Source organism: Suricata suricatta, chromosome 5 (genome assembly GCF_006229205.1).
Source record: "Suricata suricatta isolate VVHF042 chromosome 5, meerkat_22Aug2017_6uvM2_HiC, whole genome shotgun sequence".
NCBI lineage: Eukaryota > Metazoa > Chordata > Mammalia > Carnivora > Herpestidae > Suricata > Suricata suricatta.
In genome coordinates, this window is record NC_043704.1 from 84,794,417 (window position 1) to 84,866,505 (window position 72,089).

The window sequence follows — 72,089 nt, forward strand, 5'->3', positions numbered from 1 at the left end:
TCAGGAAAGAATATCCAATGGAATAAAGAGTCTCTTCAGAAAATTGTGTTGGGAAAACTGGACAGCAACATGCAGAAAAATGAACCTGAACCACTTTCTTACACCATACACAAAAATAAACTCAAAATGGATGAAAGACCTAAACATAAGACAGGAAGCCATCAAAATTCTAGAGGAGAAAGGAGGCAAAATCCTCTTTGACCTAAGCCACAGCAACTTCTTACTAAACATGTCTCTGGAGACAAGGGAAACGAGCAAAAACGAACTATTTCAAAATGTTCAAAAATGTTCAAAATGCTCAAAATATTCATAAATTAACTAATAAAATGGACCTCATCAAGATAAAAACTCCCTGCTTGGCAAAGGAACAATCAGGAAAACTTAAAGGCAACTGAAGGAATGGGAGAAGATGTTTGCAAATGAAATGTCAGATAAAGGGTTAGTGTCCAAAATCTATAAAGAACTTATCAAACTCAACACCCAAAAACAAATAATGCAGTGAAGAAATGGGAAAAAGAAATGAATAGACACTTCTCCAAAGAATCCAGCCAGATGGTCAACTGACACATGAAAACATGCTCAACATCACTCATCATTAGGAAAATACAAATCAAAACCACAGATACCACCTCACACCAGTCAGAATGGCTAAAATGAACAACTCAGGCAATGACAGATATTGGTGAGGATGCAGAGAAAGAGAAGCCCTTTTGCATTGCTGGTGGGAATGCAAACTGGTGCAGTCACTCTGGAAAACAGTATGAAGGTTCCTCAAAAAATTAAAAATAGAACTACCCTATAACCCAGCAATGGCACTGCTAAGTATTTATCCAAAGGATATAGGTGTGCTGTTTTGAAGGGGCACATGCACTCCAATGTTTATAGCAGTGTTATTGACAATAGCCAAAGTATGAAAAGAGCCCCAAATGTCCATCAACAGATAAATGGATAAAGAAGAGATGGTATATATACAAAAAGGAGTATTACTCAGCATGCAAAAGGAATGAAATCTTGCCATTTAAAACAACATGGATGGAACTAGAGTATATTATGCTAAGTGAAATTAGTCAGAGGAAGACAGATATCATATGACTTCACTCATATGTGGAATTTAGATACAAAACAGATGAGCATAGTGGAAAGGAAGCAAAATTGATAAAATAAAAAAAACCAGAGACTCTTAAATACAGAGAACAAACTGAGGGCACTGGAGGGGGTTGTAGGTGGGTGGGGTGGACTAAATAGGGAAGGGGCAGTAGCGAGGACACTTATTGGCAATGAGCACTAGGTATTATATATAGGAGATGAATTACTGGATTCTACTCCTGAAATCATTATTGCACTATATGCTAACTAACTTGGAAATATTTTAAAAATAAATAACAAAAAAATAAAATGGAAACATGAAAGGAATAAAAGCTGAAAACCAATGAGCTATGCATCTGTCTCAAAAAAGTTAAAAACACGAGGTAAGTGGGGGGATGGGTTGAATGGGTGATAGGTACTGGGAAGGGCACTTGTTGAGATGAGCACTGGGTGTTGTCTGTAAGTGATGAATCACTGAATTCTACAAATGAAACTAATATTGCATTGTGTGTTGACTAACTAGAATTTAAATAAAAACTTAAGAAAAAGAAACTTGGGGCACCTGGGTGGGTCAGTCAGTTGAACGTCTGACTTCAGCTCAGGTCATGATCTCATGGTTCATGGGTTTGAGCCCCACATTGGGTTCTGTGCTGACAGCTTGCTCAGAGCCTGAAGCCTGCTTTGGATTCTGTGTCTCCTTCTCTCACTGCCTCTCACCAACTCATACACTGTCTCACTCTGTCTTTCAAAAATAAATAAATGTAAAAAAACTTTTTTTTAAAAACTAAAAAAAAAATTTTTAACAGCAAAATAAAATCCAAAGAAAGTAGAAGGAAGAAATAAAGTTAACAGCAGAAAGTGATATAGAAAATAAACAGTAGGGAAGATCAAAATTCAAATATTGTTTCTTTTAGGGCATTATTAAAATTTAAAAAGCCATAAAAAATTAAAAAGGCCAATTTGATATTATTAAGACAAAAAGGCATGAAAAATCAATATCAGCAACAAAAAGGCCACATCACTACATATCTTGTAGAAAATGAAAAGTTTATAAGAGGATATTATGAACAACTTTTTGTCAGTTTGAAAATGCTGACATAATTGATATTTCTAATAATATAATAAAAATAAATATAACACTTTAATAGTCCTATTTTTAATATAATTTTTAGCCTTTAATATTAAATTCAACAAAACATTTAAGAAAGAAATAAATTAAAATTCTTCTAGAGAATTAAAAAAAGGGCAAAATATAACCTATCTCCTTTTTTTTTTTTTTATACAGAGAGAGACAGAGCATGAGAGGGGGAGGGGCAGAGAGAGAAGGAGACACAGAACCGGAAGCAGGCTCCAGGCTCTGAGCTAGCTGTTAGCACAGAGCCTGACGCCGGGCTCGAACCCACGAACGTGAGATCTGACCTGAGCGGAAGCCGGAGGCTCAACTGACTGAGCCACCCAGGCGCCCCGCCTATCTCCTTTTACAAAACCAGAATAACTTTGATAAAACCTGATAAGGATATTTAAAAAATAAATTAAAATTAAAGGTGATTATAGTCATGACCATAGAATTAAGAATTTTAGACAAAGTTAGCAAACTAACACCAGTGCTACTATTGACTAGTTTATCTAGGAATTTGAGGTATAAAATTAGAACAGTGATCAGTGTAATTCAATATATTTGCATGAAAAAGTAAAATATGGCTAAAGAGATATAGAGAAGGCATTTGATAAAATTCAGCTACAATTCATAACTAAAAACTCTTAGCAAACTAAGACTAGAAAGGAACTTCCATAATTCAATAAGGGGCATGAAAAAATATATACAGAAACAACTAGAACAACAATGACAAAATTCTATGGCAAAATATCAGATTAATAGAAAAACACTGAAATATCTTACTTTGAAATCTGGAATAGAATAAAAATGCCAACGGTCACTTATTTATTCAACATTGTATTGAAATACAATGCAGCAAGGTGAGAAGAATAAATATAAACCATAAAAATTTTAACAATGAAGAAATAGGGGTGCCAGGGTGGCTCAGTCAGTTAAGCAACTGACTTCAGCTCAGGACATGATGTTATGGTTCGGATCATGAGTTCAAGCCCAAATCAGGCTCTCTGCTGTCACTGTGAGCCGGCTTCAGATCTTCTGTCCCCGTCTGTCTGAATAGACAGATTAGGGAATCCCTCCCTTGCTCGTACATGCACATGCTGTCTCTCTCTCAAAAATAAACATTTGACAAACTGAAAAAATAAAACTGTCAATGACACAAAAAATGACTCAGAATATTTTAAAAATGTACAGATACATTTTTAAATATATGTGTACATTAGGAAATATTTCTAGATACAAGGTCAATATAACCTTTCTTGAACAATGCATTTCGGGGCACCTCAGTTGGTTAAGCCTCCAACTTTGGCTCAGGTCATGATCTTGCAGTATGCGGGTTTGAGCCCTATATCAGGCTCTGTGTTGACAGCTTTGGATTCTGTATTTCCCTCTCACTCTGCCTCTCCCCTCCTCATGCTCTGTTTCTCTCTCTTTCTCAAAAATAAATAATAAACATTTAAAAACTTTTAATAAAATATTTAAAAATGCATTTATTTATATCAGCAACAAATATTTAAAAACAGTATACTTATATATAAATTATAAATTATATAAGTACATTTCTATAATCAAAAATACCAAATTTATAGTATAAATTTAAAGACAATGAGCAGAATCTCCATTTAAAAAAAACAGAAAAAGAGACAAAAATTATAAAGTATTATTGAGAGAAATTAAAGAAGACCTAAATGAATGGAGGAATAGATCATATTTATAGGCTGGATAACTCCCTATTATAAATATGTCAAATTTTCTGCCAAATCTATGAATTCAATGCCATTCAAATCAAAATGTTTATAGTGATGTTTGTAGTGGCTTGAAACCAGCCATTAAAGGGTCACTGAAAATGAATAACACTACAAATCAGAATTTGTTTGGCTCTAGTGAGCCATTTGGTCAGCACACTACTGAGCGTATTCTAAAACTGATATGGAGAAACAAAAATTAAACAAACCCAATAGTTAAGAGAAACTTGAAGAATAAAAACCAAATGGAAAGACATGCTTCCAGGCAACATAACTTACTATAAAGCAACAAGAATTAAGACAGTATAGTATTGGCAAGGGATAAACAAAGCAATGGAACAGAATAGAGGTCTCAGGCATTGACCCATGCATATCAGGTCACAATTTTAAAAAGTTGGGCACTATATGGCTATGCAGAAAGAATTAATGGTAATAGAAGACAGTGGGAACTTGGGCACCAACAATTTATTTAAAAATTAAGTTCAGGTGGATTATAGATGTAAGTGTGTCAGGCTAAACAACAAAGTTGCTGGAATGTAATACAGGAGTGTATGTTCCTGATCTTTTTTCTTTAAATATTTATTTATTTTTGAGAGCCAGGGAGGAGTAGAAAGGGAAGGAGATGGAAAATCTGAAGTAGGTTCTGTGATGACAGCAGAGAACCCAATGTAGGGCTTGAAGTCACAAATCATGAGATTATGACCTGAGCCAAAGTCAGACACTTAACCAACTGAGCCACCCAGGCATCCCTGTGTTGTTCATGATCTTAAGATAGGAAGCACTTCTCAGAAGACAAAAAAACACCTTAAGCAATTGGAGATTGATTATATTAAAATTAATAACTTCTCTTCATTAATAGATACAAGAGTGTATCCAGAATGCATAAAGAAATCAACATTAAAAAAAACCAAAAAATGGACAAGAGATTTGAATAGACACTTTATAAAAGAAGATATCCAAATGTCCAATAAACACAATAAGGCGTTTATTTTCATTAAGAATCAGGGACATGCAAATTAAAGCTATAATGACGTATCACTACACATATACATCATAATGGCTAAAATTTAAAAAGGCAATCATACCCATGTGGTAACAGAAATGGGTATAACCACTTTGAAAACAGTTTTTATCATCCAGTAAAGTTGAATTTATACATATCCTATGTTTCAACAATTCTATTATTTTACTCTATGTCCAAAGAAATATGTGCATATGTATCCCAAGAGACATGTACAAGAATGTTCAAAGCAGTTTATTGTTAGTAGCTGAAAACTAGAAGCAGCACAAATATCTATCAACCACAGAATGAATAGATAAAATGTGGAATATTCAACAATACTATAAAGCACTGAAAAATGAAGAAACTAGAGCTATATGTAACATCATGAATGAATCTCATAAGCAGAATAAAGTAATATAGCCAGACACAAAGGATACAGATAGTGTACAGTTCCATTCATAAAACTTGATGGTGTTGAGGAGTACATCTTAATTTGGAAAAACTAAGGAAGGGCCCAGAACTGAGTACAATGACAGTCAAGATAGTGGTTCTTTGGGGAGCATCAGAGGTAAGTTATTGGAAGGGAAATAGCTTTTGTGGTGATGACAATGTTCTTTCTTTTGACTCACGTGGTAGGCACATGGGAGTTTGTTTTCTGATAAATCATTAAATTCTGTGTCTTGTTTTATGCATGCTTCTATACATACATTTTATTCTCCAGTTTAAAAAAAGTTAAGGAGTATTTATCCCTATAGCACATGAATCATCTCATTCATCATATAAATCCCATCTTTGGAAAGGTAGCCAATATTTATTTAGTCGATTCACACCTTTTTATTTAGTTATCTTCCATAACTGGAATTACTTATCATATACAGAACATACCTAATAAATGCTGAAGTAAACATATAATGTTTAAAATTAAAAACTATTCATTTATGAACCACTTTAAATTATCCCATATACCACCAATGGTAATTTGGAAACCCATACACCAGGGTTAGATTACCTCTGTTTTAATTTGTCAGTTCTCTCAACTTCATTCTTGTCAAGGACCAGAATCACAAAATGCTTCTACTAAAATTGAGTCTGTCTCTTCTGGACCAGGGCTCTGGCCTCCTTGGCCAAAGGGCCATGGGAAAAGACGATCCCCACTACTGTTAAAGCCTGGCTCTAACTCTGGTTCAAAGATCTCAAGTCAGGTCTGTAACTTGTCCTGTTCATGGAGAGGGGAGATCATAAAAATAAACTCACCAAATAAGAGGGAACAGTTTAAGATATTGTCTTTGAAAGATGGTTAGTATTACTTTTAGTTTGTTTTCCATAACAAAAGAACCACATCTTTAGTTTCTGTGTAGTTCCAGATAGCACGGCATATTTGGAAATTCCAAGTAACCTGGAGAATACCTTGAAAAATTCTTGAGGTCAAGCTATTCTAATAGCACAAATTCTTATAATCACCCTCTTTCCCACTGGCCTTTGCTTACTTAGTTTCTTAGAATAACCATATGAACAAATTTGGTCAAATTTCAAGGTTGAGCCTTGATTTAGTTGTTCTACATGGGTTCTTGAATTGGATTAACACTTGACAGTACATTTATTCTATATGCTACTGTTTATCTTCTGCCTTAATAGCATGTTCTCCTAATCACCAAAAATACAGTTTTGGGGAGAGAAGTAACCATTCTTTAATTGATATTCATTCTCTCTCTCCTTATACACACACAGACACATACACACACAAATAAATTACCATTTATACCTACACAATTAACAATTAACAGTACACTATATTTTTAGCATACAAGTCAGATGCCTAGAAAACATATCTATAAGTATCTCAAAATGAAAAGTGAACAGCCTGGGGCACCTGGATGGCTCAGTTGGCTGAGTGTCTGACTTCGGCTCAGGTAATGATCTCACAGTCTGTGAGTTCAAACTCCACATCAAGCTAGCTGTTGTCAGCCTGTCAGTGCAGAGCCCACTTCAGATCCTCTGTCCCTCTCTCTCTGCCCCTCCCCCAATGTGTGCTCTCCCAAAAATAAATAAATAGTTTTAAAAAGGAGACGTGAGCACCCCATTGTGTCACTTGTATTTTTATGCCAACCAATAATTTATTAATTGAAATTGACTAATGTATATATATTTCGTACCAGTACTGTAAAGTATCTTTGAAGATTAGAAAAATATAAAATATACTCCACAGTTTTGTTATGTTTACAACCTTCACAAGAGGGAAACACCAATACCAAGATGATGTTCTATAATTATGCAACATATTTTATAGTGTAGACTACATGTGTTATAGTACTATGACTAATTAAAATATTGACAATGTTTTCCCCATTTTTCAGGAAAAGGCATTATAATTTTCCTATTCTATAGGCACCAGTTAGAGAATTTAAGTAATTTGTCAAATATTAGTATATGGTAAAGCCAAGACTGAAACCAGAATTCCTAAGTATAAACCTCATGCTTTTTTCCAATGTACTCTCTTGCAAGTCTTTGCACAGTGTTGAACACATAGCAGATACACAGTAATTGGTTGAACATTTAAAAACACATAAAACACTTCCAAATAAGAACAAATGAAGTCTATAAAAGGCAGGGGTAGCTGGGTGGCTCAGTCAGTTGAGCACCCAACTCTTGCTTGATTTCGGCTCAGGTCATGATCTCACGGTTCATCGGATCGAGCCCCCACATTGGGGCCCTAGATATGAAGAGTATTGCTGCCTTACTTTAGGTTCCCCCCTAAGAATAGCCTGAGACAAGGACTTGGGTGAAGGTTTATTTGGGAAGTAAGTGAAGGAGGCTAGACTGCAGGAACAAGGAGAGTTGATAGATGGGAAGAAAGACCAATATAAAGGTTCAGTATCAAATTTATAGCTGTGGGAAATAGGGGCTTGATTTACCAGATCATCTAAGAATTGTCCAGAATGCCTCAGAGATGGGAGATTGATACATTCATAGGCTCTCTTCATGCACTGGCATGAAGCTCCCTTCATAAAAAGCTTGTACTTCCTGGTCCATGGTTCAGCTAGAAGATGCCCAGTGGAGAGGAGCCTACAGCAGAAAGGAGAAGGCAAGCACTTGAACTTAGTATTCCAACTGCTGCTGAAATCAGAGGTGGGCCAATGAGGTAGGATATGATGTACTAGAAGTATGTGCTATACTTATAGTTAGCCATATTGACTTTCTGGAGAGTTTAAGAATATTTCCCAAGAGAATACAAAAGTGATAGTTCTCCTCTTAATATCTAATCAAATAGCACTGACATGTTTTGCTCTATTTGTCAGAAGAATTGACTGGTTAGGATAAAATTTACTAAAAGGCACTCTACCTTAAATTTGTGGCTTAATTTGAAATAAAATGCAAACCAATCCACTTAACATGTGGGACTCTCTCAAATTTGAATAAACTTGAATTAATCTTAATGACATTGACATTTGCTACAAGTGTGCATTTCTTCCTTTCACATTTATAGAACACCTGAAACAGGGGTATTTACAGTGCTGAATCTGACATCAATCCTACCCTCAATTAGTTTTCAGTTATTTGGATTCATCACATCATGAGACATTATTGGGCATTACTGATTCCATAGAAACTAGCAAAGGCAGAACACTGGGGATGGGCCAGATGCTTAGAGGACAGATTCGGCTAGAGAGAGGTTGGAGGAATCCATGCTATCAGAGAGAAGAGGACCTCTGCAGAGAACAGTAACAAGCAATAGATGATGAATGAGCCAGATAAGTACAATGCAAAAAACAACAGAGATGAGATAAGGAGTTAGAAGCCTTGCAACAAATTATGCAGAATAACATGCTAAGAAAGGCAGGCAGGCAGCTGTTAGGTATCAGCAGGTAGCAGGTCTGGAGGCTGGGCAGGTTACCAAGACTGACTCAGGCACAGGAATCAAGAATGCTTTTAAATTCATAGGAGCATTTCAAGTTGTTGGGAGCTGTACCACAGGGACAAATATCTCAGTGTATTTCTCTCTCAACCTACATGTCCATGAAGGGTTGGCTTGGAACTTTGCTCTATGGGGTCTTCACTCCAGGATCAGGCTAATAGAGTGGTCACCATCTGAGGAACCACCAGATGGGGGCAGAGAGAGAAGAGAAGTGGGTTGAATTATACACCAGGCCTTAAGCTTTCACTCTGGAAGTGACTTATACTACTTCTGCCCACATTCAATAGGCCATAGTGATTTATAGCGCCAAACCTAACTTCAAAGGAACTGGAGAAATAGTATTCTTTTTAAGATATTTATGAAAAGATGGAGGACTAGCATGCAAGTAGTACTCATGGAAGAAGGAATGGGTGGAATGGGTGTTTGAATATATACACGTATATAACAAATGGAAATTACAATCAACAAGACATAACATTGAGATGGGTTCTGAATGTATTCCAAATTAAAATGTGTTTTAAAATATTAACACAGTGAAATACATTTCTCAGCAGTGTCTTTCATCAGATGCCCCTTGCCTCCCTCCCATATAGTTTACAAGTTCACCCTATATTCAGAAACTATCAGGCCTAACCTAAAATGTCATCCCAGAATTGTCAGCTGTAAGTCAGTGTATCTGCAAGGAACAGATATGTTCCTTGAAGAGAAAAGAAAAAGGGAGATTCTGCTTGCAGTACTTAGCTGGTGAGAATGGTGAGGGTTAAGTGACCACATTGAAAGGGGTGGTCCTAAAAGACTTTTCTTTTCTTATTCTTCCACTGTTCAGCACTTTGAAATATGTAGTCCTTAATTCTTAGGGCAGAGAAGTCAAGGAAATTAGGCCTGAGGCTCATAATGCATAAGCTTGGCTACAATCACAAGAGGCAAAAATGTCAAATTCAGAATGTTTCATCTCATTATTATTATCCTATTCTACATCCTTCTATGTCTTAAGCTATTTTTTAAAACTCCAATCCTACAAGTAAAATAAAGCAGAATTGGATCTGCAAAAGGACAAATCCACCACTTCTCTGAAGTTTTTTTTTTTCCTAGACCTGTATCTTCTTAACCTTACTGCCCCTTGTTGACTTTCAACAGCATTGGACACCCTTTCCCCTAACAGACCTAAACGTTAAGTATGTTTACAAAATTGCTCCAGGAGTAGAACCAGAAGGGCCTTTTCTGTCTGTTAAAATACTGACACATTGATCCCTTCCCAGTCCTACAGAAATGGTACAAGAAATGGGTTTATATCTATCAGTGCCTGAGTCTTACCATGATCCTCAGTTTTTGGACCTACAAATTATCAGACCCCACGAATTCATCTCTGTGTTTACATCCTCCTTAATCTTCCCCTCAAGCTTTTAGTATAGGTAAATACATCCTGCTCTTTAAAACTTTCTGGTTGTGTTTTGTTGTTGTTGTTTGTTTGTTTATTTTTGGTTCCAATGGCAATGTGTAATCAGGTTATTTTCCTACTTCTCTGTCTTCACTGATGGCTCTTTTCTTATCCTGATTACTTAACCGGGTAAGCATTCTTTAAGGGTCTGTTCTAAAGTGATCTTTTCTTTCCCTACATTTTACCTCTGGACTATATCATCTCTCCCAATGATTCAAATATGGCCTCTCTGTAAAAGGCACTGAAATTGGTATCATGAATCTTGACCTCTCTCCACAGCATGAGACATTTCCACCCACCCTTAAGTATGTCACACATATACTCACAAAAAGAAAAAGCAGCAAATTCTCAGGACAGAACTCTCTACTGAACAAATTCTCACTCCACTCCACATGGTAAAGACCTCTGTGATCCTACTCCAATCTAATTTCTGCCCAATTCCTACTCTATCCCACATCAAGCATCCTATACACCAGTGAAACAGAGCTCCTTGCTGCTCTCCTTACAACACTAATTCACTCCCCTCAGCATGCTTGCCTCATTCCACACCCTGCCCAGGCTTTAATGGGAATGGTTTACAAGATGATTTCACAAACTTCAAAGCTACACAAAATGCAAACTAGATGTGAGTAGATCTTGAAAGGAAGTCACCTGCAGCAGTCAGAAATGTATCTCACTCTGTGTACGTTTGTTCAGAACATTGGCAGAACGTCAAGCCTGTTCAAAACAAAACTTGTTTTCTCCTCGGTGCTCATATCTTTGCACTCTACTTGCTTTTCCAGAGAGGTAATTTTCTCTTCTTCATTTTCAAATTCCCTCATATACTCACCTTCTGCTCAGCCTTTCTATACTATTTCCCAGGAAATAATCAAGCTTTCTCTTTCTGTCTCTTTCCAAGGGGCTAGTAAGAGGCTGTTGCTTCTGTTCCTCTTTTTCTCTCTCCTCCCTCCTCTCCAAACCCATTCATCATCTGATTCTATACACAAAATACTGTCGTATGTCAGTAGCCATCTGTGGCAACCATTTTCAATTTTATTCTCCTATATTGTCTTTCTCTAGCCTACCTCTAAACAAACATTGACATAACATTCAGATTAGATAGCAGAGGAATCTCTAATATAATATATGTATAAGTGTGTATGCTCACACACACACACACACACACACAATGTTTGGGATTTTTAAGTTACTAGCTAACTCTAGACTCACATTTTTTATTTTTGGTCTGCTCTCCCCAGATTAGCTAGTTCATGACCCATGAAACCACTCTGAGCAGAGCCACCAGGGGAAGTCATCTTGATCTCATCGTTGTTTCTGAGCAAAAAAAAGCAGAGTGTATGTGAGAGGGCCAAAGGTCCAGGATGTGGAAAAGGATTCACTGTAATAATGTCTTCAAAGGAGAGAATGGGGTGATAATGTTACCTCCATTTTTTTATTCTTTTGTTGATTTCCTTTTGGACTTGTCAAATGAGGTGCTGAAATGAGCCCTCTCCTTCTTAAAGCTCAACAATCGAAGTGAAGATTCTACAAACACCCCCAGAATAAAGGAGATAAAGCCCAATGGGGACAATGTAAGGAAGAAAGTAGTGCAGAGTTTATGGATTCCATTACTGGATACAGCCTAACTTGGACAATGAATTTGTAGCTTTATCACTACAATAGTAGCCTCCCCTTTCTACCTCTGGGTGATTAAGGGCCCCAAGCCAAGATGTCTGCAAAATGAGTAAACAAGGCTGACTGAACTCACACTGACTTACCTTACACCTGTGTTTATGAGTTGGAATATATCATAGGTATACAATAAACCATGAATCATGGACTTTGATTATAAAAAAATATCTTATCATCTACATCTTCACAAAGTGGGAGAGGGATTTGATAATGTTTTAGGGTGTGGTAGAAAATGGATTGGGAAGGCAGGCAGTTCTAGATTTCAACCTTACTCTTGTCACCTAAGAGTTTAATAACCTCTCATTCACCCTCCTCTACTAATACCTAACAACTGCCCCCAAATTGACAGAACTGTAAGTTGGTGATGATCCTCTAGCCCTTGCTACTCAAAGTCTGGTATGTGGACTCACAGCATCAGCATCATCTGGAAAGTTTGTTAGAAATGCAGATTTACAACTCCAGACCCACTAAAATAAAACCTGCATTTTAAGAACATCCCCAAGTATATGCATTTACTCTCGCCAAAACTCTGGAACCCCTGTAAGAATTAAAAAGCAAGCCAAATGCTTCTTATTTAACTGTAAAATGGAAAAGTTCATAATATTAAAGCTAAGTAGAAAAAGTGCACTTTCTTGTTTTAATGTCTTGTTTGCATCAAAGGTGAACATTGTTGACATTACTGCTGGATTGTAGAAATGTTGGTACATTTAGAAGAGAAGGTGCTGTGGGGTAGTGGTTAGGATCACAGCCTTGGCTTAGTTGTACAAACATGAATTTAAATCTTAGTTTCATTCATGATTAGCTGTATGGATTGAGGCAGTTCCTCATCTAAATGTAGGATTGATAACAATACCTACAGTTTTTTGTGGGGATTAAATTAAATTATGATTACAGAGTGCCTTGCATACAGTAGGCCCTCAGAGAGGACAAAGATAATATGTATGAAATGACTTGAAGGAAAGGGCTCCTGAATATTCAAAATATGGATCAACTCTAACTACCGCATTGGTCCACTACTAATGTACAGAGGAACTCCACTTAGGGAGACTATGATCAGGATCTCCAGCTTTCACAGGAGAATGGAATCTCCCCTGATGCATTGACAGAGGTAACCTAGGCTTAAAGCTCTGTTCCCACAGGTTGTTCAGAGAGGAACTGACAATTAGCCTCTGAAACTTCATCCAAACCATGCTAAATGCCTGGGAAAGTTAGAGAGGAAAGTTGGAGATATATTATTTTCATTTTTTCTTCAAAGTTTTCTAAGTTCTATACTTGAGTTCATATTGATTGGTTGATGCAAGAGAGAACCATATAACTAGCATCTCTTATGTTGACCAGTGATAAAGTTTAACCAATAAATTCTTTAAGAGATTAGAAGAAAAATGTGTCTCTTCATAAAACGTACACATTTCTTTTTGTCAGAGAATAATAATTACATAATTAATTGTATGTAATCACCATTTTAAGTGATTGCTAAGGTGTTCTGTGGTAAATAAGCTAATCCATAGTAGTAATATTAGCTCAAGTAGTTTGTATATTTGCTATAATATACAGTCTGTTATACTGACAGACATAAAGTAGATTTGAATAAATAAACAGAGGTACTATATTATTAGATGATAAGACTCACTTAAAAATTCCATTATCTCCAAACTATTCTGAAAATGTAATGAAATTTATTTAAATTTCTGGGGGATTTTTAAAAAGTTAATAAAAGAATAAAGAATGTCCAAACAAAAATATTTTTTTAATGAAGTACAGTGCTTTCCTTTCTGAAACAATGTATTATATAGTAACAATAACTGAAAGGGTGTAATGTTAGTGTCAAAGTTGACTCCATAGAATTCAAGAAACATATATGAGTATATATAAGAAATTAAAAAACCAATAAGGTACAATTTCTAATTGGTAGATAAAAGTATCACTCAGTAAATGGTGTTGAATAGCTAACTCTAGGTGAAGAAAAAAATAAAGTTAGATCCCTACCTCACATCTTTCACAAAAGTACCTGCTAGGTGGATTAAAAATTTAAATATTAAATGTGAAAATATAATAGTAATTTATTATGTAGATAAATTTTTATATATAGTCTTGAGGTGTGGACAGATGTCCTAACCATAATACCAGTGAAGAGAAAATAAAGAAAATATTGACATGTTTGGCTACATTAGCATTGAATGCTTATGACTGAGAAAAAGCAAAATGAAACAATTAAAAGGCAAATGTTAAATGTTAAGAAAAAATACTAAAAAATCCACATAGACAAAGGGTTATTAGCCACATATAAAGGGATTTAGAAGAAAGATGAACTACCTGATAGAAAAATGATAAGTGAATAATAATACACAATTCACAAAAGACTATGAAATGGCCAATAAACAGATTTTTAAAACTTCTGTCTCATTAATAATCAAAGAAATACAGATCAAACAAGACTATTTAAAAAAAGCTTTTCAAATTATCATTGAAAATTTGGGAAGAAATAGAAACAAAAAAATATAGAAGAATGTAAAAAAGTTATCAATGAATTACTACTAACACTAAAACTAAAAATACATGCTTACAAGTATAGATTCAAAAATGGTAAATAAAAGTAACATATTTACTCTTCTCTAGATGATTTAAATAATCTATATTTTCCTTGGGCATTATCTTTTCATTAAGTTTTTAAACAAAAAACTATATACTTAAGGTATACAACATAATGATTTGATATACATTTACACAGTAAAATGATTACTATAATCAAGGTAATTAATATATTGTCACTTCACCTACTTACCATTTTTGTGTGTGAAGAGTGCACCTGAAATCGACACTCTTGGCAGTATTATTCAAAACAATCTTATTAAGTATAGCCACTATGCCTCCTAGATTTCTAGATTTACTCATCCTATGTAAGGAAAAAAAAAAAAAAGAAGAAGAAGTAGTACTGTACATAACAGTTGTACCCTTATCTAATATCTCCCCATTTTCTCCACCTCCCCAAAAGTCCCTGGGAACTACTATTCTACTCTCTCTCTCAGCTTTCTGTAAGTTGGACCTCTTCATTAGATTCCACATTTAAGTAAGGACATACAGTGCTTGTCTTTCTCTGTCTGGCTTATTTCACCTAGCATAATGCTCTCCAGGTTCATCCATGTTGATGAAAATGGCAGGATTTCATTCTCTCTTATGGCTGAACAATATTACATTATTGTATATATATGTGTGTGTATATATATATATACATATGTGTATATATATATACAGATGTGTGTGTGTGTATATATATATATATATATATATATATATATATATATATGCCTCATCTTCTTTATCTACTTATCCATTAACACTTAGTATGCTTCCATGTCTTGGCTATTGTAAATAATGCTGCAAAGAACACGAGTGCAGTTATCTCTTCAAGATACTGATTTTGTTTTCTTTGGCTATTTCCCCAAAAATGGGATTGTTGGATCATATAGTAATTGTTTCTTAATTTTTTGAGGTACCTCCACATTGCTTTCCATAATGGCTGTACATATTTACATTCCCACTAACATTGTAACATTTGTTATATTTTATTTTTATGATAACAGTCATTCTAATAGGTATGAAGTGATACCTCAGTAGGGTTTTGATTTTAATTTCCCTGATGATTGATTATGCTGAGCACCTTTTCATGTACCTATTGGCTATCTGTATGTCATCTTTTGAGAAATGTCCTTTGCCCATTTTTAAAATTAGGTGATTTCTTTTCTTAGTCTTGAGTTATTTGAGTTTCTTGTATATCCTGGATGTTAACCCCTTATCAGATATGGTTTGCAAATATTTTCCCATTTCATCTGCTGTCTCTTCATTCTTTTGATTTTATTTTCCTGTGCAGAAGTTTAATACAATCCCATTTCTCTATTTTGCTTTTGTTGCCTGTGCTTTTGGGGGCCACATCCAAAAATTACTGCCCAGACCAATGTCAAGAATCTTTTTCCCTACTTTCTGCATATGGATTTATGGTATCAGTTCTTATATTTAAAGCTTTAATCTATTTTCAGTTGATTTTATGGGATATCGGGTCTAGTTTCATTCTTCTGTGTAAGGAAAACCAGTTCTCCCAACACCATTTAAAATTTTCTTTTATTGTTTTTTATTTCTATTTTTTGAGAGAGAGAGACACAGCATGAGCAGGGAAGGGTCAGAGAGAGAGGGAGACATAGGCTCTAGGCTCTGAGCTAGCTGTCAGCACAGAGCCTGACACAGGGCTTGAACCCACGAACTGCCAGATCATGACCTGAGCCGAAGTCTGGCGCTCAACTGACTGAGCCACCCAGGTGCCCCTCAACACCATATATTGAAGCAACTGTCCTTTCCCCATTGCATGTTCTTGGCACTTTTGTCAAAAACCAATTGACCATAATAACATGAATTTATTTCTATGCTCTCTGTTCTGTTCCATTGGTCTACATATCTGTTACTATGAAGGTACCAACCATTGGTTACTATACCTTTGTAGCATGTTTTAAAATCAGGTAGGGTAATATCTCCAATTTAATTTTGGGGGTTTTTTTGCTCAAGGTAGCTTTGGTTATTCAGTCTTTTGTGACTCTATATTAATTTTAGGATATTTTTTCTATTTCCATAAAAAAAGTCATTAGAATTTTGATAGAGATTATATTGAGTTGATAGATCACTTTTGATAATATTTTCATTTTTATTAATATGGAATTGGACCAGTATCATTTTAATTTCTAAATTTCAATTTTGTTATTACTACCCTTTTTCCATTTACATATATGTCTTATCAATTATTTTTCCTTAATCAACATAGAGTTAAGTTTGTGTATTTAATTGCCCTTTCAAAAAATGTACTCCAAGATTATACACTCAACCATTTTCCTCCTATTTCAATAATCTCTGCTTTTTCATCATTAAGTTCTGTTCTTTCTCATGCCTCTTTGGTTGCTTTTAAAATTATTTTTTCAAATGATTAGTTCACTTATTGATCCTTCCTTCTTTAATAATAAAGGCATTTTAATTTATGAATTTTTCTCTGTATGAATTATAGCTCCATACATTTTGATATGTAGTGATTTCATTAGTCCCTGAGGTTTTTAGTTCTTAGTTCTTCTTTGAAAACCATTTTTAAACAGATTGTTTAGTCTTGTTGTGGCTTAATATTATTAACTTTTTATTTTTAGATTTATTGCATCATTGTCCAAGTTAAGTATTCATAGTTTTTTGACATTTATTTAAGCTTTCTTTGCATCCTAGGATATAAGCAAACTCTGCAACTTTCTTTTGATGTTTGAAAAAACAGATACTCTCTGTTACTAGAGTATGAAGTTCATACATATTTTAAAAAGGTTACCAGTGAGAGTGTTATCTCCCCTGTATTTTGTCTTCTTAGTCAAAGTCTCAAAATAAGTATGCAAAAGACTTCTACAATAATTGTGGTTTTTCAAACCTAGAATTTCTAAGTTTATTGTTTTATGTATTTCAATATTATATTAGTGAGTGCACAGGGGATATCACTGCTACAGCTCCCTTGTAAAACATACATTTGAACAATGTAAAATATAAGTCTTTTCGAGTGAGGGATAATGGAAGAGTAGGAAGATCCCAAGCTCACTTCCTCCTACACACACACCAAGGCAACAACCACGTATAATGCAATTTACTCTGAAGCAACCTGAAGATAATCAAATTAGATCTCCTACCACTAAAGACAAAAGAAAAAGCCACCTCAAGAAGAGTAGGAGTGGGTAGAGACAAGATCAGGAACCAAATCCCCAGGGTGGCAACCCACAAGTGGAGGGATATCACAGTCATGGAGGTTCTCCATAAGGAGTAAGGGCATCAAGCCTTATGTTGGGTACGCCAGCCCTGGGGACATGCACCAGGAGGAGGAGCCCTCATAATACCTGGCTTTGAAAATCAGTGAAACTTAACTATGGGAGTGCCAAAGGGATATAGGAAACCAAGATTCTACTCTTAAGGAGCCAGCATCCTATATCACTTGGCCTGAGATCAAGCACAGAGGGCGCAGTTTGAAAAGCACCTGGGTTAGACATGAAAGCAATCTGTCGAATAGTTTTAGGGCGTGTTATGGAGGAGAAGGGATCTGTAGGAGCTTTCTCTGGGAAGAAAATACCAGTAGGTGCCATTTTTCTTGCACTCATTCACCCTAGTTTGCCAGATGCTTGTGAGAGCCAATTCTGACAGTTCTACTGTGCTAGCATGGCTTGCCCCACCACTTCTTGCTCTGTAGAGCCACCTTAGCAGGCACCCCTTAAAGCAGTTTCTGCCCTGTCACACCTGGTAGGCAGCCTGAGTCAAACCTAGCATGTCCCACAGTGACTATTACCCCACTACACTTGTCAAGCAGCCCAGCTGGGACCCACACCCTTTCAAAACAACTCCTGCCCTGGGAAGGGGTGAGCACCCCACTCACCAGTACACCTACTGCAGGAGCAGCTGAGCCTCTCAGCCAGTAGCCCCAGTTGATGGCCTCACCCATCAACATGCCTGTAGCAACTACAGCCAGACCTCTAAGCCAGCCAAGCTGGGCCTAGAGCCAGCACTGCTTACTACCGCACTTGCAACAGTCATGGCCTGCAATTGTAGGCCAGCCCTACCCAACAGTATGCTCACAGTAGTTACAGCTCAGTCACAATAGGAAGATGCACAAAACACATGTGGGACACTCTTGGAGTATCTAATTCTGGTAACACGGGTTGGGATTTGCTCCACTGGGCCCCACATGATCCTTTCTATGTAAGGCCACTACTTTCAAGACCAGGAGATGTGCCTCATCTACCTAATTCACAGAAACAAACACAGAGAGTGAGACAAAATGAGGAGAAAGAGGAATGTGTTTCAAATGAAAGAACAAGACAAAATGTCAGAATAGGCACTAAACAAAATAGAGATAAGCAATCTACCTGACAAAGACTTCAAAGTAATAGTCATTAAGATATTGGCTGGACTTGAGATAAGAGTGGATGAAGTCTGTGAGAACTTCAACAAATGGAAAGAAGATATAAAAAGAAAAATCAGAGCTAACTAACAAACACAATAACTGAAATGAGAAATACACCAGAGGAAATCTACAGCAGACTAGTGGATGCAGGAAAGTAGATCAGTGATCTGGAACAAAGTTCATGGAAAGCATCCAAGCTGAACAGAAAAAGAAAAGAGAACTTTAAAATGAGGTTAGGTTAAGGAACCTAAGGGACAACATCAGGTGTACTAACATTCACATTATAGGGATCCCAGAAGGAGAAGACAAAGAGAAAAGAGCAAAAATATGTATTTAAAAAATGGTAGCTGAAAACTTCCCTAATCTAGGGAAGGAAACAGATATTCAGGTCCAAGAATCACAGAGTCTCAAACAGGATGAACCCAAGGAGATCTACAACAAGACACATAATAATTAAAATAAAGATAAAGAGACAATCTTAAAAGTAGCAAGAAAAAAGTCAATTGTTATGTATAAGGGAAACCCAAAACAATGGGATATTATTTAGCCATAAAAAAGAATGAGATCTTGCCATTTTTGACTACATGGATGGACCTAGAGGGTATTATGCTAAGTAAATACCATATTTCACTTATATGTGGAATCTAAAAAATTAAGCATGAACAAATAAACAAATTAAAAAGCATGAATAGTTCCATAAACGGAGAAGAAACTGGTGGCTGCCAGAGGGGGTGGCAGGGTGGGCAAAATGGGTGAAGGGGGGTGGGAATATAGGTTTCCAGTTATATAATCAATAAGTCACGAAGATTGAAAGGCTCAGCATAGGGAATATAGTCAATGGTATTGTAATAGCATTGTATGGTGACAGATTATAACTACATTTGTGGTGAGCATAGCATAATGTATAAAGTAGTCAAATCACTATCTTGTATATCAAAAAAAAGAAGACATTTTTAAAGTAAAAGTAGCAAAAAAAAAAATCCTTAAATACATACAGTGGAAACCCTATGATAATCTCAGTTAACTTCTGAGCCGAAATTTTACAGACCAGAGGGAGTGGCATAATATATTCAAACTTCTGAAAGAAAGAAACCTACAAGCAAGAATAGTCTCCTTGGTAAGATTATTACCCAAAATTAAAGACGCAGAATTTCTCAGACAAACAAAAATTAAAGGAGTTCATCATCATTAATCCAGCCTTACAAGAAATGTTAAAGGGACTTCATTAAGTGGAAATGAAAAGGCCATTAACTAGAAGTAGAAAATTATGAACAGAAAAACTTTCACTGGTAAAAGCAACATATGGTAAAGATAGTGTGACCAATCACTTAAAAAGCTAGTATAAAAGTTAAAAGAAAAAAACAGGAAAATCAATTACATCTACAAAAACTAGCATGGAATACACAAAATAAAAACATGTAAAATATCACATCACATACATAAAAATGGAGGGAAGCATAAAATGTAGTGAGAATGTGCTCAAACTTAAGCAACCATTAAATAAATACAGATTTCTATATAGATAGGATGTTATATATGAACCTCATGGTAACTACAAACCAAAAGTCTATAACAGATATACAAAAAAATAAAGAGAAAGAAAGTTAAGCATAACATTAAAGAAAGACATCAACTCACAAGGAAAAAGATGAAGAAAAGAGAAACAGAAGAATTAGAAAACAATTAGCAAAATGGCAGTAAGTACATACAGTAATTACTTTAAATGTAAATGGACTAAATGCTCCAATCAAAAGACACAGGGTGACTGAATGGGTAAAAAAAACAAAAAACAAAAAAACAAGACCCATATATATGCTGCTCACAAGAGATTCACTTCAGATCTAAGGACACAAACAGAATGAAAGTGAAAACATGGTAAAAGAAATTCTACAAACGGAAGAGAAAATTATATCAGACAAAATAGACTTTAAAACAAAGACTGTAACAAGAGACAAGTTACATAATGATAAAGGGATCAAACCAACAAGAGGATATAACAACTGAAAATATCTATGCACCCAACATGAAAGCACCTCAATATATAAAGCATAATAACAGACATAAAGAGAGAAATTGACAGTAATACAATAATAGTAGGAGACTTAAACACTCCACTTATATCAATGGATAAATCATCCAGACAGAAAATCAATAAAGAAACAGTGGCTTTGAATGACATATTAGACCAGATGGACTTAATAAATATATACAAACATTCTATTAAAAAACAGCAGAATACATATTCTTTTCGAGTGCACATGGAATATTCCCCAGGATAGATCACATGTTAAGCCACAAAACAAGTCCAATAAATTTAAGAAGACAGACAGCATATCAAGCATCTTTTCTGACCATGATGGTATAAAACTAGAAATCAGTTTTATATTCAAAAAAAATGGATAAAACACAAATATATGGAAGCTAAACAACCTCCTATTAAATGACTAATAAGTCAATGAATAAATCAAAGAGGAAATTTTAAAAATACCTTAAGACAAATAGGGGCAGCTGGTTGGTTCAGTCAGTTAAGCATCCAACTCCAGTTCAGGTCATAATCTCACAGTTCACAGGTTCAAGCCCCATGTTGGGTTCTGTGCTGATAGCTCAGAGCCTACAGCCTGCTATAGATTCTGTGTCTCCCTCTCTCTCAGCCCCGTACCCCCACCCCTGCTCTGTCTCTCTCTCTCAAAAAAAAAATCTTAAGAAAAATGAAAATGAAAATGGATTATTTAAAATCTTTGGGACACAGCAAAAGCAATTCTGAGAGGGAAGTTTATAGATACCTCAAGAAACAAGAAAAATCTCAATCTAACCTTACACCTAAAGAAGCTAGAAAAAGAAGAACTAGCAAAGCTCAAAGTTAGTAGAAGGAAAGAAATAATAAAGAAATAATAAAGAAATAAATGAAATAAAGACTAAAAAGACAAAAAAATCAATGACAAAAAAACTGGTTATTTGAAAAGATAAACAAAATTGATAAACCTTTGCCTGAGAACCTTTTTCTCATTGAGAAAAAAAGAGAAGGGATTCAAATAAAATCAGACATTAAAGAGCAGAAGTGACAACTAACAACACAGAAATACAAAGGATTATAAAAATCTACTATGAAAAATTAGATGCCACAATAAGTGGATGCATTTATTGCATTACCTACAATAAATGGATGAATACCTAGTTTTCCAAAACCAAATCAGGAAGAAACAGAAAATTGAACAGACCAATTACTAGGAATAAAATTAAATCAGTAATAAAAAATTTCCCAATAAACAAGTCCAGGACCAGATAGGTTCACAGGTAAACACTACCAAACTCTTAAAGAAGAGTTAATATCTACATATGTCAAACTACTTCAAAAAATAAAAAATGAAGAAATGATTCCAAATTCATTCTACGAGTCCAGTATTACCCTGATATGAAAATCAAAGACACTACAAAAAAAAAAGAATGAAAGAAAGTTATAGACCAATATCCCTGATAAACACAGAAGCAAAAACCTTCAACAAAATATTGGCAAATCAAATTCAAAATACATTAAGAGGATTAATCACCATAATCATGTGGGTTTATTCTAGGAATGCAAGAATGGTTCAATATCCACAAATCAATCAACATGCTATATTATATCTACAAAAAGAAGGATAAAAATTATATGATCTTCTCGATAGATGCAGAAAAAGTATTTGACTAAATTCGACACCCATCGTGATAATAACTCTCAAAGTGGTTATAGAGGGAGCATGCCTTAACCTAATAAACACTAAAGATGACAAACCCACAGCTAACATCATAGTCAATGGTGAAAAACTGAAAGCTTTTCCTCTAAGATCAGGAACAAGATCTATTTAACATAATACTAGAAGTCCTACCCACAGATCAGACAAGAAATAGAATAAAAAGTGTCCAAATTGTTACAAACTGTCACTATTTGTAGATGACAAAATACTATATACAGACAACCCTAAAGACGCCACCAAAAAACTATTAGAATTAATAAGTGGGGGCACTTGGGTAGCAGAGTCAGTAAAGCATCTGACTTCAGCTCAGGTCATGATCTCATGATTTGTGGGTTCCAGCCCTGCATCAGGCTCTGTGCTGACAGCTAGGAGCCTGGAGCTTGCTTCAGATTTTATGTTTCCCTTTCTCTCTTGCCACTCCCCCACCCATGCTCTGTCTCTCTGTCTCTCAAAAATAAATATTTTTAAAAAATTTTTAAAAAGAACTACTAAGTGATTTTGGTAAAGTTGCAAAATACAAAACACATGGAAATCTGTTATATTTCTATATGCTAAAAATGAACTAGCAGAAAGAGAAATTGAGAAACCATCAAAAAGAGTAAAACATCTAGGAATAAACTTAACAAAGAAACGAAAAGACTTGTACTGTGAAAACTTTAAATTTTTTAATATTTGATTTATTTTTGAGAGATAGAGTGAGACAGATCCTGAGGGGGTAGGGGCAGAGAGAGAAGGAGACACAGAATCTGAAACAAGCTTCAAGCTCTGAGTAAGTGTTCAGCACAAAACCTGATGTGGGGCTTGAACCCACAAACCGTGAGATCATGACCTGAGCCGAAGTTGGACACTTAACCAACCGAGTCACCCAGGCGCCCCTCTGAAAACTTTAAAACAGTGATAAAGGAACTTGAAGATGACACAAATAAATGGAAAGATATTCTACACTCATGGACTGGAAGAATTATTATTGTTAAGATGGCCATACTACCCAAGTAATCTACATATTCAATAAAATTTTCCTCAAAATACCAATAGTAATTTTCTCAAAACTATAAGAAATCATCCTAAAATTTGTAAGGAACAACAAATAACATCAAATAGCCAATACAATTTTGAGGAAGAAGAATGAAGTTACAGGTATCAAGATCTAGATTCCAGAGCATACTACAAAGGTATAGTGACCAAAACAGTATAGTACTGGCACAAAAGTAAACACAGAAATCAATGGAATAGAACAGAGAGCCCAGAAATAAACCTACGCTTATAGGGTCAATTAAAGTACAAGAAAGCAGTCAAGAATATACAATGAGGAGAAAACAGTCCCTTCAATACATGGTGTTGGGAAAAACTGGACATCTACATGCAGAACAATGAAACTGAACCACTTTCTAATACCATATACAAAAATAAAGTCAAAATGGATTAAGGCCTTCATGTAAGACCTGAAACCATAAAACTGCTGAAAGAAAACATAGGTTAATTCTTGGACATTGGCCTTAGAAATATATTTCTGGATCTGTCTCCTTAGGCAAGGGAAACAAAGACAAGAAAATTCAACAGTTGGGACTACCTCAAATTAAAAAGCTTTTGCACAGTGAAAAAAAAATCAGCAAAATAAAAGGCAACCTACTCAATGGGAGAAGATATTTTCAAATGATATATCCAATAAGAGGTAATATTCAAAGTATATAAAGAATCCTTACAATTCAATAGCAAACAATTGATTAAAAAATGGGTAGAGAACCTTAATAGACATTTTTCCATAGGAAATATATAGATGGCCAACAGACACATGGGAAGATGCTTAACATCACTAACCAGAGAAATGTAAATCAAACCTCAGTTAGGTATCACTTCACACCAGTCAGAATGGCCAATATCAGAAAGATAAGAAATAACAAGTGTTGGTGAGGATGTGGAAAAAAAGGGAATCCTTGTGCACTACTGGTGGGAATGTAAACTGGTGCAGATGCTACGGAAAATGGTATGGAGGTTTCTCAAAAAAATTAAAAATGGAAATGCCATAGGATCCAGTAATCCCACTTCTAGGCATTTACCTGAAAAAAAACCCCACTAATTTGAAAAGGTATATGTACCCCTATATTTATTGCAGCATTATTTATGATAGTCAAGATATGGAAGCAACCTAAGTGTATATCAATCTATGAATGAATAAAGAAGATGGTAGTATACATACATAATAGGGTACACTCAGCTATTAAAAGAATGGAAGTTTGCCATTCACAACATGGATGGGTCTAGAGAGTTGTGCTAAATGGAATAAGATAAAGACAAATACCATTTGATTTCACTTAAATGTAGAACTTAAAAAAAACAAACACCTGAACAAACAAAAACAGAAGCATACTCATAAATATGGAGAACAAACTGGCGGTTGCCAAAGGGGAAGAGGGTGGAGGAATAGGCAAAATAGGTAAAGGGGATTAAGAGGTACAAACTTCCCGTTATAAAATAAATAAGTGACGGGAATGAAAAGGACAGCATAAGGAATATAGTCAATAAGACTATAACAATTCTGTACGGTGACAGATGGTAACTACACTTGTCGTGGTGAGCACTGCATAATGTATATAATGATGAATCACTATGTTGTACAACTAAAATTAATATAATATTGTATGTCAACTTTACTGCAATAAAATTTCAAAGATTCTACAAAGAGCAACAAAAAGTCTCCTTTTTTATTTCTATTTTGTCTAATACTGTCACCCCTATTTTTGCATTTTCCAGATTTTTTTGGTCCTTAATATTTTATTTCTGTCCTTTCTTTATCTTTTTACCTTAGGTGTGTCTCATATGAATATTGAACACATTGAATATATTTGCGACCCAATATGAAAATATCTGTTTAATGGTGGACTTTAATCCAGATTTATTGTAATAACTGGTAACACTTGGTCTAGCTTTTGTCATCTTATTTTGTATTTTTTATGTTTCTTTTTATAGCTTTATCATGTTGCTCAAATTTTGTTGAAATGATTTTCACATTTAGATCATAATAATTAGTTTTTATATTTGTGTCACATTTCCAAACCATATTGGCAATAATAAAATCACTATACTTGCTCAAATATTAACAGATCACTATGTATCATGTAGGGAGAGTGAGTTCTGTGCTAAACAAAACAGACATGGTCCTTGTTTTTAGGGACCTTTTCTTCATAGAAGGTAAAAAGCAGCCCTAGACAAATATTCAGGAAAAGGTTTGACCAGTAGTAATTACTACTAGAGAATTAAAGAGGGGTATCTACTTTAAATTGAGAAGGTAGGCCATTCACTCTAAGAGCTGAAACCCATTTGATGAGAAAGAGCCAGTAACATAAAGATAAAATATGATCCTCCTGATACTGGGAAGAGGAAAGAAAACCCAGTGCAAAGATCTTGAAGTTGGAAAGAGGTGGTGAGCTTTAAAAATTGAAAGAAGCTGGGTATATTAAGTGAGAAAGTGATAAAAAGTGGCAGTTACCAGATAAATATAACTTCATAAGCCAAATAAGGAGGGTGGATTTTAAGTGTAATGCAAAGCCACTGGAGAATTTTAAACCATGGATTTTGTTTCTCTCTCTGTTTTTGTTGTGGGACAGGTGTAACATGATCTGATTTTCTATTGTAAAAGTTCCCTCTGCTGCTGTATAGGAATCTACTCTACAAGAAACAAGAACATCCTCCAGTCAGGTCATGGAGATGGAGAAGTCACCAGATTTGGGGCATGTCACTGAGACCACCGGATTTGCTGAGGGAATGCATTTGGGGTGGAGGGGGGAGGGTATAAGGACAAGAGCCCAATTAAATATAACGTTTAGATTTTTATTTTCAACAATTAGGTAGACAATGATAGTGTTTAGTAAAATGCAAATGCTTGGGGGAAGGGTAGTTTGATAGATGGTGAAAGAATAACAAGTTCTATTTTGACGAATTTAAAATGCCAATTAGCTGGCGATGAAGTGATGGCTAGTAGTCCCTTGGGCTTACAAGTTTAAAGTCCAGGGGAAAATTCAAAGCAGCATTTGAGATAAGATGCATTGTGTATAATTGAAGAGAAAAACTGCAGTCGTGAGGCACTCCAATAACAGGGGGTTATACAATTCTTTTTGCAGGATATAATACAAATTCCAAATTCCTGGTCTACTGGTCAATCTTTTTTACCTTTCTAGGACTGAAATAATTTAAAAAATTTTTCAATTTATATTTCTTTGTTTACTTCAAAGGGAATTAAGAAGAGTGTTACTTAGTTTCAAATAATCAAAAGTCAGTTATAGAAGCGTTAATTGTTCAGATTTAGGAAGTCATCTGAATGATTGCTATCCATACAATAATTGTACTAAATTGAAAGTTTCTTGAAGAAACGAGTTTTTTGTCCACTACTCACAAAAGTGCCTCCTATGGACTTTACATCTAAGAAGAGGCTCAAGGTAACTCTGATGAATATGTGAATGAAGGTTCAGTGCATAAATCTTCAAGCTTCTTGGTGTCAAGATCTTCTGCTGTTAAATCCTTCTACAGAAAATCCAAGAACAAGAGCATAGTGATCTGATTTCACCACTACTAGTTGAGTGACCATGACCTAGTTATTTAACTTCTCTTCCTTAATAAGAGTAATAATGGTTTAATACTACTATTAATATTAGTAATATTTAACACACTATTATTAAAAATAATAGGAGCAGTAATAACCATCTTTCTGCTTTGATGTAAAGCTTGAATGCAACAATGTCTATAAAGCACTTAGCACAGTGCCTGGCATAAATAAGTTAATAGGTAGTGATTCCCAGAGCTCTGCCCTGGGCCCCAGCCCTGCTGGCAGGAGCCCTGAGGCCCCAGGGGACTAGAGTAGAGTGAGTTGAGGAGAGGGCTGGTGATGTGGTCAAAGAGGGAGCAGAGCCCATATTCTATGGTGCCTTGTAAACCAGAGTCAGGAATGTGGATTTTACTCTTAGTGAGAGAAGAAGCCATTAGAGAGTTTTGAGCAGAAAAGTGAAACACAATTTGGTTCATAGTCAGAAATAGTTTTGTTCACATTTATAGTCATAGCTCATCAAACAAAGCCCAACACAGGAAGGTATTTAATTTATATATCTAAATATCTATAGTAATATGACATGCTAATTGATGCCAACTTCACTTCTTCTTATGTTCTTGACCATTTTTCATGGAAATTCCAAGGCTGCATGGTTAAAGGTGCTGTTAAAAAGGTATTCTCACTACCATTCCTTGAGAGTGTCTCTCCTCCTTCTCTACTACTGCACCAAACACAAAATTGAACACTTAGTTAATGCTTAAAATTTCTATCAAATATAGTATTTCTCAGTGGAAATGGCCATTTTTTAGATAATTTATCAGTATTTTGGCATCACCTAATTTGATCCTTAGCAAGACTTTTCCTCATTAAATTTTCTTCAAGCAAATATCTGAACATTTCTTAATGAACACCATCCTTTGGGATAACAAAAGGGAAAAGAGAACACCTAAGAATCCATTTGGGTGTCACTGAAGCTCACGTGGGAAGTAATTATCCCATTATTTACCACACCCCTAAAACTCCACCTGGAAAACTACATGCAATTTTTGGTTGTGTGTGTGTGTGTGTGTGTGTGTGTGTGTGTGTGTACATATATATGTTTGTGTGTATACACACACACACACACACATAGATTGCTAATCTGGAAAGAATTCAAAGGGTAATAATAGTGGCAAAAGACTTGGAAAACATACTATTAAATAGACTCTAAGAGAATGGAGCACCGACTACCAACAGATCAGATAACCGATGGAAGCAGAAAGGATTTTAAAATATCATGTGGGGAAAGAAATCTTCTAAAAGGAAATGGAGTTATTTTTTCTCAGTCTAGACACTTACATTAATAGTTTAAAAGGAAAGAAAATTAAATTATGAACCATGCAAAACACATTATGCCTAAAATGTTCAATCAGAAAATGCAGTGGAAATGGGAAAAAGGGTAAGGTAACACTGAAGGACTCAGGATGCTGCCCTGGTCCTTCTAAATATCTCAGGCAAGGGGTTCTAAATCCAACAGAAATCTTTCCAATCTAAGTGCTGAGCAGGTGCTGTTGCACACAATTGGCATAAATGGACTGAATGTCAGTCCATTCATTTAAAAAACTTCATGTTTATCCTTCTATGTCCAAATACAAGAGAAAGGAGAACAAACATATAAGAAGAGCTCATTTTTATATCCACCGAGGAGCTAGAGTTTGGAGAAGCAGAGAAAATGTGTATATAAATACCAAATAAAAGATACAGAAGTTGGGAAAGGGAGGAATTGTTGAATATGGAAGAAGGCAACCTCAAGGTTCTGAATTTGAATCCTAGTAAGAGTACTGCTTGGAATCGTCTTTAAAATCCTGCCCCAGTAGATATAATCAATGAGAGAATCCACTTGTCCTATGGGTGCATCTTCAACACCCCTAACATTCAAATGATGAACAAACATGTAGTCAACCACCTTGCTGAAAAATATTAAGATAACTGTATGCCTTTTCTTCTTAGCCTTTTGACTTGGTGGTTTAGTGCCACGAAGCTGGTGGTTTAGGGTGGGCAGACCAGATATCCAGATTCACCCGCCAAGCCTCCAGCTTCCTTTCCAACTCTTTGTTCTCATTCTATCGTAGTCTTTTATGATTTCTCCCCAAACTCTACTCTAACTCACTGTTCTCCAAGCACACCCTTATGCTCTCCTTGTTCTCTGCCAGTGCCAATGGCATCTCTACCCACACATACTCCAGTCCTCTTTATGTCCTGGTCATCTATAAAGCCCTGCTAAGACCCTACCTCTTCCATGAGTCATCTAATCTCACCTTCCCCTATTCATCCCTCATCTTAAACCTGGGCTGTAATGTTTATTATTTCCTGCCCACTAACTTATAAATTCCTAGAAGTCAATTTCTAAATTTTATTCCCTGTTATATTTTCAGACTGCCTAACAAAGTGCCTAGAACAAAGTAGTTATATTTTAATTTTTTTCAAGGATTTTATGTAGTTATTATACTCCATCTATGTATCTGTTTTCCCGCAAAGGCTATTAAAAGCTTTTCATAAGTACTTTTAATTATAGTATCTAAACCTATTGTTAAACCATATTTCACTTAATAATTTTCTGCTTGTTGGACATTTAAGATGGTTCTCAATTTTTTTCCAATTAAAATAATTCAGCACTGAATACTTCCGAGCAAAAAGACTTGTCTGTCTACCCATCTTTTTAGAAAACGTTTAAGGGGTATTTCAACTAGTTTTGCTATAAATAATCTAGCTTATTCTTTTAATGAATACCAGCACTTTTTGTTTTCCTCAGCCCTGCTGAGGTAATTTCCTGTCTGTTGAATCTCTGCTGCCCTGTTGACATCACTTATATTCACGGCATTTTATACTGTCCAGTTCACTTACTCCGTCCCTTTCTCTGGCCGCCTGGATACCTTCTGACAGATGCTTTCTAACGAATCTGGACATAGTCCACATTCTCTAGTCACTACTTCTTAATTGATAGGACTTGGAGAAGACTTTCAAATGGTTCCGCCTTACTGTAAAATTTAGAAATAGTTTGATTCATTTTATTGAAAAATCATATCTTTTCAAGGTTTTGAGCATTTTAAAGCAATTTTACATGCATTATCTTATGCATTCATATAGAAAAATAATAAGCAAATAGTATTAGCACTTTACAGATAAGGAACTTGAGACTAGGAGCAGCCAAGAAAAAACTGTATTTGTTTCCTACTGCTGTTGTAACAAATGACCACCAACCTAGTTGCTTTACCCAAATTTATTATATTATAATTCTAGAGGTCTCAGTGAGCTAGAATCAAGGTGTGGTAAAGGTATATTCCTTTCTGGAGACTCAGAGAAGAATCTGTTTCCTTGTCTGTTCTAACTTCTAGATGCTGTCCACATTCCTTGGTTTTTGGCCTCTTCCTTGACCTTCAAAGTCAGAAATAGCAGGCTGAGTCTCCTTCACATCACTTTCTTCTGACACTGACTCTCCCGATTTCTCTTTCTCACTTAGGGTTCTAGTGATTACTTTGGGCTTGCCAAAATAATACAGAATGATCTCTTAAGACCTTTAACTTAACCACATATACAAGATCAGTTTTCTTTTGAATTTTTGATTGTTTGTTTTTTGTTGTAACATATTACAAGTTTGAGGATTTGATTGTAGACATCTTTGAAGGGATATTATTCTGGCTAACACAATTATTCACAATAGAAGTAAAAGCTATAGAAGTAATACCATGTTGCTTCATTACTTTAAGCAAAGTGATTTGAGATCCCTATAATTTATTGACCACAAAAGCTACAACGCATATACCTGCTTAGAAAAACCATTCTTATGTAAGTGCGTATTTGTAAAACAAGTGTAGGTTTCATTTGCCACATATTAATTTATTTGCCCAAGCTGAAATTTATATTTATTCAATTTGGATAACTGCTTTTCCTATTGTATGGTAAATCTGAAACTGCTGTGTCTCTAAATGTACCCAATAAAGGATTTTAAAAAATTACATCCTAATTGTAAAAACATGCTTACTGCTCACACGTTGGTGTGGACTAATTAGTGTAATTAGTCTTGTGTATATAACCACTGCCCAAAATGTCCCCGACCGCTAAAAAGCAACCAGCCACATAATGTCTTATGGGCAACTTTGCATGTAAGGGCCAGACAACTGGTGATTTACTTTTTTGTGTGGTTGTCAGAGAAACAACCAAAAATCTGGCACCTTAGATTTCATATTCTGAAAATGAAGACAAATTACAACACATTTCTATATTAACTTAGCTTTTATCTATGAGTTTGTTTCATTGGCTGTTTGGATAAATATAAAGTTACTTCTTACCCAGAGTGACTACCCTTATGGTTAAATGATAAATGGAAATTATTACATAGCTTTTGTATATCAAGGTCTCTTACTCTGGGTATTTTTCAAACTATCTGTTCTTATCTTTTTTATATGAATTCTAGGAAATGTGGTTGAACAGGGGGTTCATTCTTGGTGAGGGCCCCATGAAGTAGGTGATTACAGTTGCTATATAATTTCATCTTGAAGGCTCAAATGACCAGATCATAGTACATGCGAAAGCCAAAAGTAAGCATGATGGATAAAGCCTTAAATATAAATTGACATGAATGATAATTATAAATAATAATTCTTCATATTAAGTCTATTGATTTAAGTGTTTTAATATACCAAATTTTAATGAAAAACTTTTTTCTATAAGGGTCCTTATCTTTTCCTTTAAAAATAATATCTATTGGGGCGCCTGGGTGGCTCAGTTGGTTGAGCGTTGATTTTGGCTCAGGTCATGATCTCGTGTTTCATGAGTTTGGGCCCACATTGGGCTCTGTGCTGACACCTCAGAGCCTAGAGCCTGTTTCAGATTCTGTGTCTCTCTCTTCCTGTCCCTCCCACATTCACACTTGGTCTCTCTCTCAAAAATAAATTTGAAAAAAATAAAAAATAAAAAAATAAAAATAATAGCTATAAAAACTAATTTAAGATTCACATAATTATTATTGTATTTATGAGGAAATCAAATGTTTACCTAACTTACAAAATTAGTCATAAATAATGAAACATTTATATAGTTTCTTTCCTTAAAAAGTTTTGAAGATATATTCTCTTTAGGAATTTCTTTCAATGAACATAGGGAACTTTGACTGTTCCAAAAACTGGTTTACAATTTAATAACTAAATATAAAAATATTTATTGTTTTACTTAATGGAATATCAGAGGAGAATTGTTGTCAAATATATACATACCTGGTTCAAAGAATATATAGTAATAAAAGGGTGCACATGCTACTAAATAAGATATTTTGATATTTGGAACAGGTGGACCTTTCAAAAGAAGGGCTCCTAATTATTCCTATACTGTTGAAATTATTTTAATTTTGCATCTCAGCAGATATATTTGTATGCTGGAAACAGGTGTTCATCAAAAGACGGTGATAAAGAGACACTGCAGTCGAGGCTTGGAGCCTAGCCTGCATGGTGTGATGACAGATAAATTAGAAAAATCCTGCTAAACATCTCTACACTTCAGAAGGAGATTACACCTTTTTAAAAAGGCAAAACATGTGGTTCAATTACTTATTGTCTTGGCATGTGGTTATGATGAAAGACGGAGTCTTAAACATCAATAGAGCTAAACTAACATCCCAGATGGGCTTCGGGAGAAGGGACTCCTACAGCAATCCACCTGCACAAAAAGCAACTGGGAGAAAAATTAAAGAAACACTTTCCTTCCCCTCCCCTATTTAATTTTTTTCTTTATATTAAATAGCCATTTATTGAATAACATAAACTATGGAGAAAAACTAAGAGCAAAGAACTTTTATTTCAGTATATTTTCTGGGTAATCCAGCAGATGAGGCATGTTTTCTGGCTCTCTGCAGAACGCTGCTCAGGTCTCCCATGAGACTTGAGGGTTTCCTTCCTGGGGAAGGAAAGGCAAGTAGATCTGCACCATGCATAGGACAATATAGACAACATGTTCTGTGACCACAGATAAATCACAGAACCTCTGTGGGCCTCATTTTCTACATGTGCAAAACTATGGAATCATGATTTCTTTTGGTCTCATGCTGCAACAATCTGAACATAATCTTTACTTCAGTTATAATGCATTCAGAGCAAATGCTGCTGGGAGTCATAGAACATAGAGAGAAACTCAGTGGGAACCAGCATTTCCCCACAAACCATTTCTATATTCATACATGATGAGAAGACCCCAACCATTCTTCAGATGTATAATGCTATGACATCAGGTTCTTAAGAATTTGAGTAGGGTACAGGGGTGAAGGGAAGGGAAATAAGGAAGGATAAAGAGGGAAATTATGATCTATTAATCACATTTTATACTAATTTTACATTAATTCAACCAACAACTCTACAGACAAAATAGCTATTACTTATCCATTGTATAAGAAGCTAAAATAATGACTGTTAACATTTATTGAGCCAGAATCATGCTAAGTACTTCTCTATACATTAGTTCATTTAAAATTTATAGGAAGCATTTTAAGTAGGTTAAGAAATAATGCCATTTCTTCACCATTGTCCTCCTCCCAAATACCAAAATAATTGCTATCTTTTGAGCAAGACTTGATCATGTGTTCTGAACCATGTCAAGGGCTTTCCCAAGCTTTATTTAATTTAACCCCCCCGGCAACCCTATGAACTAACTGGTATTGTTGTCTCTACTTAACAAATGAAGAAACTGAAGCTTAGAAAGGCAGAATAATTTATCTAGGGTCAGTCAGAACTGAGAAGACAGTGTAAGATCTTATAATCACTGCAATAAACTGCTGTTAAAGGTTCAAACAGATAAGTTAATGTAAGGTCACAACATTAAATAGCAATCAACAGAAGTGGGTTTGAACCCCTGTTTGTCTAACTACCAAGTTCCCCCTCTTCAACTTTGCTGTGTGTGCCTGCTGTTTGATGTACTGTGCCAGGCTTGGTGAGAGATGTAAGGAAGGTAAGCATCATTCTCCCTAATCCCATGAGATTTACTAGCACCTTGGGGAAATCCGGATATACACTTAATAAAACATTTCAGAAAATCAGTAAAAATATAGGATGAAGAGCCAAAAGAATCAGTAGATACAATTGGTGCTGAAGAACATCAGAGAGGTAACTCATTTTGGGGACGGACGGTGCAAACAAAGCATGAAGGATTGTGAGGATGAGCAGGAATTTCTGAAGACTGGGATGGAAGAAGAGCAAGATGACCATTTAGCAAGAATGTCCTGGAAGCTCCCTGGAGGCAAAGTCTGAGAACAACAAATGAAAGTGGTAAGAGTGTTTTCTAACATGTACGAGTTGGGGATTCAGTTGGAAAGGTACTTTGGGACCAGATGGTAGACTATGAACACAAAAGTTGACTTACAAACTTTCAATACTTCTAAGCAGCAGGGTGATATGATTTACCTCAGATGGTAAAGACTGTATCATAGTCATTCTGCCTCAGGGAAAGGAATCTTGGGGAAAGAAAGAATGGTTTCTCCTTGGTGTAAGGATTAATAATAGGGATATCTTGACCCAGTTTTTTCAATAAAAAAATTGGAAAATGCAGTATAGAGAGCAAAGAACACCCACAATCCTACCATTTAGAGACCATCATTAACTCTTTGATGAATTTTCATTTAATCATTCAACAAATATTTTTTATTTTTTTTAAAGTTTATTGATTTATTTTAAGAGAGAGAGAGAGAGAGAGTACAAGCCAGGGAGGAGCAGAGAGAGAGGGACAGAGAGAATCCCAAGCAAGCCCCATGCTGTCAGTGCAGAGCCTGATGCAAAACTCAATGCCATGCATTGTGAGATCATGACCTGAGCTGACCAAAATCAAGAGCTAAATGCCCAACCAACTGAGCTGCCCAGGTACCCCAAGAACTATTTACTGAGTACCTACTGCACGCTAGATACCACTCTAGATGCTGAGCCTATAGCAGTGAAGAAAACAACCCAAACTTCCTGCCTTTAGTTAAGCTTCTTCATAGATGTTTCTTTCCAGGATTGAGTTGATGGATGTGTGCTCTTTGTGTGGGATTTATTTAATCATTATACATGTGGAGAATTTTTAGCTGATTTTCATTGCATATAATATAATAAGCATTTTGTTTTGCTTGCTTTAAAATTTGTTAAAATTATTTGGGATTACTTAAACATTAAAATTAATCTTTAAAGTTATTAAAATCATCTGGAAAGTTTTAGTGGCTTTGTTATTCATGGTTTATAGATGCTCAAAATCTTACTTAATTATTCTTACCATAAGGAGGACATGAAACATGAAACATTACATGAAACATGTAATGAAAGTTACAGACAGGCATACCAACTTTGGCATATAATTTTAGGTGTTCACAGATCCTTTCAATTATGAATCTTAACTTGATCACTTCCCAGTTATTAGACATCTGAATATTAATTTTTCATTATTATAACTAACACTTAATAAATATTCTTGCTTATAAAGCTTTGTCTACAGAGCTTTGTCCAGTGATATCATAAGGATGGATTCCTAGAAGTAAAAATTCAGCATAGAAAGGAATGAACCGGCTTTAGTGTTTCAAGACATCTTCCGCTGTTAGTGTGGAAAGTCATCTACTCTGAGGTTTCTGTTAGTTTTATTTATGTATAAGTTTTTGTTTAATAAAAAATTTCAGTGCTATTATTTGCACATAATGGTTCATGATTATTTTATCCTCACTGGATTTTTTATTAATATAAACTGACCTCCTTTGTACTACTGAATGCTTCTTGCCATGAATTTTACATTTTCTAATAGTAATATTACCACCCCTGGATTTATTTTTATCTACTGCCATATCTGTTGATGTGAGATGTTTTTATTTGTTTGTTTGTTTGGTCTTTGAGGGTGGCTTTTGAATACAGAAATGGCTGTTACTTGTTTTCATTTTGGTTTTAAAATTTATATTCAATGGAATAAGGTACAAACTTTAAAAACCTAGTTTGTCCTTTTTGTAAGTTGAGCTCAAATGAATAAATGTATAATTCTATTCATAAGCTTGGCAGACTTTAGCAATCATTTCTAAGGGATGCTTGGTAATGCTCAATCACATTTACAAATTGTTAAATACCTGCAAACATTTAAAATTGTATTTATATATTTAATATATTTGGTTTCTTTTATAAGTAATTCACTTGTCTGATTAACAAAACTAACCTTACTAAGTGCATAAATAAAAAAATCCATTGTTTACATTTATAAATATAATTAATTTGGTTGCTGATATTGTGCTTAAACTTTAGTTAGATTTCAACTTAAAATATAAATCTAAATCACTTACTCAATTCAACATATTAAATTAACATTTTAAATGGAGTTACAAGGCTGTAATAGACTAAAATCAATTGATTTTGAAGAGACTTCAACAGACCAAATTAATTTCAACATTTTAAGTACATAAGATTCTAAATATATGCATGTAACTCCTGACACAAAAACATTTATGTATTAAGGTTTTAATTCTTTTTGCCTTTTCATACTTAGTTTTACGTTTTCCTGGGGTTGAAAGATGCATACCTACCAAAGGATAATAATTTCCATGGCAACTAACTGAGGATATTAATTCTAAATCTTTCTAGACTGAAAGATATAAACCTTCTCATTCTGGGTAGATGGGATTACTTATAGCCAGACCAGGAGTGAGAGCACTGCCCTGCCTGTGGACATCCAGAATGAGTCGTCCCATTGCCTAGGGTACCAGACTATACCCTCATTTATAGCCACCATTAAAAATTGTTAAACTAAATCATAAAATTTAATTGGTCTTATTATTCATATAGGCTACATCCCTAAATTCAAGTGTGAAATGTTATATTATTTTCTCTATTATGGTATTATTTTATTTTTTATTATTTTCTCTTATTTATCTATTTTTGCATCTTGAACCATGTTTCAAGAAACCTGTATTTGTTTCTCTACTAATCTAGGACACATTTTTCCTATTTTGTTTTACTAGCCTTTACCTTTAGGTTTAATACACACATACATGCACTCACAGATGCACAGAATTTTCCCCACAAAGAAATAGCATCTAAAGACTCCTGAATTAGATCAAAAATAGTATATTTTACTTCTTCCTTGTCCTTCTTTCATCTGTCTCCCAACTTTTTGTTGTATCTGGAAATCTACTTTTAGATTAGTAATAGTAGTAGTAATAGTAGTGCTAGTAGTTATAATAGTGTATAATTTAGCTATTGGTATTTCCCTACTTTCATATTTCATTTAATTGGGTTTAACTGGAACCCACAAGAGGAGGCTAGATTCATCAAACATCAACCATTTTGCCAAGAAACCTATTTGAAGGTTCTTAACATGTATTGCCAAATTACTTTCAGAAAAGATGTACTGATATACAGCCTTACCAATCATTCATGAAAGTACCCACCTTACTACATTCTATAGAACTGACTACTGGTTTGGGGACCTTTACTTATTTGATAGATGTAAATGGTATTTGTTTATTATTTTCATTTATTTATCTTGGAGTGAAAAGGAAGTTGTTAGGAACTACAAATCCAGTGATCTTCCTCTTATGAAGTTGCAGTCAGTCACTCATGAAGGAACCCTTACAAATTGATTGGGTTTGATTCAGGGTTTTCCCTGTAAATGTTACTAATTAATTTCCCAAGTGACTATTTTATAATCTTTTCCACAAGGCACTCGCTGAGCATGCAGAGCCAGGAAGGGGGAAAAAAGTACATTGGGTGTTAGTTGTTTGTAATACCAAGAATCCAGGCACTCTCTCTTAGTCATGGAACATTGACGCTGTGCTATATGAATTCTTATAAAGTAAATAAATTAGTTAATCAGTAAATTCATGTTAATAGAAAATTACAGTCACAATAACTAATTTGTAAAACCTACAGTACTGGCAAATATTATGATAAGATATATTGGCCTAATGGTGTTCTGCAAATAGGTTTTGATTTGCAAAACTAACCAACACAATGGCAATCATTTCACGTGAAATATTCATATCAGAAATGTTGACTGGAGTGATTGAAAGTCATTCACTTAAAACTAATAAATAAACACACTCGTCTCCCTTATAATCCTGGGTAGTCGTACTCAATTTAGCAGTGTTGCTCTGCATTATTCTTGTTCATCAGCAGAAGTGACATAGAATAAAATTTAGCCACCAATTTCTTTGACAAATAGAGGGACATATATGTATGTTTCTACATGAATAGTAAAGGCAGGAACAGCGTTTCAAACAGAAAGAATAGAAGGAGCAAATATTTAAGTGCAGTGAGGATTGAGGTGGAAGAAAATAGCCAATATTCACCCCAAGACTCGTGAAGCATGCTTGAGGCCCCTTGCCAGAGCTAACTTCATTCCGATAACCGCTATTACAATATCAGGTGTTTACCTTGAAGCCAGGTTTGCATACAGACTCCAAAAGGAGAAAAGATACCACAGAGTAACTTCACCCAGAAACTATTCAATTATGGTTTACTGAAGGCTGTAACATGTTTTAGCACATGTAAGAACATTTCATGGATGTCCATTCACTTACTTTAAACCAGCCAAGTATAGCACAATTTAGATAATATTTTCCAAATACTCTCAGATAATAAAGCTAAGAATCAGAACTGACATTGGTGGAGTTTATGCCAGTCACACACATTCTCTCATTTTATCCTTAGAACAATCTATGAGGTCATTTCTCTTATCATCCCTAATTTACACATGAGAACTTAAAGGACTTGTAGTTGAGAAGTAAAAGACTCAGGATGTGACTCAAGTTGTTTATTTCCAGAGCCTATGCTATTAACTATTATTCTGAAGATAACAGTGATGATGGTAACTTCACAAATACATTTTCTTTTGAAATAAAGCCATAACATCTAAAACCTATCTCTGTATTTACTTTGTCATCAACGTGGCACTGAGCATGAACAGTTACTTGTGCTTAAACAAGAGCTCTCAGTCTTGCTGTTCTCTCTCCTCTCTCCCCTTCATCCAGGATCAAGGTCATTGCACTGGATTTGTGGCCCTACAATAACTTCCATTTCCCGACCATAAATTGTGATGTACAAAACAGAGAAATATGACTTTATGGCCAAAGCATCTGGAAAGAAAATTCTTACTCTAACACAAATACTTGTGATAAAGGCAAAAGACAGCAGAAAATTATGGATAAAATACATTATTCTTTGTATAAACGTTATTTTTTCAAGGTCTTATCAGTATAAAAGCTCCTCTTTCGAATCACTAAAGTCCCTTCACCCTCTTTTTAATTTTGCCCTTTCAGTCCCTCTCCTCCTACTTCATCAGAAGTCAAATTTAGCAAACCACCTAAATTAATCCCTTTTCCATGATATTATCACTTTTAGTTTCCAGGAGTTATTAAGCAACCCTAAATCCAGACTGCCAATGATAAAAGAAGAGAAAAAGGAGGCATGGTAAACGAGAGACGACAGACAGGAGGGAAATGTCACTGAAATGACAAATGCTGCACATTGGCAGACAGATGGCTGATTTCCTTATTCCATAAAGAGCTCTTCAACCCCCAAGAATAACACTGATGGCCCAATAGAGAGACTGGCAAAGGACATGAACAGGCTGTTCACATCAAAAGAAAATGAAGTGGTTTTTAATCATTTGAAAAGATACTCAACCTTCATCATAATTAAAGAAATTCAAATTAAAATAATAAAATACAATGCTTAACTTTCAGGTTGGGGGGAAAAATCAAACCTGGTTGTGGAGAGATAGTCACACTTGTACATCATACCTGGAGTGCAACTTAATATTTATCTAAATTCAAAATGCATGCAAACTATGACCCTGTAATTTTACTTCTAGGAACATATACTAGAGGTGCATTTGCATCACTGGCCCAGAGATACACACTCAGGGATATTATGGTAGCATTGCTCATAGAAGCAGATCCCTGGAAATGACCCAAACATCCTTCAATTCATACCAAACACCATTAAAACACCTCCGCAGCGCCATGCAAAGAGCTGGTCAATACGGGGAGCTGAAGAGAGGGACCAGGGTCAGGAGACAACAGGGAATTTATTCTTTTCACTATATATATTTTACACTTTTTATTTTTTAAAAAATGCATATCAGAAAAATAATCCATTCAAACAAAAATTGTTTAATGTTTTTGGAGTTTTGGAAAAGAAAACTAAGAAAAAACAGCCATGAAATTTTCAGTTTCTTCCATGGAATGGACAGTTCCGAAGATTATAAAACCATAGCCACACAGGACAATCTGGGAATAAGCCATCGGATTACGTTAAATCCGTGTGCTTGCTCTGTTTTCATATTCTGTGTGACACCTTCCCCCAAAAAGACCCTATTACCACCATAAATGGGTAATAGGACTTCACTGTTGCAGTGTCATAATTTACCACAGAATGGTAATAGAAATAGTTGAAATCATTTAACTTGCCAAAGCATTAGCATTCTTCAGGCTGTCTTCCATATGAGCAAAAATATTTTTCTATTTTTAAACCACTAACCTTTCAAAACCTTGGTGAAAGCTACCCAGTATAAAGGCCATGACATCTAAGACACCATATTTTTATCTCCATTACTATGCAACATAAGACTAGTGGTCTTATAAATTCCTTGTGTTTGCCAAATACATTACACGGAAGATCATAGTGTTAATTTGGAAAGGGAAGCAGTTTTATGGCATCTAAAGGACTGGAAAAATTACCTCTAATCCTTTTGGGAATCAAAGAGGCAATAAAGTGAAATTGAGTGCAGAAAGACTCACATTGTAAATCCATTTACCACCAAGCCTTGTTTACTCAAGGATTTATTCGTGCCAGTAACTAGTCACCAAAGCTTAAATAGCATGACTCTACCAGAATTTCATTTAAAGAAGTGTCTGATATTTTTTCACAAATAGTGTTCAGCTGATTAAAGCCTAATTACACACATTGAATTAAAGGTGTGAGTACATAATAAAATGTTTTAGCTAAAAGGAATCTGTGCTGGTGTTTGATTTCCAGCTAGTAATTTGGCTGGGATAAAATGGAAACAAGAAAGCAGAATTGTTTAAAAGGTGCAGCTTTATGACAACATGCATTTCTAAACTGGAAAAAGAAATAGACAAATGTACTGTGCACTTTTTAAATGGGACATGGTGAAATCTAAAACTGTCTTTTCTATTACCCAACATTTATAATAATAATAACACAAACCACACTCACGGAGGCCAACAGCCAGAAAAAACATATTTCCATTTTAACGCCTTTAGATGATCAAAGCATCAGCTTAATATAATCAGCTGAAATCCATTTACCCGCAAGCTTGCCACTGTGCCCAGGGGCTGCTTTCCCTTCCAGCCCTATCTATTCTGGAACAGGTGCTATACTAGTAAATTAATTAGTCTGTGGAGAAGCACCTTGTTCTCCATCTCTGCAGGCCTCTTGTGGGTCAGGGCCTTGAGGACTTCGCCATCTGGGCAGAGTTTCCCCCAGAGAAACAATCAAAGCCCACAGATTGCAGCCTACAGAGGAAGGTTCAGATGACAATTAACCTTATTAGGCCTCATTTTTTACAGTTTACAGTGTGTCAACATGTTGGCTCCATAAATAATTTGCTACATTAAATGGATAGAAAGAAATGGTTTCTCCTCTTGTTAATAAAGCCCTCCAGAAAAGACATATAATATTTAAGAGAAATGGTATCATTTACAGATACCTAAATGTTGAGATTATGGGTACGAAGTTAGACAGGCTCTTGATTTCAAATAAAGTTCATGAAAACACTATCATTCATTCCTGCTGGATGTAAGTTCTGAAGGAGGGGAAGTTTAATTTCTTTTCTAGGTCTTAACAAATTTTTCACAGGCTTCATGTCTCCTATATGTGGGGTTTTTATAATATCTGCCTAACTTAAGAAATACATATTTCTTTTTAAAAATTATATTTTTGCTCTTTTTCTCAACCACAGTTCTGCGTATATGATCCTGTTGTCCTGGGAATACAAAATAAAACCAATCAAGACAATTAGCATCTACAGCTTGTCACGAAATCCACAGATATTTAAGCCTACATTTTTAATCAAAGTAAGCTTAATTAAACACTTCACAAATGACTTTGCATCCTGGCACAAAAAAAAAATTTTTAAGTGTAATTTAAAAGAGGGTTTACCAACAGATTATCACAAGATTCTTGTGAGAACACTCTAAGGGCTCTTATTCATGTTCTGTCCCATAATATCGGACAGGGTACTGGGCCCCATCATCTCCTTTAATTCTAGGATATAGTTTTGAGTTAAGGTTTTAAACTTGGGAAAGATACCTTCCTTGTTGGCTTCTCCCTCTTTTACAGCTTCCTTAGACAGCTCCAGTGGAGCCGTGTGAGTCACCACTGGGTTAATGATGTGTTTGGAAGCTCACTGACAGTGCAAGCAGCTTTGTCTTCTCACATATCCCCTGTGTTGATTCACGTGTAAGTTGAAAATATTTGCAAACTTGAACTGTTTGACAGTAAAGCCCAGGAAGCTCATTTGATGCTGCCTGAAGACAGTCCTGTGGGATTAGAAATGATAGAGGAAGAAAAAAACTTTTCATAAAATACAGCCTTTATAGCTTTAAAAAGTAACGACAGACTCAATGCTGCCATTCTTATTCAAAACAAATTTCCACTGAAGCTACCTTTGGAATTTGGATATAATGTGTTCAGTTTGGACATTCTCCAGTCACGACGTAATGCATTTATTATGTAAGTGCAAAAATAAAAGTGAAGACTTAATGAAAACTTTCTTTGTCCCTCTAGTTTTGGTTAGAATAAAATCTGAAAAAATAAAAGAGAAGAATGACCTAAATATATGAGCAGTCTTATTTAGTATATGCCCTATTGTTATTAAATACATTATTTGTTATATCCATTATTAATATTAGCTTCCATCTAACCTTGTTACAATTGATTTTTAACCCTTATTTAATATCATTCTATTTTTGCAAGTATAGTTGTGATGGGAGGCTCAGAGTCATTCACTAACAAATATAGAAAACTTGAAGCTATATGTGGACCATGAAGCTAACGTGTCTACGTTGGTATTCAAGGCTGGAACAGCCTCTGACAAAACAGTGCCCTCTAGTGGATATACAAACACCTGGCGTCAAAACAATTCTCTCAAATGGAGTGGGGTCAAGTGTTGGGAATCTGGGTGTATAAAGATGTATAAAGACATCTTACTGTTATTGGGCATTAAGAAAAAGAAGAGAAGCATCTAGGATAATCCAGAATACCAGGAAGAAATGCTTCATTTGTACAGTAAACATTGCTGAGGGTCCACCATGAGCCAGCACTGGTGCTGCGCATTGTGGGCTACAAATATGAAAAGAATAGAAGCCCTACCTTCAAGAGGCTCATGACTAATATAACAACATCTGAGAAAAGTAAGTATGGAAGGAAAAGAAATAGAAAGATGGGAATGGAAGCTAGACCTCCCAAGGAGAAAAAAATAGACCTTCTGATATGGGCTCTTTTTTAAAAAATGATAACCCAACCAGTCAACCAAGCATTGAAGTAGTTCTTAAGAACCTATGATAGGTCCACCCCCCAAAAACGATCTATTAAAGCTAGCAAAAGACAAAACAAGATAAACTCCCTTCTCCACAACCCAGGATCTTTTTGCATTACTATCATTCATAAAGAGCTGAAGATTTTGATATTAGAAGGATCAGGGTTTGGGCAGTTAGATGAATCCTTAGGAGTGTGACAGCAGGGAGGGACACATTTCAGAATCCTTTATGTTCCCTCAACATCCATCCATGATGTCACCCCAGGAATATCCTGACAGGAGTATAAGAGTCCTGTGGTGGGTAGCAATGAGAAAATCAACCTCAAACTTGAGACTGTGCGTGATCATTAACTGAGCATTCAAATAAATAAATAAAGCATGGGTGACTATGTCCCATTCAGAATTAATCACATTCTATTTGCATCCTAAGCGCCCAAACGCATATAATAATAATAATGTAAAACCTTGGTGCTGTGTTTCATACACATATGTTGTTCTGTATTACTGAGTCATAGACCAGTGGTATTACCAGGCAAATGAAAGTAATGGAGTTGCTTTGGTGAACAATAAAAAGAACCATAGATCCAAGAGAATCAGAGATAAAACAAATGGCAAATGTAAACGTTTGGTAATAGTAAATTTTGTAGAAGTTTGGTAAAATGTAAAACTGGTAAAAGTTTCCTCTGTAATCCTCCATGATAAAAGCTTTCTTTAATCCCCAGCTTGATTAATCATTCCATTTCCTATGTGACTCCACTAAATGCTACATATATTTCCATTGCGACACCTGTTACTATGATGCACTTTATTTGTATACTTTTTACCTTTTACTAGATAACTGTCTCAAACCTCCTAAAAGCCAGGGACCACATCATTTATCATTGTATCCCTAGATTCCTATTGTTCCTAGAACAGTGTCTAGCACAAAATAGCCATTCAATCAATATTTAGGTGGTTACTACTCAAAATATGTAATATTTTGAAAGGATTATATTGTATCACTACTCAGGTTTCACTGAATAAATAGCATATGATAAACAGTTTATATACAGGAAAATTAAAATATGAAATTATCAAATGGAATACTATTACCTTGCAAACAGAATGAAAGATCCTTTTAAGCACTATTAAAAACATACTAGGCTTGCAAATATAAATGAAAAATAAGAAAATCCAAAGCTGCAGAACCTGGCATATTCAAGAGCACACATTACTGTGAAAATGTGGCTCAACTTTGGAGAAAAGCAATCTAGATAGACACTGTTTAGATCCGTGATCTGGGAATTTTATTTGGAAAGATTATTTAACAATGGAAGACTCCTAAAAGATGTATATATATATACACATACATATAGACATAAAGTATTCTTTTCAATATCTCTTAGAGTAAAAAAACAAAGAAAAAATTAAGGAAGACAGCCTATAAGAAAAGTAGATGAAAAGAAGAAAAATAGGAAGTAATTTTTAAAATAAAAAGAGATGAAGGAAGGAAGCAAAGAAGAAAAGTGAGATAAAGAAAAATGAAAATAAGATAAATACCCAAGAATAAGAAAATAGATAAGGAAACTGGCATAACAACATAAGGAAACAACATTAAATTAATTGAAAGATAAACATGTACAGTGAACAGATGTATACAAGAAATAAATATATAGATATGTGTTTTTTAATATATATCCATATATGAAAATTAGTATTTATTGGGCATTAAAGGTCAAGTACTGTACTGGTCTATCACTATAGTTAATCCTCAGGACAGATTATTTTGAGCAATGTCTCACAGTTTAAATGTGCAAAAACAGAATTGCAGACAAATTTTAAAAAATTAAAATATCCACTAATTATCACCATGAAAATACATTTTATATAACAAAAGATAATTTTTGTGATATAAACATTTAGAATTCAATACACATTTTAAAATTCCATCCATTAGAAGTGATAAATATTAAGAACAGTTTCTAATTTGGATAGAGTCTTATTCAAAGTTAGGGTGAAAATAGAATGTTGGAACCACTACTTAAAAAAGGGAGTTTGGCCAAAAAAAATATTTTAACTCTCTTAAACAAGTAAATGGGGGGTTGGCTGTTGACAAGATCTTGGCCTTCATCTCTGAAAAGCTCCAGGTCTTTACCAACAGAGAGAAACCCCAAACTATCTCTATCAACCTCTGATCATAGCATGAGGTGAAGGAGAATCATGCAAACTGAGAATATTTAAATATTCTCTCTGCATAAAGGCTGTTTAGCTGCTGGAATCATTTCCTCTTGCTGTCCCTGAGCTAAAGAAGTGGATCGATCAGCAGGGGAGGTGAACAGATGCAGCTGGAGAGGAAGAGATGCTTGGGGGAGAATCACATTTGAGCAGCCATGGGGGATGAGATGTGACAGAGGAGAGTTTACAAAAGCAGCTGGAAGAGATGGAGCAGCAGAGGGAAGGGGCTCAGTGAGGCAAAAGCAAGAGACTTGATGTGCTCAGAAAAGCTCACAGCTAGCAATACTCCCTGTATGTCCACACAGAGTGAGGAAGACACTTACTCCCAAGGGGGAGCTAGGTGATTTCCCTTTTCCATTACAGTCTGTGAAAAAAATTTAATACACATTTCAATCTCCCATTTGCCCTTTTGGGCATTCATGGGCTCTGTGATCAAGGCTTACTCATGATACATACCCCTGCTGACAAGTTTTCTATTGTGTCCTCACTTGCCGAAGTGTAAAGCCATTCATCTATATTAGGCCTTGAACATGAGAAATGCTGAGAATGCCTAGTATTCTACTGTTCTTCTCTCTAAGTGGCATCAGGAACTCTCAACTCTCCTTCCTATCCCCCACAGGTGAATGCTACCTCCTGCTTCCTGCCATTTGGGAAAATCGAAATGATCAAGTCTAGATTCTTGAAAGGAGAGAATTTTCTCTAATAGAGAGATTAGAACTCATGTTATGAATAAGAGTAAATGACTAACACTCCTCAGAAGACTTTTCCAAAAAATCCTAGCCAACTAGAAAATGGTGGATGCTCTGTACTTTTGGAAATCACTGTTTATAAAACATATTTAATTTTATTATTAATGTTGTAAATAAGCAAAGAACAAAAACATTCATGCCCTATAAAGATCCTCATTTTGTTTCTGGGGATCATCCTGAAATTAAGATAATGATAGTCTTTTGCATTAATATAGGGCTATACATTTATCTATCAATAATACATGCTTTATATTTATTATCTTCTTTAATTTGTAATGCCAGAATTTTAGAGAGTGCTTCTGCATACCATTTCTAAATTTTATTGTCAGAGGTACCCAGCCTTCTTTAGAACAATTGCTATCAGTACACACAAATGCATTTAAAAATTATTGCTCATGATTACCTAATCTTGAGTCTATGTTGAGTCTAATTCCCCGGCAGTCCCTTTCAGCACCTAGGACAGTGCTGTATTTCACCAACATGGAGAAGGATGAAACAGTGACATATTGAGGGGGAGAGCTCCACTACAGAACTTTACCTATTTCAGGAGAACTCTAAAAGGCCTTCAAGATATAGGCAAAAGGCAAAGTCAACCTTTTAAAAATCTTTAAGGAGAAACTATTATGCCGGTCTATTATTTAAATTATGGGATGATTTAAAAAAAATTTTTTTGGTAGCCTCATCTCAAGAAATACTAACACAAAGGCATAATATCCAAACATAAATGCAAGTTAATGTTCAGGGAACCTTTCTCCAGAGTTTTTTTAGAATGTACCATTTCTTTCTCTTTCCTTCCTTTACCAAGAGTGTTTCCTTTTACAAAAATCACAAATAAAAAAACCCAAATGGGAAGAATCCAGAGAAGGGAATTAATATTCACTGAGCATTTAAAATGTGCCTGATAAAATATTGATTCTTTTTTTCATATTGTCTTAATCTTTAAAATAACTCTGAGAAATAGTATTCTTGCTTAGATGAGGAAGCTGAAGCTTAGAAACCTTAATCAACTGCTCCAAGAGGCCCCAGTTAATATAAGAGCTTATATTAACCAGGATTTCTAATTATGAGTTAATCTGTGTGTTCACCAAGTCTCATTCTGTGTATGTATGTGTGTGTGTGTGTGCGCGCACGCACGCATGTGCGACACACACACTGAAAGACAAAGATAAATAGTTAAAGTAAGAACTATAACACGGGGTGCCTGAGTGGCTCAGTTGGTTAAACATCTGACTTTGGCTCAGGTATGATCTCACGGTGTGTGAGTTTGAGCCCACATCAGACTCTGTACTGACAGTTCAGAGTCTGGAGGCTGCTTCAGATTCTGTGTCTCTCTGCCCCTCCCCTGCTCATGCTTGCTTGCTCTCTCATTCTCTCTCTCAAAAATAAACATTAAAAATTTTTTGATGAGAACTATAACAAAACATTGAATGATGAGAGCAATACACAGTGTTCTCTAGATGGCAAAGATGAATATAAAATCATAGAAGTACTGCATTATCTCATAAACATCAGGCTCAGAAATGTTCAAATCAGGGGCACCTGGGGGGCTCAGTTGGTAGAGTGTCCGGCTTTGGCTTAGGTCATGATCTCACAGTTCATGGGTTCGAGCCCCACGTTGGGCTCTGTGCTGACAGCTAGCTCAGAGCCTGGGGCCTGCTTAAGATTCTGGATCTCCCTCTCTCTCTGACCCTCCCCTGCTCACGCTCTCTCTCTGTCTCTCAAAAATAAATAAAAAACATTAAAGAAAATAAAAAGAAAAAAAGAAATGGTCAAATCAGAAGTACTAAAGTCACCTTCAGGTGGAACAACATAAACATAATGCTTTTAGGTGCTAGGTGAGATGGGACCCTACAGGTAGGTTTCAGTCGAAACACAACTGTGAAATTACTTTTTCGGACTTCTCCAAACAGTCACAAAACATTCCCTTGTACCACCCTAGAATTCTTTAAAGTGCCTACTATAGGTTTTGCCATGTTTAATTACAAGGCAGCCTCTCCTAGAAGTTCTAAACTCAGTTCACAGCTAAACACTCCTTCTCCCCCCAACAAATACTTGCAAATGTATGCAAAATTGTGCATTTGTGCATTTTTCTGGGATGAGATTTCATAGCTTTCTCCAGACTTTCCAAAGGATATGAAAATGTCTAAGTTAATAGCCACTGTTCTAGGCTCTGAGGCCAATACCCATATTGCCTCTGGCTCTCAGTAAATGTCTCACCAAAAAAAGGAGTGGATGGCATTGTAGATAGGATTCTACAAGACCATATGTTGTACTATCTATGCTATTTGGTCTCCAAGAATTTTGTAGATATTAAAAAGTTCTCTTTGAGAGGTGATTCAGTATTTTATTGAGATGAGCTTTGGAGCTTTCTGTCCAGGTTCTAATCTGGACTTTGCCACTTACTAGTTGTATGATGTTGGTAAATCCATTTGGCTCTCTAAGCCTCAGTTTCCTTATCTCTACAATGGGACTAATAATAATAATAATAGGGCCTATTTAATGTATCTGATAGATAGGTAATGAGATAATGTGTTAAAAGTGTCTGGCACATAGCACACTTCCAGTGACTGTTTGCTATGGAGATGGCATTGGTAGTGGTAGTGACTGTAACCACAGGATCTCTCCAGTTACTCTCTTGTAATTCTAGAATATAAGTCCTGTTAATATTATTGCCATAGCATATCAAAACATATATGCATTTGCTTAAAACATATTGAGTACCTACAATGGTCTGTCATAGTAAGTGGCATTGGATGAAATTCTCCACATAACACATTTAAAAATAAAAATATTATTGTGGTGCCTGGGTGGCTCAGTTGGTTAAGCATTTGACTCTTGATTTTAGCTCAGGTTATGATCTCGTGGTTCACAAGTTCAAGGCCCAGGTTCTGGGCTGACAAGGTGGAGCCTGTTTGGGATTCTCTCTCTCTCTCTCTTTCTCTCCATGTCTCTCTGTCTGCCTCTCTCTCTCAAAATAAATAAATAGAAATTTAAAAAAATTTAAAAATAAAAAAATAAAAAACATCTTCTTTGAGCTTTTGGGTGTTTGTGGCTGAGAACTATTTCTTAGTGTTAGATTTTTTTCTCAGCATTTCCTTTAATCCCTCTGAACCATTATGGCAGATAATATCAGATTTACTGAAATGTGTCTCACAAGGATGGAGAGGCAGAGAAGCATTCTCATGGATAGTTCTGTCCGCGCATTTCCTTTCCAGCAGGGTCCTTATTGGGGGAAATAGCTTCGATCTATCCCCCAAAATTTAAACAAACATCCTTTAAAAAGGCAATATTTTCAGCTTGTTGGTGTTTCTTAGGTTTTTACTGCTATATGATTTTGAAAAATAGTACTATATGCTTTCAATTCTGAAATACCGAGGGGCAATTGTGCTGGCAAAGTATATTTACACTAAATAAGTAAATATTCTAACCAGTTAGAACAACTTGATGGCTGGTAATGAGTGCTGTGAGAGTAATACACCAAAAATATACCAGCTGCATTTTGTTTTACTAAGTAAATTTGCTAAACAATTTTCATTCACTGATATATATCTGTCTATATGCTTATTCACACATAATTATGTGTGCACAATTTATAAAACCCAGGGCCACTGGGTGGATCAGTGGGTTAAGTATCTGACCCTTGATTTCCACTAGGTCATGATCTCACAATTGTGAGACTGAACCCTGAGTCAGGCTCCTCACTGAGTGTAGACCCTGCTTGGGCTTCTCTCTTCCTCTCCCTCTGCACCTCCCCTGCTTGTGTTCTCACTCTCTCTTTCTCTCTAAAAAAAAAAATTATAAAATCCATACTAAAGATGGTATGCATTAGGACCTAAAAAATCAAAAGGCCCATTTACAAAGAATAAGTTTAAATCCAAAAAATATGCAAATATTACAAAGAAGATTTTGTATTAAAGACTCAGAAAGCCTCGGATTCATATAAACTAACATGACTTGAATGAAGTGGATTCTGTTGCTGCATTTCTCATTCTAAAGGTCTCTCTTCATAGAGTTTTGGCTGATCTATCAGGCTCTTCTGCAGTGGGGTAATAATTGACAGCAGGCTGACACACAGCCCAGGGAGAGCTCTGTCAGGAGGTCTCCTGGGCCTGGGGATCAGTGTGCTTAAAATATTAGGATTTGATAGAGTTAACACTTGCCCTTGAGCAGATGGTTTTGAACATTCTGTCAACACTGCCAGTGATTACTGCAAACAGATTCTTCATCCCAGAGGGATGGGAGTGAAGTGCTTTCTAGCTCCTGAGTCTCATCTAAGAGGTGTAAAACGTATCATTTCCAGGGTCTTCTCTCAGCTGTGAGAAGTGCAAATGTTTCCCGCACCACGCAGCCAGAGCTGCAACTTAATCAAGAACCTTTGCCAGGCCTAGGGGGAGATACAGACCTGGCTGAACTTAAACTTGACCTAAATCCTTTTATTTTGTGTCCCTGGAATACTCCAGCTTTGTGGATTTCTTTTTATAAGCTACCAGGAGAGATTAACTATAGTTAGGCCAATGCGAGAGTACGGAAGAAGAAGGGTGAAAGAATGGGGACGATCCTGTGGGTACTTTGAAAACTTCAGAAGTTTGGTTTTCATAGTAGAAATTAACATACCTGCCAGTATTTCCTTTCAACCTAGACAAATCCATTTTAGGGGAAATGTATCTTCAAATGAAAAGTATTGTCTGTTCTTGCTTAGTGAGCTGGTTTACAGAATTGGGAAGTGAAATCATCAATGATGGGAAGTCACAGAAAAACAACTTGCAAGATTCTCATTCTACAGTGGAACAAACCAGCACGATCACAAGAGCACACGGCATCAGCAGCATCATTCAGGAAGCACTTCCAAAGGCTTGCTCTCTGCCTAGAACCATATTGTCAGGCATGCCTCTGCTCCAAGTGAAGGAAATGGCCTCTGCTCCAAGCAAAAGTGACCACAGAGCTCAGAAGATGGAACCCGCACTCATAGACCCTTTGCTATGGAAGAAACTGATATGAGAACTCTCATCTACAGTTCTTACAACTTTATTATTAGAAAATAAGGTGCAAAAGAAACTCCTCAATCTCCATCCTCTGGGGGAAAAAAAGCTGCTTAAACTGCCTGGTCCTATTGGACAGCTGATCTCCCCTGGCTGCCTCTCCCCCTTTCTTCAAGGGGGACTGTCTTGCAGGACAACTGAGACTGTCAAGACCAATAAGCAGAGAGGATTTTTTTTTTTAAAGAAAGTAGAGGGAACTGCGTGAGAAACAAAGCTTCAAGATCCACAGATCCAGACCCCGGCTTGCATGCTAGAGGTTTATAACCTCCCCCTTCATTATATCATCTTGCTCTGAACACCTGCACTATTAAATTCTTTTCTTGGATTTTTTCTAATAAGAAAAAATTAACAAAGTAAAATTTGTTGACAGTGTTCACAGTCAACGCGGTGGGTGTTCCACCTATGTGCTGTCACATTTTTCATGTTCACTTCTGCAGGTGCTAAATACATGCTGACAACAACATATGTTACCAATCTTAAATGTGTGTTTTTTTTAAACTCGTAATTAAGGAGTGCTCACAGCTTGAAAAAAAATACAGGTGAAAGCTGCCTCTGCCCAAAGATTTCTTCTTATTTATTTTTTCTCTCCTATTTGGGTAGTTCTTGAATGCAGCCTATATAGAAAAAATAAGCTCTTAAAATTATTATCTATGTATATTACAGCCACAAAACAAATTTACAACTTATTGCTAAAAAACAAATAATCTCATGTCCTCCCCAAGAAAATCCCAGTTATTCCTTCCTTTTAAAAAAAATTTTTTTTCTTGACTCCTAATTTTCTTTCTCTTTTTAATAACACATTCAGTCTTTCTGGGAAATCATACAAACTTCCCCCAAAATATTTATTATACCATAGGCACCTCAAAGTTGAAGTAACATTCTCTAAGTGGAATATAATTCTTTGATCCTTTTGTTACTTTCTACCTTCTGCATAGTTACGTAATTAGCAAGAAATCATTGCAATTTCATCCTTATGAATTTCAGAGATAACCTCTTTTTATTCACCCTCCGGGGACCTATATAACAGCTTCCACATTCCTCCTCTAGGGAGCAATGATGGGGGATTGATGAATGTTTTCAAAACAAGTATTACACTGTTCTCTGACAGCTGATAAGAAAGAGGTTAGAAGTGCTTTCCAAACTCAGTTACCCCACCTGGGCCCCATTCCCCCCCAATGACAGACAATCAGCCAAGCTCAGTCCCCCCCAGAACCTCGGTTCTCCCCACTCTATGCTCTTCACATAAACAAGGTGGGGGCAGGATGGCTCTTCCTCAGAACCCCTTTGTTGGAAGTCCTATTCAATGCTGCTTCACTGCAGGACTCAGACGCCTGACCCTACCTTGTGTGCTTTGAAGCAGTTGTCACTTTCATAAATTACCTTTTTAAAAAAAAAAAAAACCAACTTGGTTATGGTTGTGTCTCTAAAATGTAAGGCCCATGAGATCAGGGACTGTGCGTCTGTCCTGTTTATGTCTGGCTCAGAGCCTAGCACAGGTTAAATGCTCCATAAATATTTTCTGGATCCTAAAATCCTCTAATTCTAAAGTGTTCACTTCCTCTCACTTTGATAAAAGTTCACCTCCTCTCAATTAATAAATTGCTTAACAAAGATACAGCTATCTAAGCTGTGAAATTAGGTGATTAACTAGTTGTTACTTAACCTTCTAATTTCTGTATAAGTCTAATTACATGAAATAGAAGTTGGGGTTCTGATTTTTTACTTTGATTATCCACTTGGAGTGTCATTGTAACTACTGTATTGTAAATGATGGAAAATAATTGCATATGTTTAAAAAATAGTGTTATATTCTAAAAAAAATAAAAAATAAAGTTACAAAAAAAAAAAAAGATACAGCTATCTAGGTTTTTTCCCCCTGGATACTCTGATTCAGGAGGACTGTGGTACAGCCCAAAACTGATAGTGCTAGCACCTGAGATGGTTTGGATGATCAGGCAAATATAAGAAACATTCTCCTAGTGCCTTGCTACCCAGCTTGGTCTGTGGACCAGCAGTGTCAGAACCACAAGAAAGCTTCTAGAAATGTGGACTGTCAGGCCCACTGTGGACCCATTGAATCAGAATCTGCATTACCAAGATCCCATAGCGATCTCTGCCCTAGTTAATGGTTGAGAAGCACTGTGCAGGCACATGTATTTCCAGACCAAACTTCCCCTGCCAATGAGATACAGGCACCCAGGCATCACCAGGACACCCTGGCAGGGATGTTCACATAGGCCTCACAGCAAGAATGGGAGCCGTCTCACTGAAATTACTAGCTTAGCTCATGATATCTCCCAAACTGAACATGTAAATTCCAGACCAGTAACTCTCACGTTGTGGCTCCAGACCAGCATCACCTAGAAACTTGTTAGAAATACAAACTTCCTAGCCCCGTCTCAGATCTACTGAATTAGAAAATGGGGGTGGGAGCAAAGATCAGCATTTTAGCCAGCTCTTCACAGTAAATTCTCATTCATACCAAAACTTGAGAACTACAGTTTTAGACCAGAAGTTGCTAGCCTTTGCTGTACATTAAAATCAGATAGAGGAATGCCTGGCTGGCTCAGTCGTTTAAGCATCTGACTCTTGATATCAGCTCAGGTCATGATCCCACAGTTTCTGAAAAGTGTCCACATCAGGCTCTGTCCTGACAGCATAGAGCCTTCTTAGGATTCTCTTTCCCTCTCTCCTTCTCCCCCTCCCCTGCTCAGGCTCGCTGTCTCTCTCTCTCTCTCTCTCTCTCTCTCTCTCTCTCTCTCCCAAAATAAATAAATAAACATTTTTTTTAAAAGACAGTAGTTTCAAATGTACGCATGCCTGAGAATCACACCTGGAGGGCTTATTGAAACACAGATTAGCAGGCCCCCCTCCTGGAGTTTATACATCGGCAGGCCTGGGGTGGGACCTAGAATCTCAGTCCGAACAAGTTGTCCAATGATGCCACGTGGCTGGCCCTGAAGGACAGAAAACTCATGAGTCATGGTTCTAATCCTTCACCAGCCATTAATAGCTGTGTTACCTCAGAAGAAGCTATTCACTTCTTTGCATCTCAGTTGTGTCCTAATAACGACCACTCTTCAGGGTTATTGTGAGGAATAAATGAGTTAGGCCTAAACATTAAGGTAACTTCCCCCAAAATGTACAATTCCCCTAGTAATTTGGAGAATTAGAATTTAAACCTAAGCAGATTGGGTCCCCCACCTATTAATGAGCTACCTGTGGTCAAACCCAATGGCCTTTTTCTAGGTTCTCACTCTCCTTGGTCTCCCTGGGTCATTAATGGCACCTGACTACTCCCTGAAACATTCTTCTCTCTGGGTTGACATGCCACAGCGTTATCCTATTCTTCCTCTTACCAAGCTGACTATTTCTTATATCTCCAAACCAGTATTCTAAACTTTGACATCTCTCCTAAACTCCAGATCTTTTCCAATTGCCTGCTGGATATCACTGCCTGGATTTGATCAGACACTTGCTTCCTTCTACCTTGGTCTCTTCTCCCTCATTTATTTCTGTTAATGGTACCACTATCTTCCTAGGCACTCAGGTTCAAAACTCCTCAGGCATTTAGTTTAAAGCTTCTACTTACTTATTCTGCTTCGTTTCATAAGCTTTACTCCTTCTCTGGAAGGCCCTTAATATAATACCACTTCTCATTGGCAAAGTGGCCAAGGAAAATTACAGACAACACCCATGTTTTCCCTCTTTTTCTCAGAATTACATGAAAAATAAGCCATAATTTTTCTTTAATTTAGACCTTTGAATGTCTTGTATTCTATTTTTCCTGTTAAGAGAAACCATATAGTAAATTATCTACTCACATATGAAGATGCTTATCTTACCAGAAAAGCCATTCATAGCCAGTCACAGAGCCCCCAGCATACATGTATTTGAGCCGATGTAACTGCTGAGTGCTCAGAGAGACTGACTGACAGCAGCAGCTGGGAGACCCGAACTCAGAACCCAGTAGCGCCCTCATATAATGGATCATGCATACATGCACACTATTCTTTTTTTTTTTAAGTTTATTTATTTTGGGAGAGAGAGAGCATGTGTGGGGGGGGCGGGGAGAGAGAGGAAGAGAGAGAACCCCCAGCAGGCTCTGCACTGTTAGCATGGAGCCAGATGTGCGCCTCAAACTCACAAACCGTGAGATCACGACCTGAGCCAAAACTGAGAGTTGGATGCCCAACTGACTGAACCACTCAGGTGTCCTTTTTGCGTATTATTCTCTAAAACAATTATTTCCAAGTTGTTTGAAATTTTTGAAAACATTTATTCAGAGGGTAAGTGAAATGCATAATCTTTAACCTCCAAGAGCATCAAGATGTATCTTTAAATTGTGAGAATTTGAAAGGCAAATTGTTTTAATGCTATGAGCTAAGTAAGTAAGTTATTTCTAAACTCTATAAGCCCAAAGTTAGGACCCAGGGTCTGACCTTCCCTTCCCTTAACTGATATTTAAAATCAGAGAGCTTTTTGGACAAGCTATTTATTACCTTTATTTGTGAATGTCTCCTATTTATTTACAGATAATCATATACATTGTCAGAGGCTGCGGTGAAGTCTTGTGAGAGACTGATTTTTAAAAGCACTCCCGTGCTCAGCTTGATCCTCTGAAACTGGTAGCCAAAAAGCAGTTTGTATCACTTGTTCTGGGGCTGGTCCCAGATTCGAGGAGGCCAACAGTACAATTAAACTGACTCTGCTGGCCTGCAGTATTTTACAGGGAAGTGAGGATATAGACTGTACACGAAGTATAATTCACCAATGGTGTATAAATGGGTTTTAGGAGCCAAACTAAATCACTTGGAATTTTGCCAAACTCAAAAAGAGGGGAAAAAAAGCCATAACAATCTTCTTTCTGCTAAGAATAATTATGTGAAATGTTCCCAGTGGGGTTGCCACCTTATTAAGTACCCAATTGTGATCTACGGCTGCTAGGGACTGGCTAACAACATGATGAATGCCTTATACAAGATCTATAGGAAGGACAAGCAAAGTTAAAGAGGTATGTTATTTGGAAACATGAATGCAGCTGAAGTTCAGGCGCTCTTTATGAATGTAATTACTGGACCTTATTACACTTCTATAATGTAAAAGACTGGCCATCACTATTTAATTCCATTCTATGTATTTATGTCTAAATGTTCTCCAAATGACAATATGGAGAAACAGCACTACAAATTTAATTATTTTAATATTATTTAAAGAAACAGTGTCAATTACTGTGAACATCCTTTACAAGGCACAATCTTTTTTAAAAAATTTAATTCATGTTATTCTTCAAGAATAAGCCAGTATTCCAGTCACTACAAAGGGTTAAAATACAGATGCTGTGAATGAAATGCATAATCCTTAAGGCCTTAGAGCATTAAGACATATCTGCTCCTTAGGGTCCATCTTTGTCCATAATCAATTTCTTCCCTTGGAGAACATTAATTGTCTCTAATGATAGCTTTCCATCAATACATCCTTGATCTTAAAAGGCCTGTACAGCTTTTTCCTTTATTCAATCAAATCATCTCCACAATTGCCCCCCTTTAGTAAGATAATACCTTTTAAGCCTTGTATTTTAATATAAAAAATAAGAGGTAGCTGCAAATTCTAATGGAAGTGCTAACATTTGAGAACCAGGATGATGGCTTCCATTATCCTAAATAATGTTTGAAGATTATAGAAAGCACTGTGTTTCAAAAGGTGGAAACTAATCCACCACTTTCAAATTATTCCTTGTATAAAAATCTGTTCTGACATTAGGGAATTTTTGTGCCCCAATGATGGCACTGTATATTTAAATATTTGAACATAAAAGATAATTTTCCAGTTCTTAAAAAAGGCAAATAATTGCTATTTATAAGGACAAATGATGAATAATGCCAGGAATTGACAACTTTAAACACCAAAGACTTTTATTTTGTTACTCCTGATAAGCCATTCTCACACTCTTCTTTCAAACAACCACGATCTTAATCATTAGTTATTAAACTTATTTAATTTCTTCATGGCTATAAATAAGTAAATAAACAAGTAAGTATTGTTAAAAGCCCTCAGTCTCTTTGCAACCCACTAAAACACTAATAGTATCTTGAGTTTCTACACATTTGCCTTCTTCAAACACGCTTTTGTAAAAGCATGGAAATTCTTTTTTTTTTTTTTTTTTTTTTTTTTTTTGCCATTCTACTGATTTGTTTCCATTTATATAGAGCACTGTTCTTGCACTGCTTTATCTAGGTTACTCAGGACAAATCTGTGTTTCTGTCCATGGCCTAACAACAGCTTCTGCAGAGATTGCCTTAATATTTATAATAGGTAAGGAACCTTGAGAAGAGACACTGATAGGACAAAAGCCATCTATCCTACAGAATTCTTCTTTGGGTAATTTCTATATTCAGTTGGAACATAGCAAAATTTCCATGCTGCATGTAAAGTACCATTCTTATCGCTGCAAGGTTAGGAAGCCCTTCTCGCCAGAGTCCAGGCTTACATGTGTGCTTGCTCTCTTACAAAAATCTGCCAGCATTCTAGGAAATAGATGAAGAGACTCTGTGGAATGTAATTAACTGCAAAGCCCAGGTGATTAAAAAACCGATTAAAAGAAAATCACAGACACAACACAGAAAAGAACTTATTTATTTGGGGGGGAGGAGTGGAGGGGGAGATGAACAGAAAAAATTACTAATTTGGGGTTTCTCTAGTAATATGTATAATTCTAGGTGCTAATTTTACATTATGAATTAAGATACAAGCAACATTTCATAAATGCATTGCTTGCAAAAGGAATAGGGAAGGAAATGTTAGAATAATGTATGGCGAGAAAACATGTATATGTGGATGGATAATATCACCCTAACAAATATCAAACCTAGACAAAACACACACAAAAGTGAGACCAGTTAACAACCAAGATAAGAGATGAAAATTGCCACTAAAGCAGATCAACTTTATTCAATGCCCTGATAAGCACCTATTTGCTCTTCCCCATTATGCTTTCTTAGTATTTATAAATTATCATTTAATTATGCTGGCAAGTGGTAATTGTCAAATAAAGCTCAGATAGGCATAAGCCCTCAGGCTGCACATGACAGAAAAATATCTGTTAAAGCTGGGCTGATTCACACGCTTAGGAAATAATTTCCTTTCTTCTTTTTATCCTTGCCAACAAATTATATGAACTGGCACTTTGTGCTTTGTAGGCATTTTGAAGTCTATGCAGATTACAGAAAAGAAAAATTAGTTGTTTCAATATCTACCATTCCTAAATTATTCTGCTGATTTAAGACATCACGAAACACGAGAACAAAAGAGTGCAAAGATCAAGAAATTCAAACCTTTCTCTACTTATAGTTTATGCTAGGGGTCATTTTCAATTGAGGAAATCAAGATTTGGAGAATTATTTTACATATTGTATAATGGATTTTACATAAAGTAGGAATTGGAACATGACATTCATCCCATTAGGAGAGAAACAGAAATCTCTTTTTCCTTAAGTCTCTTACTACTTAGGTTTAATTAGTACCCATCCATCCCACCTCTTTTGTATGAAGTGTTATAATTTTTTCCCCAGCTAGTTGCAGCACTTGGCTGTGGAGCATAAACACAAATAGATAATGCGTACAAAAAGATAAGTTGAACACCAAGAGGCAATTTAATTTACAGCTCATATTTAGACAGAATGTTGCATTTTGGTTATACAGAGAGCCACGTGTGGATTATTTTTTATTGGCAAGGTTGAGCAGAGAAGACACAGGGAAACATCCATTCCCCCGTGTTTTGCTTGAAAGTGAGAGAGAGAAAAGAAGTACAGGAAGGGGTGGAAGGAAAAGAAGCGAAACTGGAAAAAAACAAAAAGTCTAAGCAAACTCAAGCTCCCTCTGTGCACAGAGATCATTACCAGTTCTCCTCCTGTCACTCCTCTTCTCCCTCTCTGCGCTCCAGGCACCCCGGGCTACTTTTGGGGCCCTGAAGGTGGCATGTTGCCTCCTCCCCCAGAGGGTTCACTCATGTTCTTCTCACTGCTTGGAAAACCCTTTTACAGCATCAACTCCACTCCCTTCTCTGCCTCCAGTGCCTCATCTATGCTGGCCCACCCATTCTACATAACCTAATTCAAGCATCCTTTCTTTAGGAAAGAGTTCATGAATCCCCACTCCTGGCTCCAGACAAGACCATGTTATTACACCCTCACAGCCCTTAGTACTGTTCAAGAAAAAGAATAATAATAACAAATATAAAGTGTTTATTCTTATACTCTAAGAAAAGCTTCAACGTAACCTGTGGAGAAAGACAATGAGGTCCAAAAACATTAAGTCACTTATCCAAGATTCCATAGCTAATAAATGGTAGAACCAGGACTCAAACTCACATTTGGGTCCAGAGCGAGTGTTCTAAGCCACCACTTCTTACTGCCATATTTATTTGCACAATCATCTAGCCACTGTTTGTCAACTCCCTCTACCACCTACCCCCACACACACTATTTGGTAAATTCCATGAGGCCAGCAATCATGTTTATTTTACCCACCCTGATCCACATTAAGTACTCAATAAATAATTATTGAATCAATGACTGAACAATTAGCTCAAATCAAGACATGGCTTGGAAGCTGAAGCTGCAGCATCTCTTAGTTATCTGAGCCGTCAACACAGCTCCTCCATATTTGGAGACCTGTCTAGGATCTTAATTCACTGCTTGGCCAGCAGACAGAACTTCATGTGTCTTTGGTTCAGTAAGTAAGGAGCTTTTGCTTGTTTTTGTCTTTTTAATGGATTTGTTTTTTAATGACAGCCAAGACATTAAATGAAATAAAGTACGAGAAAGACAAATACTGTATGATCTCTCTTATACTTGGAATCAATCAAACAATCAAACAAAGTGCATTGTTACAGAGAACAGATTTGTGGTTGTCAGCGATGGGGGATGGGTGAATTGCTTTTGTTTTTTCTTTTAGCTTAAGTAAGTTGAATTTTTTAAAATGGCTTAGTTTCTTTCATTTTAAAGAGTATGAATAAAAACTGAAATGATTAAGTGTTGTTGATACTTGAAAGCATATAATTCTATAAAAAAACAATGCTATTTCCACAGATGTTTGCTTCTGAGACTGAGTAGATATTAAGGTTAGTAGCATAAGTGATAATACTGACTCAAAAACACTCTGAATGCATAGAAATGTTGGCATATTTGGCATAATATGCAGCCAGAATACAGAGTGCACCCCAGGTACAATCTGTGTATTAGTACTTATTCATAGTCAACAAGAATGTTAACAATGTTCTGTCAAAATGCATAACATATTTGAATATGCAGTCTAGCCTTGAATAATTCACTTCTTTATACCTGAAAATGAACATTACTCATTTGAAAACTTAGCCATTTTTCTGGTTTTGCTTTGTTTGTGCATACTTTTAGAGCATTTTAGTCTATGATGGGGGCTATTCAGTAACTGATGCAAATTTACTTTAAAAAAAAAAACACTCTTTTTAGCAATCAAAATACAAAACCACATCCAGACAAGCACTTGGGAAACTGAACATAACTTAACCTCAATTCAGGCGACCCTTTTTAAATAAGAGATGTTCCTCCACAAACACATGAGCTATTAATTGAGAATTGCAAGGCTAAACTGTATCTTGGAATTCATAAATGGTTTTCAGTTACTTATTTATTTCCATAGGCACTACTCTAGCCCAGTCAAAAATTCTTTTATTTTTTCACTATTTTCAAAGAATGTTTTATATCTTCTGTATTACGTTGCTTCTGCCACTTTAATCTATTCAGGATATTGTTGTAGCATTGAAGCACTTTCCATTATAATTAGAAACTTAGCTTTTTAAAAATAAAGCATATACTTCTCATTTCCATAAAAACAAAACACAACAGTGTAAAAATCTCTTCCATTTTAAAGTTAAAGGAACCAAGCATGAAAAACCAACTGCCTGTTCAAAAACTAAAATTAAGATACTGGCCAATGAAAATCATTTTGCTTTAAAAAGCTGGTTCTATACAATCACAGATAATCGTACGGTTTATCTGAAAAGGTAATGCAAATGGAAAATCAGTAAGGCCATCAACATGTAGTACGTTCTTCTTTATCTAAAACTCCAATATTTATAAAACACAAATATCTTTCTCTCTCCTCCTCCTCCTTTTTATGTCCTATGGAGAAGAGATAATTTTTGGATCATCCTACAGCCTGTGATACTGGGAAGTATCTTCTGACTCTTCAGAAAAAGAATCGGTATGTTGAGAATAGTTTGGAGGTGAAGCATAGTGATTGTATTCCACGACTGACTTTCTGGCCATCCATATGTGAATACATGCTAATTCTTTCCAACTAGCCCAAGGGTTCTGAAAACTTGTAAATCAAATTCATTGCTGCTTTGTAACAAACAGAAAACTAAACTGGTGGATAACTTTCAAACCACCAAACAGAATATTGGAAAGTATAAACAAAAATTAAATCATAAAAAGAAATTATATACAAAACTAATGTTTAAAAGGGGAGACAGAGAAATCTACAGACATATCAGTCTGCTTTTCTAACCAATGTTCTGTATATTGATTAAACCATTACCAAACTCTAAAATAATTTGTGCAATTGACATTCCTGAGCTAACTTCAAAGCTTTTAGTACCTAGTAGAACCATCTGTACAGTAGGAGCTAAATAAAGATCTGTTGTTGAATAAGAAAAACATTCCAGCACTATCCAATAGAAGTATAATGTGAACCATGTATGTAAATGTTCTATAAGCCACATTAAAAAGGTAGTAAGAGGGGCATCTGGATGGCTCAGTGGGTTGAGCATCTGACTTCAGCTCAGGTCATGATCTCACAGTTTGTGGTTTCGAGCTCTGCATCGGGCTCTGTGCTGACAGCTGGGAGCCTGGAGCCTGCTTCAGATTCTGTGTTTCTCTCTCTATCTGCCCCTCCCTGCTCATGCTCTCTCTCTCTTTTTCTCTTTCTCTCAAAAATAAACACTAAAAATATTTTTTTTAAAAAGGATAACAAGAAACAGGTAGAATTCGTTTTGATAATATATTTCATTCAACCAATGTACCCAAAGTTTTACCATTTCTACATGCCCTGAATATAATAAATTATTGAGCTATTTGATGATTATGTCATATTTGTACTAAATCTTCAAAATCTAAGATGCATTTTGCATTTATATCACTGCTTACTTTAGCCACATTTCAAGTGCTCAAGAGCCATATGTGGCTAGTGGTTACCATACCAAACAGCACCAACAATCTATACCCTATTAATTGAATGAGATTTGCTCAGGAGAAAAATCTTGTGTTCTAAGTTAATGATGTGTTGCTGTAGCTGATGATACTAAAATAATATATTTTTCCAATATATGAAATAAATTCTTTTGGCAATAAATATGTTTGAGATAGCACTTGTACTTCCTTAACCCCAATAAAAAAGGAAACATTCAAAATTATGTATGTTAGTTGTCTACATGTCTTTAGCATGTCTACACAGCAGTGATTAGAGCTGCTTCTTAGCATTATTTCTGAATTTTCCCATGCGGTTTGTACTGGAAATTAAGATTTGTACTGGAAATTAACATAGGAACTATGTGAGGTAGGCTTTATAATTGGGGCTCTGGTGGTGAGTGGAAGTAGAAATCTACAGCTGATAGTACCTACATTCTTCTGTCTTGTTTTGATTCCCCAAACATAAACCTTACAAAGTCTCCTGTGATGTACCATTGCTGATCTCCTAATCACTCAATTTTGAAATACTGTAATCACAGTTCACAGTCACCTGATGTGAAGATCTTGAATACACATAGTTACAGGTCTGAATCCTCAATGTGGTTATCAAAATCCTCTGCAATTTGATTCAACCTGTGTATGCATATTAAACTACTACCTATAACCTATTGCATCTTAAACAATATAATAAGTCTTAAGCTATATTATAATATGTATATATATATGTATATATTCTGTAATATACTGATCTTTTCTGCTCTTAGCCAATAGTCTTCCATTCTGGACTGTCTTTTCCAGCCCCAATTCTCACTGTAGTCTTCAAAATCAAACCTAAATCCCATTTTGTGAAAGTTTTCTAGATCCATCTATCCATCAATTCAGTAAGAATTTTATGAAAGTCTTTACTGTGTACTAAATAGAAAGTGACACCTGCAGATTCTTAAAATAATTTTTTCTTGAAAATCTCCTAAGTTTATAAATGATGTTCACAAAAAATGTGATAAATTCTATAATTAACATATACACAATATGTTTTTGGAAGGCCAGAGGAAACAAAAATTATGCCTGTGTAGAGGAGAAAAAGGTTACACCATAGAGGATATGTGAGCAGTATCTTGAAGGATTAATATTAATTTGCCAGGTAGTGAAGGAAAGAATGTTCCTGGCAGATGAAACTGACTATTCAAAGGGCGCAGAAGTACATGACTGAGGAAGGGAAAACCATTTACTATTACTGAAGCAAGGGAGATATTCAAAATATTTAACAATCAGCAGGGCATGAATATTGACCAATCAGAATTAACAATCATCTTACCCATCCACGCCAGCTGAATATCAGCCCAGAAACAAAGTCAATGAATGGGCCTGGCACAGAAAGACTAGTAAGAAAGATTAGGTCAGTAACAGATTAGCAGGGCTATGAAAATGATTTGAACTTATTTCAGTACATAGGAGGGAACCATTGAAAGGTTTCAGATAAGTAAGTCATATTATCAGTTATATTTTAGAAAGATCAACCAGGCAACTGTATAAAGAGTGGCTTTGAAGGGGGAAAAAAATAAAAGACCGAGACAAATAGTTGGAGGATTATAGTAGTCCAGGTAAAAGATGAAGCGTAGCTGAACTGAAACCATGGCTGTGAGGATAAAGATAAAAGATCAAATTCAAGGCATATTTAGGAAATAAAAATTCACAGGATTTGATGAACAATTGAACATGAGGAAAGAGAGTCTGACGGTGAGATAAATGATGCATTTGAGGTTTCTGGTTTGGAAAACTGATGCCTAGTGATGCCATCAAACCAAACAGAGAATATAAAAAGGAGAAAAGGTCCCATTTTGTGTATATAGTTTAAAATATCTGAGAAACACAGTTGGATATGTCCAGAAGGCAGCTATAAATAGGGGACTAGAATCCAAGAGAGAGAAACACCTCAGAGTCACAGCTCATAATGTAGTAGTTAAAATAAAGAAAATAGATGAATTTCCCTAGGGTAAGAAAAGAAAATGACCGAGAATAAAATCCTAGTGAAGATCATTATTTACAGAATGGGAAGCAAAAAAAAAATCAGTATTTTGCCTTATATTAAGACTACTTATAGACTACCGACTTCTTCATTAGATCTTGAGATCCCATAGGGCAGAAATCACGTCATATTTATCTTTGAGTACCCTTAGTGCTTGGTATCTAGTAAGTTTGCATGTATACACAAAAAAAGTGTTTGCTGAGTTGAAATAAGCTTGATCCTGGAACACCTGGGGATAATATATACTTCACAGGACATTTGATCAGACTACTCTCCACAGCTGTATCACTGTATATAAAAATGGGCTCTTTAGTGCATCTTCCAAATTTACCCACAACCTTTTATTGCTTTTTCATTTAACTAATGATTCCATCCATTTTCTAATGGGCCACAAAGCCAGACAACTCATGAGGGCAGGAATTGGTCATTCTAACAGTGTAACTGTAGAGAAGGTCCTCAAAGATGGATACATGAAATGATTATTCCTCTCTAACTTCCATCTTTGTAGAGGCTGTGATGTTATGGAAAAAATTCAGAGACTTTTGCCACTTTGTGGTTTATCAACATGTACATGGCAACTAATTTCACCCCCTTGAGTCTGTCTGCTCCTTTGTAAAATGGGTGTGTAGTGTGACCTACGTCTTGGGGTCAGTGATGAGAACTGAATGCAGTCCTATGAGAAAGCACCAAATTCACTGTTCACTTAGTAGGGTCTTCATCTTCAGTAAGAATAGAACATTATTTTCTCCTTTGAATAAGTAACTAGGAAACACAAAAGATGTTTCTGGAAGATATTAATTCTCTCAAAAGTGAATCTCATATTGAGAATTGGTATTTTCAATGAAATTTATAATAATATGTCATAAAGTTTTTAAGCATGATAGAAAAAGGCATGAGTCCCTGTACAAATAATCTTACCAACTTCAGAAAAGAATTGAAATGGTCCTCTTTTTAATGCTTACTTAGACTAATCTGAGTACAACTGTGCTCTTTACCTCAACAGAGGAGAAGGCTGGAGCTAGAGAATGTAAGGGCATGGGCAAATTTAAAACAAAATAATTGAATTCCAAATTTCTGCAAGTCAAGTGTTAGGTGCTGAGACATCAATGCAGAGAATCCTATACTTTCACCTGAACCATTAACAAAATCCTGGGCCACATCCCCTGTAGGGACACCATGATTATTATTTAGTTTAGGTTTTTTTGGACAGGATTTGTGGTGTTATGTCCTGATATCCTTATTTTTCCAAACAGCAATATGAAATTCAACTTCCCTTTCCAGGAAAAGTTGTAAGGTATAGTAAGTAGTAAAGTATATAAATAACCCAGGGTGGTCAAAACCCAGGGACATTTTGGTAATCTCTAGGTTATGTTGGTCATATATAATCTTTTCAGTCTGAGAGGTCAAAGCCTCTGAAACCTTAAAAAAAAGAAGAAAGTTAAAACCAAGGTAATAGCAACCTGGTATATGTGAGTAGCTTAGAAAGAAAAAAGAAAGTACTAGATGGAGGGCAGCAAATAGAGGGAAGGAGTACTAAGATAGTCTTTTTTTTTTTAAGTTTACTATGAAATGTTTCTGATATAAATTAGGTAACAAAACAAAAACAATACAACAACTACTTATATTTATCCCCAGCCTAGGAAATAAAATGTTACTGCTAAATGTGGAAGACCCTATGAATCCCCAATTTCACTATCCACCCTAATTCTCCAAATAAAGGTCAGAATTGACCTGAATTTGTTATTTATATATTTGGTAACAGCATATATTTCCTTATCAGGCAAGGTTATTTTTCAAAATATCTTCTTCAGAATTTGTGTACATGACCCCAAACTGTCTGAAAAGCTTTTTTCCTGAAAAGCGTTTTTAAAGCTTCTCTAGTCACTTTATTCATTAAACTAGACAGAGAAGTGAGGCAACTAATCTAAGGCCACAGATCACTACTGCTAAGTAGAACCAGGATCATGATGGACTGATATGGATTAAGAGACAGAAGAGCTTAGTTTGAGCCCCAACTCTACTACTTACTAGCTGGATGATCCTAGTTTTATCATTTAAATTCTCAGCTAGAGTTTCTTCATACATAAGATGGGTTAATACCTGCCTTGCCTCCAGGATTCATATGTGGAGAAAATGAGGTAATCTATGTGCAAGGCTAGAACCTATTCTACAAGTGTTGTGTGTTGTCATCGTTAGGAGTCAGTACTCTTGCTACTAAGTCTGAGACGATAGCTCCAACAAGGCTGGGGCACGATCCCATATGAGTCTAAGACTCACATAAACCATCTCACAATAATTGCTATCATTCATCGCATCCTTAACATATAATGATCCAAATCATCTTACTAAAAACCCTATGGGCAGACACAATCCTCATCTTCCAGATCAGAAGCATGATTGCCATAGAGGTTAAACAGGGTGTCTAAAGTCACACTGTAAAGAAGGAAAAAACCTGAGGCTTAAAGCTTATGCTCCTAACCACTGGGCGATGTCTCCCCAGATTTGGCAGGGTTGACTGGCATGGCTTGATTATTCCTATCCAATCTCTTTTGGGTGCCATAACACTAGCCCTCTCCCAAAAGCAGGAACCAGACCACGTGTCCTGACTTTCAATCTGGTACACTAGATTTATACAAAAGATTTTTAAAATGATATCTTTATTGTGTCATCAGTGCTCTCACACATTAGGTAAGCTTATCAAATTAGAGAAATAAAACAAACATATTTCCTCAATGCTTTATATGAAAGGGAAGATGTCTGGAAGCTATCTAGATAACCTCCAGACACTTCCACATATGGAAGAGCTGAATATCCCTGTGAGGTTTTGACTTTGGGTTGTGGTACCTGCTGCAGTTGATACTGTCCCAGACTCCCCTTCCAAATATTACCATTTTTCAAAAGTGGACACTGATACTCAAAGAAGCCAAGTGACTTTCCCAAATTCCAGAGTTGATCACAAATCTGAGGCTGAAATATCCTTCTCCTGCCCAGGTCAGGGACCTCTGACAATATCATACTGCCTTTTGAGGAAATATAACACTCAGTTTTCAAATTTTGAGTATAATATAGAATTTAAATTTGGTATTTGTTGACACCAAAGCACCATAGCAGTGAGTCAATCTTGAAGTAAAACCTATGAGCTTCTGCCTCTTAAATAATACAAGTATTTACCAAAATGACTCATTCTCTGCTAGGGCTTAAAGGTAGAGCCTAAAGATTGAGTTGTGAAAGTTTCCAAAAACCAACAAATAGCAATTCCAAAAGGGAAGCTATAAATTTGAGACTTATAGAAAATTCTTTTAGAAAGAAGTCCTAAGAGCTGAACTTGAAGGCAATTAAGCTCTTTTCTTATTTACTATAAAACAAATTCATCCTCAAAGAAAAAACAGTAAATATCTGAAATGAATTTAACATACAGAAGGAGGAAAAGGAGACATAGGTAAATATGGTCTTCCTTGTTCTGGTGTCATCTTCTTTTCATTGCCCTTTCTATTTTCTTATTCCCTTTGCTGACTAGAGTCCTGAGAAGAATTACCCCTTGATAAGGATAATCAGTCTCCAACAAGTGGCTCTGCTAAGTACATCAATGTCTAAGGAATCTTAGTTCCATTCCACCAACAGTAAAGAAAAAGACATTGCACAAAAACTGATCATTACTATAAAAGAGAATATATGTGAAGACATATTTGGGATGTTATAAAACCACAGAGGAAGGAGACTTGTCCCTGCCTCTAGGCTTTTCGCTTGTGATGAGGCCTAAACTGAGTCTGGAAGGACGCATAAGCACCTGCCAGTAGAGATAGTAAGACGGCATTGTAGGCCAAAGAAACACCCATTGTGTGCAGGGAATTAATGGCAGCTGGGTGTTACTAAGGAACCAAGCACAAGATGAGTAATTCCCCAAGATGAGGCTTAAAGTGGTTTTAGGAGTCCCTAAAAACAAACTGAGCCTTTAGCAAGTCATCCACACATGGAGCTATATTGAGGGGTACGTAGGAAGAATTTCATTCCTTATACAGGTACTGACATTGTGAATTACTTGCATTTTATTTTTTTAATCAATCAAAAATTTTTACTACTATTATTATTATTATTTAATTCCCAGTGTAGTTAATATACAGTGTTATATTAGTTTCAGGTAGACAATATGGTGATTTAATAACTCCATATATTACTCAGAGCTCATCAAGATAATGAATTACTTATATTTTAAAACTGAAAGCCAATTCAAATTTTACCCTATAGTAAAGTCATTCTAAGGCACTTGTATTCTAATCTGCTTTCTTCAGTGTGAGAAAAAAAATGTGTTTGGGTCAGAGAGATGGGGAAGTTACAGCTAGCCCTCTATTTCTGGGAGTATGGTGGATCACAGTTTGGGCACTCTCCACTCTGAATTACCCTTTCTGAACAAGTCTTCCAGAGCAAGAGTAAACGGTGATTGTAGTCCCAATAATAATCTTAAAATAATCCTGGCTTGGGACCTTAAGCTTTCTAAGAGTAAATGGTCGGGGAACGGGAGTGCGGGGGAGGGAGGCAGCTGTCTCTACGGGCAATCTGCCACAATCTAGTGATGCCAATATCCAGGAACTGAAATATTTCAGTTGAAACAATCCCATTAGGTTGCATCATAAATTGCCTGCTAATGTCCAAAACACAGGCTCAGTTTTTAATAGTAAATAATGTTAACCAAAAGTGAATGTCATTCATCCATCATTTATTGAACAACTACAACAATGCAATTCTATCAAAGTTTCCATCAGGATGAAAAACCACAAAGGTCTTTACAGTCTAGAAGTTTAACATCTCTCCTGGGCCTAAGATAAACCTACAAGCAGTGTTACCTCGAGGCAGACAATAAGAATAATAGCAGAAGTTCCAGCAAATCCCTATGAAGATTCAGAGGCAAGAGAGATTAAATTTAGAAAAAAAAATTTCAGTATCTATAGGAATAATGGATATGATCAAGAACAAAGAAACAAAAAATCAAGAATCACAATTTTCTCTCTGATTAGACTGTCCACTCCACTCCAAGAACATTTTAGATTAGAAAGTCAGGCGTTATTATGTACCCCAGAATGTGTACAAAATTTTAAGTTTGTCAAAAGATATGGAATATAAATGTCCAAAGACTAACCCCTTCAGCTCTTATTTCAAACTAGGGATGGCAACCAGGAGCGCCTCAGCAGAGCTCAACTACTGCAAGGAGCCAGGGAGCAATAGAGAGGATCGCTAAGGTAACCAGACAGCAGAATGTAATTACCCAAGTTGGAATTCAGCCAGGCTGTGCAGGCAATACCCACACTCTTTAGAAAATGTCATAGACTCTTTTAATAACCATGGCAATTTTATTCCATAAACATGTATTAGGATATATCAGAATGAGAATAAAATATTCTTGTTTTCTGTACCTATGAATGGATACACAGAGCAAAGAAGGCAGGCTATAAGTCTCAGAAACATGATTAGGAACTTGCTTAGCTACAATATTCACTCTTGTTTCTAAATGTAATTTTTTTTAATGTAGGGAGAGAGGCGTGGTGCTATGTATGCAACAGAATTCAAATGAGGTATCCTATACAAGCAGTGAAGAATAACATTTCAATTCCTTATGCCGCTAGTATAGTGTAAACATGTAACTACACTATTTATATTGGAAAGCCTAATAGCATATCATGGGATGTGCTGTCATAGCCTCGGGATAAAAAATGTTGATAATTAAAACTTAAAAAAAATTACAAACCCTACATTTCTAATGTTTTACTTCAAAATTTTAAATTATACTATATTAAAGTATAGATGTTTGTTCATGGAACTAAGTTTTTTATTGCCCTGACTTCCCACAGTAAATGATTTAGTTATTGGATTAAATAATTCAATCCAACAAATATTTAATGAGTACCTACTTATTATATGCCAGGAATGGACCCTTGTTCTCACAGAACTTGTAGGCTGTCAAACACATGAAAGGCAAATTAGTGGGGATTTCCAAGAAGATACCTATGTGAGATCATGAGATGCCTGGAGGACAGAGAAAAGTTACCAAAACTACCAAGACCCAATGTAGACCCCACTGGTATTTAATAAGCAACATTTTAGATAGATTATATTCATATTTAATGAAAATTTACTTGGCACTAAGCGCTGCACTAAATGTACTTTTTTTCCTCATATTTTAATGGAATGATACTTCAGTATGAGTTGAGAAGGAGGCTTGGGTCTCACTCCAGACCAGAGCACTGGCTCAGTGCAGCCAGCTTGGGGATCACATCTCAGGGCCACCAGTTCTTGCTTCTGCTCACTTGGGCAAGACCCTGAACTGTAATGTCAGTGTCAGTTTTGTTATCTGGACAATGGGAATAATTATATCCCTCCTTCAGGGCTGATAGGGTTAAATGAGATTGTATTTATAAAGGGGTTAACACAGGACCTGGAAGACACTGAGTACACAGCATAAAATTGCACTGGTTGTGATCTCATAAATAAAACCTTTTTCTAATAGCATAACATTGTTTTTTATGTTTATTTATCTATTTTGAGAGAATCCCAAGCAGGCTCTGTGTTGTCGGTGCAGAGCCCGATGTGGAGCTCGATCTCATGAACCATTAGATCACAACCTGAGCTGAAATCAAGAGTCAGACACTTAACCGACTGAGCTACCCACGAATCCCACTTTAAAACACCTATTGTCATAAATCCTCCTTGAGCTACAAATGTCCTGTTTATACAGCTGACATGAGTAAATAGCTGATTCTAGCTTCCCTTCCTCACTGCCTACCAGTAGGTCCCTTGCCCACTCTGGGTAGCTGTCAAGCTAATACTATCACCCAGAGTCATAGTAATGGGGAGCCGTCAGGTCCCAAGTCTCTGCCTCACTCCCTCCTTTCTCTACCTACAGGCCAGGAGGGGATAGGCTGGATAATTTTTCCCTGTATCCCATTCTATCCTGGTAAACTTTTTGCATACACACACACACACACACACACACACACACACACACACACACTTGTATCTCTTTAACTCCCCTATCACTTTCCATCACATTTAATCCTTGCTCATTTCCTCAGAAACATTTTTCTCCCTTACTCTCTCAAGTCCTCCCCTAATGCA